We start from the raw sequence: 69,709 nt of genomic DNA, 5'->3' as shown, positions 1-69,709 counted from the left end.
GACAGAGAGATAATGGCAAGATCATTCCAGGTAATGACCAGTGTCGACAGATCAGTACAAACAGTGTGTGTGGATTCAGACCTTGTCAGTGTCCCCTTGGGAGTTTTGGCTCCCACTCATTCTGCTGCACCCTCAGCCTCAGACTGGGTACATATGACATTTAATTTTCTGTTACATCATCCAACTTCTGAAATTCCAGACACACTTCGGCCAAATGCTTTTGGATCGTTATTGTTGCACGTTAGTGTGAAACAAGTTACTACAGCGTTTTCTTTTTGTTGTTCTCTCGACCATTAAGATATTAAAGTTTTGGGTTTGACTCTCAAGAGAGTCTGTGTAAGACAGTGATGTCTCCACTGAGCAGTTGTTTGCTTTGTTTTTAATTGCGGAATTGGGTTTACCCACTATCAACTCAATCTCCCTCTTCCTCTGTGAATGACTGCGCCCCAGGAGGTGAAAACAACGTGGGGTGGATCTGTCCAGCCTCTCGGAGAGAGTGAGGGCTGGAGTTCAGAGAGAGAGAGAAGTGATCATTGAACTTAGGGGAGAAGTTTGAAGGTTGCGTGTTCTGAAAAGACTTTGAATGGAAAGTTTGAAAATCTTAACCACGTTTATATGAATAAAGTTATTTATGGTGCAAGCGTGTGGGTGTCCTGTATTCAGATCTTCATACACTGAGATGTGGAGCAGTTAAACCCAGTTCTCCCATTCACCGCCAATCCTGCCGAGAGTCTCCTATTCACTTCAGCTCTGATGAAATACTACAGGGGTTCACCCTGTTCCCCAATGATCAATCAAACCAAATACCCTAACACCATTCTTAGACCTAACTTACAAACCAACCTCCTGGTGCTATCCTTATACTCATATTTCCATTATCTTAGCAATTCGTATTAGACCCACTATCTACCCAACTCCATCTTTAAATGAAGCTTACATCCCCCAGGAGGGGAGTCCAGAACTAGAGGGCATAGGTTTCGGGTGAGGGGGACAAATTTAAAAGAGACTTAAGGGGTAACTTTTTCACACAGATGATTAGATTAGATTACTTACAGTGTGGAAACAGGCCCTTCGGCCCAACAAGTCCACACCGCCCCACCGAAGCATAACCCACCCATACCCCTACATCTACATTTACCCCTTACCTAACACTACAGGCAACTTAGCATGGCCAATTCACCTAACCCGCACATCTTTGGACTGTGGGAGGAAACCGGAGCACCCGGAGGAAACCCACGCAGACACGAGGAGAACGTGCAAACTCCACACAGTCAGTCGCCTGAGGCAGGAATTGAACCCGGGTCTCTGGTGCTGTGAGGCAGCAGTGCTAACCACTGTGCCACCGTGCTACCCAAACCACTGTGCTGCCCAGATGGTGGTACATGTATGGAATGAACTGCCAGAGGAAGTGGTGGAGGCTGGTAGAATTACAGCATTTAAAAGGCACCTGGATGGGTATATGAATAGGAAGGGTTTGGAGGGATATGGGCCAAATGCTGGCAGATGGGACTAGATTGGGTTGGAATATCCGTTGGCATGGATGATTTGGACCGAAGGGTCTGGTTCTGTGCTGTACAACTCTCTGACTCAAAAACAAAAATTAATGAAGAGCTGTGGTTGCTGAAAATCAGAAACAAACAGAAATTGCTGGAGAAACTCAGCAGGTCTGGCAGCTCCTGTGGCAGAGTTTGCATTTCAGGTCCAGTGACCCTTCTTCAGAAATGAAAGAACAAAGAAAGTTTACAGCCCTCCAAGCCTGAGCTGATCCGAATTCACTGTCTAACCATCTGGATCCCTCTGCTCCCCACCTTCTCATGCATCTGTCCAGAGACACCTTAAATGAATCTACCATGCCCACCTCTGCTGGCAACGCGTTCCAAACGCCCACCACCCTGTGTGTAAAGTCCTTGCCGCTTAAACCTTTCACCTGGAAAGCGTGACCTCTCGTTATTGAATCCTTCACCCTGGGAAAAAAGCTTATCTCTATCCACCTTGTCTATACCCTTCATGATTTTGTAGACCTCAATCAGGTTGCCCTCCTCAATCTCCTTTTTACTAATGAAAACGTACCTAACCTACTCAGCCTCTCTTCATAGCTCGCACCTTCCATACCAGGCAACATCCTCGTACACCTTCTCCACATCCTCTCCAAAGAGTCCACATCCTTTTGGTAATGTGGTGATCAGAACTGTACACAGTACTCTAAATGAGGCCGAACCAATGTCTTGTACATTGGAGCAAGCTGAATATTTTTCAGCAGTTTCTATTCTTAATGAGATCACTGTCCTGCTTCAAGAGCAATGTGGATTTAACACTTTCACAAAGATGTGAAAAATGGGGTGAAATAGTAGAGTTTTGAGTGATGGGGGATGTGTCTGTCAGAATAGAATGAAATATTCACTGAGGCCCATCTCAGTGTCAGGGGGAACCTCGCTGCTGCCCGTAGAGTTTTTATAACTGGAGGGATAGGTTTATAACTGGAGGGGTAGGTTTATAACTGGAGGGATAGGTTCATAACAGGAGAGGTAGGTTTATAACTGGAGGGGTAGGTTTATAACAGCAGGGGTAGGTTTATAACTGGAGGGGTAGGTTTTATAACTGGAGGGGTAGGTTTATAACTGGAGGGATAGGTTCATAACAGGAGAGGTAGGTTTATAACTGGAGGGGTAGGTTTATAACAGCAGGGGTAGGTTTATAACTGGAGGGGTAGGTTTATAACAGGAGTGCTAGGTTTATAACTGGAGGGATAGGTTTATAACTGGAGGGGTAGGTTTATAACTGGAGGGATAGGTTTATAACAGGATGGGTAGGTTTATAACTGGAGGGGTAGGTTTATAACAGGAGGCGTAGGTTTATAACAGGAGGGGTAGGTTTATAACTGGAGGGATAGGTTTATAACAGGATGGGTAGGTTTATAACTGGAGGGGTAGGTTTATAACAGGAGGCGTAGGTTTATAACTGGAGGGATAGGTTTATAACTGGAGGGGTAGGTTTATAACTGGAGGGATAGGTTTATAACTGGAGGGGTAGGTTTTATAACTGGAGGGGTAGGTTTATAACTGGAGGGATAGGTTCATAACAGGAGAGGTAGGTTTATAACTGGAGGGATAGGTTTATAACAGCAGGGGTAGGTTTATAACTGGAGGGGTAGGTTTATAACAGGAGGCGTAGGTTTATAACAGGAGGGGTAGGTTTATAACTGGAGGGATAGGTTTATAACAGGAGTGGTGGGTTTATAACTGGAGGGTTAGGTTTATAACTGGAGGGATAGGTTTTATAACTGGAGGGATAGGTTTTATAACTGGAGGGGTAGGTTTATAAATGGAGGGATAGGTTTATAACTGGAGGGATAGGTTTTATAACTGGAGGGGTAGGTTTATAACTGGAGGGGTAGGTTTTATAACTGGAGGGGTAGGTTTATAACTGGAGGGATTGGTTTATAACTGGAGGGGTCGGTTTTATAACTGGAGGGGGAGGTTTTATAACAGGAGATGTAGGTTTATAACTGGAGGGATAGGTTTATAACTGGAGGAGTAGGTTTATAGACAATAGGTGCAGGAGTAGGCCATTCTGTCCTTCGAGCCTGCACCACCATTCAATATGATCATGGCTGATCATCCTTAATCAGTATCCTGTTCCTGCCTTATCTCCATAATCCTTGATTCCACTATCTTTAAGAGCTCTATCCAATTCTTTCTTAAATGAATCCAGAGACTGGGCCTCCACTGCCCTCTGGGGCAGAGCATTCCACACAGCCACCACTCTCTGGGTGAAGAAGTTTCTCCTCATCTCTGTCCTAAATGGTCTACCCTGTATTTTTAAGCTGTGTCCTCTGGTTCAGCACTCCCCCATCAACGGAAACATGTTTCCTACCTCCAGAGTGTCCAATCCTTTAATAATCTTATACGTCTCAATCAGATCCCCTCTCAGTCTTCTAAACTCAAGGGTATACAAGCCCAGTCGCTCCAGTCTTTCAGTGTAAGGCAATCCCGCCATTCCAGGAATTGACCTCGTGACCCTACGCTGCACTCCCTCAATAGCCAGAATGTCTTTCCTCAAATTTGGAGACCAGAACTGTACACAGTACTCCAGGTGTGGTCTCACCAGGGCCCTGTACAGCTGCAGAAGAACCTCTTTGCTTCTATACTCAATTCCTCTTGTTATGAAGGCCAGCATGCTATTAGCCTTCTTCACGACCTGCTGTACCTGCATGCTTGCCTTCATTGACTGGTGGACAAGAACACCCAGATCTCTTTGTACAGCCCCTTTACTTAAATTGATTCCATTGAGGTAGTAATCTGCTTTCCTGTTCTTGCCACCAAAGTGGATATCCGTACATTTATCCACATTAAACTGCATCTGCCATGCATCTGTCCACTCACCTAACTTGTCCAGGTCACCCTGTAATCTCCTAACATCCTCCTCACATTTCACCCTGCCACCCAGCTTAGTATCATCAGCAAATTTGCTAATGTTATTGCTGATATCTTTTTCTATATCATTAACATATATTGTAGGACTAGAGTTATAACTGGAGAGATAGGTTTTATAACTGGAGGGATATGTTTATAACTGGAGGGGTAGGTTTATAAATGGAGGGATTGGTTTATAATTGGAGGGGTAGGTTTATAACTGGAGTGATAGGTTTATAACTGGAGTGATTGGTTTATAACTGGAGGGGTAGGTTTTATATCTGGAGGGGTAGGTTTAAAATTGGAGGGATAGGCTTATAACTGTAGGGATAGGTTTATAACTGGAGGGGTAGGTTTATAACATGAGGGATAGGTTTATAACTGGAGGGGAAGTTTAATAACTGGAGGGACAGGTTTTATAACTGGAGGGGTAGGTTTATAACTGGAGGGATATGTTTATAACTGGAGGGGTAGGTTTATAACTGGATGGGTAGGTTTATAACTGGAGGGGTGGGTTTATAACTGGAGGGATATGTTTATAACATGATGGATAGGTTTATAACTGGAGGGGTAGGTTTATAACTGGAGGGATATGTTTATAACTGGAGGGGTAGGTTTATAACTGGATGGGTAGGTTTATAACTGGAGGGGTGGGTTTATAACTGGAGGGATATGTTTATAACATGATGGATAGGTTTATAACTGGAGGGAAATATTTTATTAATGGAGGGATAGGTTTTATAACTGGAGGGGTAGGTTTTATAACTGGATGGGTAGGTTTATAACTGGAGGGGTGGGTTTATAACTGGATGGGTAGGTTTATAACTGGAGGGGTGGGTTTATAACTGGAGGGATATGTTTATAACATGATGGATAGGTTTATAACTGGAGGGAAATATTTTATTAATGGAGGGATAGGTTTTATAACTGGAGGGGTAGGTTTTATAACTGGATGGGTAAGTTTATATCTGGAGGGATAGTTTTATAACTGGAGGGGTAGGTTTATAACTGGAGGGACAGGTTTTATAACGGGAGGTGGAGGGTTTATAACTGGAGGTACAGGTTTTATAACTCGAGGCATAGGTTTAATAACTGGAGTGCTAGGTTTTAAAACTAAAGTGATAGGTTTTATAACTGGAGGGGTAGATTTATAACTGGAGTGATAGGTTTTATAACTGAAGGGGTAGGTTTATAACTGGAGGGATAGGTTTGTAACTGTAGGGGTGGAGTTATAACTGGTGGGGTAGGTTTTATAACTGGAGGTGTATGTTTCTAACTGGACGGGTAGGTTTATAACTGAAGTGGTAGGTTTATAACATGAGTGATAGGTTTTATAACTGGAGGGATAGGTTTTTTGACTGAAGGGGTAGGTTTATAACTGGAGGGATAGGTTTTATAACTGGAGGGGTAGATTTATAACTGGAGGGGTAGTTTTATAACTGGAGGGTTAGTTTAATAAATGGAGGGGTAGGTTTATAACTGGAGGGATCGGTTTGTAACTGTAGGGGTGGAGTTATAACTGGTGGGTTAGGTATTATCACTGGAATGGCAGGTTCATATCTGGAGGGATAGTTTTATAACTGGAGGTGTAGGTTTATAACTGGAGGTGTAGGTTTTATAACTGGAGGGACAGGTTTTATAACTGGAGGGGTAGGGTTTATAACTGGAGGGACAGGTTTTATAACGTGAGGTGTCAGGTTTATAACTGGAGGTACAGGTTTTATAATTCGTGGGATAGGTTTTATAACTGGAGGGATAGGTTTTATGACAGGTGGAATCGGTTTATAACTGGAGGGATAGGTTTATAACTGGAGGGGTACATTTTATTAATGGAGGGATAGGTTTTATAACTGGAGGGACAGGTTTTATAATCTGGAAGGATAGGTTTTATCACTGAAGGGATAGGTTTTATAACTGGAGGGGTAGGTTTATAACTGGAGGGACAGGTTTTATAACTGATGGGGTAGGTTTATTACTGGAGGGATGGGTTTAAAAACTGGAGGGGTAGGTTCATAACTGAAGGGATAGGTTTTATAACTGGAGCGATAGGTTTTATAACTGGAGGGGTAGATTTATAACTGGATGGATAGATTTTATAACTGGAGGGATAGGTTTTATGACTGGTGGGATAAGTTTATAACTGGAGGGGTAGGTTTATTACTGGAGGGATAGGTTTAAAAACTGGAGGGGTAGGTTTATAACTGGAAGGAAAGGTTTATAACTGGAGGAATAGGTTTGTAACTGGAGGGATAGGTTTATAACTGGAGGGATAGATTTTATAACTGGATGGGTAGGTTTATAACTGGAGGGACAGGTTTTATAACATGATGGATAGGTTTATAACTGGAGGGGTTGTTTTATCACAGGAGGGACAGGTTTTATAACTGGAGGGAAAGGTTTATAACATGATGAATAGGTTTATAACTGGAGGGGTACATTTTATTAATGGAGGGATAGGTTTTATAACTGGAGTGGTTGGTTTTTTAAGTGGAAGGATCGGTTTATAACTGGAAGGATAGGTTTTATAACTGAAGGGATAGGTTTTATAACTGAAGGGATAGGTTTTATAACTGGAGAGGTAGATTTATAACTGGAGGGATAGGTTTTATAACTGGAGGGACAGGTTTTATAACTGGAGAGGTTGGTTTATAACTGAAGGGACAGGTTTTATAACTGATGGGGTAGGTTTATTACTGGAGGGATAGGTTTAAAAACTGGAGGGGTAGGTCCATAACTGGAGGGACAGGTTTTATAATTGGAGGGGTAGGTTTTTTAAGTGGAAGGGTCGGTTTATAACTGGAGTGGTAGGTTTATAACTGGAGTGATAGGTTTTATAACTGGAGGGATAGGTTTTATAACTGGAGGGATAGGTTTTATAACTGATGGGGTAGGTTTATAACTGGAGGGATAGGTTTATAACTGGAGGGACAGGTTTTATAACTGATGGGGTAGGTTTATAACTGGAGGGATAGGTTTAAAAACTGGAGGGGTAGGTTCATAACTGAAGGGATTGGTTTTATAACTGGAGCGATAGGTTTTATAACTGGAGGGGTAGATTTTATAACTGGAGGAACAGGTTTTATAACGGGAGGTGTAGGGTTTATTACTGGAGGGACAGGTTTTATGACAGGTGGGATAGGTTTATAACTGGAGGGGTAGGTTTATAAGTGGATGGATAGATTTTATTAATGGAGGGATAGGTTTTATAACTGGAGAGGTAGATTTATAACTGGAGGGACAGGTTTTATAACTGGAGGGATAGGTTTATAACTGGAGGGGTAGATTTATAACTGGAGGGACAGGTTTTATAACTGGAGGGATAGGTTTCTAACTGGAGGGGTAGGTTTATAACTGGAGGGATAGGTTTATAACTGGAGGGATAGGTTTATAACTGGAGGGATAGGTTTTATAACTGGAGGGATAGGTTTATAACTGGAGGGATAGGTTTATAACTGGAGGGATAGGTTTTATAACTGGAGGGATAGGTTTATAACTGGAGTGATAGGTTTATAACTGGAGGGATAGGTTTATAACTGGAGGGATAGGTTTCTAACTGGAGGGGTAGGTTTATAACTGGAGGGATAGGTTTATAACTGGAGGGATAGGTTTATAACTGGAGGGATAGGTTTCTAACTGGAGGGGTAGGTTTATAACTGGAGGGGTACATTTTATTAATGGAGGGATAGGTTTTATATCTGGAGGGATAGGTTTATAACTGGAGGGATAGGTTTATAACTGGAGGGATAGGTTTCTAACTGGAGGGGTAGGTTTATAACTGGAGGGGTACATTTTATTAATGGAGGGATAGGTTTTATAACTGGAGTGATAGGTTTTATAACTGGAGGGATAGGTTTTATAACTGGAGGGGTAGGTTTATAACTGGAGGGGTAGGTTTTATTAATGGAGGGATAGGTTTTATAACTGGAGTGATAGGTTTTATAACTGGAGGGATAGGTTTTATAACTGGAGGGGTAGGTTTATAACTGGAGGGGTACATTTTATTAATGGAGGGATAGGTTTTATAACTGGAGTGATAGGTTTTATAACTGGAGGGATAGGTTTTATAACTGGAGGGGTAGGTTTATAACTGGAGGGGTAGGTTTATAACTGGAGGGATAGGTTTTATAACTGGAGGGGTAGGTTTATAACTGGAGGGGTACATTTTATTAATGGAGGGATAGGTTTTATAACTGGAGTGATAGGTTTTATAACTGGAGGGATAGGTTTTATAACTGGAGGGGTAGGTTTATAACTGGAGGGGTACATTTTATTAATGGAGGGATAGGTTTTATAACTGGAGTGATAGGTTTTATAACTGGAGGGGTAGGTTTATAACTGGAGGTACAGGTTTTATAACTCGAGGGATAGGTTTTATAACTGGTGGGATAGATTTTATAACTGGAGGGACAGGTTTTATGACAGATGGGATAGGTTTATAACTGGAGGGATAGGTTTATAACTGGAGGGATAGGTTTATAAATGGAAGGGTAGGTATTAATGAATGGTGGGATAGGTTTATAACTGGAGGGGAAGGTTTATAACTGGAGGGAAATATTTTATTAATGGTGGGATAGGTTTTATAACTGGAGGGGTAGGTTTATAACTGGCGCTACAGGTTTATAACTGGAGGGATAGGTTTTGTGACTGGTAGGATATGTTTATAACTGGAGGGGTAGGTTTATAACTGGAGGGGTAGGTTTTATCACTGGAGGGATAGGTTTATAACTGCAGGGACTGGTTTATAATTGGCGGGGTAGGTTTATAATTGGAGGGATAGGTTTTATAACTGGAGGGGTAGGTTTCTAACTGGAGGGACAGGTTTTATAACTGGAGGGGTAGGTTTATAACTGGAGGGATAGATTTTATAACTGGAGGGGTTGTTTTATCACAGGAGGGACAGGTTTTATATCTGGAGGGAGAGGTTTATAACATGATGGATAGGTTTATAACTGGAGGGGTACATTTTATTAATGGAGGGATAGGTTTTATAACTGGAGGTGTAGGTTTTTTAAGTGGAAGGGTAGGTTAATAACTGGAGGGCTGGGTTTTATAAATGGAGGGGTACATTTTATTAATGGAGGGATCGGTTTTATAACTGAAGGGTTAGGTTTTATAAGTGGAAGGGTAGGTTTATAACTGGAGGGGTAGGTTTCTAACTGGAGGGATAGGTTTTATAACTGGAGGGGTAGGTTTATAACTGGAGGGGTAGGTTTATAACTGGAGGGATAGGTTTTATGACTGGTGGGATAGGTTTTATAACGGGAGGTGTAGGATTTATAACTGGAGGTAAGAGGTTTTATAACTCGAGGGATAGGTTTTATAAGTGGAGGTATAGATTTTATAACTGGAGGGACTGGTTTTATAAGTGGAGGTATAGATTTTATAACTGGAGGGACAGGTTTTATAAGTGGAGGTATAGATTTTATAACTGGAGGGACAGGTTTTATAAGTGGAGGTATAGATTTTATAACTGGAGGGACAGGTTTTATAAGTGGAGGTATAGATTTTATAACTGGAGGGACAGGTTTTATAACGGGAGGTGTAAGATTTATAACTGGAGGTAGAGGTTTTCTAACTCGTGGGATCGGTTTTATAATTGGTGGGATAGGTTTTCTAACTGGAGGGACAGGTTTTTTGACAGGTGGGATAGGTTTATAACTGGAGGGACAGGTTTATAACTGGTTGGATAGGTTTATACCTGGAGGAATAGGTTTTATATCTGGAGGGGTAGGTTCATAACTGGAGGGATAGGTTTAAAACTGGTGGGATAGTTTTATACCTGGAGGGATAGGTTTATAACTGGAGGGATAGCTCTTATATCTGGAGGGGTAGGTTTATAACTGGAGGGATAGGTTCATAACTGGAGGGATAGGTTTATAACTGGAGGGGTAGGTTTATAACTGGAGGGATAGGTTTTATGACTGGAGGGATAGGTTTATAACTGGAGGGATAGGTTTATATCTGGAGGGATAGGTTTATAACTGGAGGGATAGATTTTATTAATGGAGGGATTGGTTTTATAACTGGAGGTGTAGTTTTTTAAGTGGAAGGGTTGGTTTATAACTGGAGGGATAGGTTCATAACTGGAGGGATAGGTTTATAACTGGAGGGGTAGGTTTATAACTGGAAGGATAGGTTTTATAACTGGAGGGGCAGGTTTTATAACTGGAGGGGTAGATTTTATAACTGGAGGGACAGGTTTTATAACTGGAGGGATAGGTTTTATAACTGGAGGGGTAGGTTTATAACTGGAGGGGTAGGTTTATAACTGGAGTGATAGGTTTATAACTGGAGGGATAGGTTTTTAACTGGAGGGATAGGTTTATAACTGGAGGGGTAGGTTTATAACTGGAGGGATAGGTTTATAACTGGAGGGATAGGTTTATCATGGGAGGGGTAATTTTTTTAACTGGAGGTGTACATTTTATTAATGGAGGGAAAGGTTTTATAACTAGAGGGGTAGGTTTTATAAGTGGAAGGGTAGATTTATAACTGGTGGGCTAGGTTTATAACGGGAGGGATAGGTTTATAACTGGAGGGGTAGATATATAACTGGAGGCGTAGTTTTATAACTGTGGGGTAGGTTTATAATTGCAGGGATAGGTTTTATAACTGGAGGGGTAGGTTTATATCTGGAGGGATAGTTTTATAACTGGAGGCGTAGGGTTTATAACTGGAGGGACAGGTTTATAACTGGAGGGATAGGTTTATAACTGGAGGGATAGGTTTATAACTGGTTGGATAGGTTTATAAGTGGAGGGATAGGTTTATAACTGTAGGGATAGGTTTATAACTGTTGGGATAGGTTTATAACTGGAGGGATAGGTTTATTACTGGTTGGATAGGTTTATAAGTGGAGGGATTGGTTTATAACTGTTGGGATAGGTTTATAACCGAGGGATAAGTTTATAACTGGAGGGATAGCTTTTATATCTGGAGGGGTAGGTTTATAACTGGAGGGATAGGTTTAAAACTGGTGGGATAGGTTTATAACTGGAGGGATTGGTTTATAACCGAGGGATAGGTTTATAACTGGAGGGATAGGTTTATAACCGAGGGATAGGTTTATAACTGGAGGGGTAGGTTTATAACCGAGGGATAGGTTTATAACTGGAGGGATAGCTTTTATATCTGGAAGGGTAGGTTTATAACTGGAGGGGTAGGTTTATAACTGGAGGGATAGCTTTTATATCTGGAAGGGTAGGTTTATAACTGGAGGGATAGGTTTTATGACTGGTGGGATAGGTTTATAACTGGAGGGGTAGGTTTATGACATGAGGGATAGGTTTATCATGGGAGGGGTAGGTTCTATAACTGGAGGGATAGGTTTATAACTATCATGATAGGTTAATAACTTGAGGGCTGGGTTTTATAAATGGAGGGGTACATTTTATTAATGGAGGGATCGGTTTTATAACTGAAGGGTTAGGTTTTATAAGTGGAAGGGTAGGTTAATAACTGGAGGGGTGGGTTTATAACTGGAGGGGTAGGTTTATAACATGAGGGATAGGTTTATAACTGGAGGGGTAGGTTTATAACTGGAGGGGTAGGTTTATAACTGGAGGGATAGGTTTTATGACTGGTGGGATAGGTTTATAACTGGAGGGGTAGGTTTATAACTGGAGGGGTAGGTTTATAACATGAGGGATAGGTTTATAACTGGAGGGATAGGTTTATAACTGGAGGGGTAGGTTTATAACTGGAGGGGTAGGTTTATAACTGGTGGGATAGGTTTATAACTGCACGGGTAGGTTTATAACATGAGGGATAGGTTTATAACTGGAGGGATAGGTTTATAACTGGAGGGATAGGTTTATAACTGGAGGGCTAGATTTCATAACGGGAGGGTTAGTTTAATAACTGGAGGGGTAGGTTTATAACTGGAGGGACAGTTTTTATAACTGGTCAGATAGGTTTATAACTAGAGGGGTAAGTTTTATAAATGGAGGGGTGGGTTTATAACTGGAGTGATAGGTTTTATAACTGGAGTGTTAGGTTTATACCTGGAGGGATAGGTTTTATATCTGGAGGGGTACATTTTATTAATGGAGGGAAAGGTTTTATAACTGGTGGGGTTGGTTTTATAAGTGGAAGGGTAGGTTTATAACTGGAGGGTGGGTTTTATAACTGGAGTGATAGATTTTATAACTGGAGGGGTAGGTTTATAACTGGAGGGGGAGGTTTATAACTGGAGGGGTAAGTTTTATAAATGGAGGGGTGGGTTTATAACTGGAGGGGCAGGTTTATAACTGGAGGGATAGGTTTATTACTGGAAGGAGAGGTTTCATAACTGGAGGAATAGGTTCATAACTGGAGGGGAAGGTTTATAACTGGAGGGCTAGATTACATAACTGGAGGGTTAGTTTAATAACTGGAGGGGTAGGTTTGTAACTGGAGGGACAGTTTTTATAACTGGTCAGATAGGTTTATAACTGGAGAGACAGGTTTTATAACGGAGGGGTAGTTTTATAACTGGAGGTGTAGGTTTATAACTGGAGGGGTAAGTTTTATAAATGGAGGGGTGGGTTTATAACTGGTGGGATAGATTTTATAACTGGAGGGACAGGTTTTATGACAGATGGGATAGGTTTATAACTGGAGGGATAGGTTTATAACTGGAGGGATAGGTTTATAAATGGAAGGGTAGGTATTAAAACAGGAGGGATAGGTTTATAACTGGAGGGGTAGGTTTATAACTGGAGTGGTAGGTTTATAAGTGGAGGGGTAGGTTTATAACTGGAGGAATAGGTTTTATATATGGAGGGATAGGTTTATAACTGGAGGGATAGGTTTAAAACTGGATGGATAGATTTTATAACTGGAGGGATAGGTTTTATAACTGGTTGGATAGGTTTATAACTGGAGGGATAGGTTTTATATCTGCAGTGGTAGTTTATATCTGAAGGGATAGGTTTATAACTGGTGGGATAGGTTTAAAACTGGAGGGATAGATTTTAAGACTGGAGGGATAGGTTTATAACTGGAGGGATAGGTTTATCACTGGAGCGATAGGTTTTTAACTGGGGGTACAGGTTGTATAACTGGAGGGATAGATTTTATAACTGGAGGGATAGGATTTATAACTGGTGGGATAGGTTTTAAGGCTGGAGGGATAGGTTTATAACTGGTTGGATAGGTTTATAACTGGAGGGATAGGTTTTATATCTGGAGGGGTAGATTTATAACTGGAGGGATAGTTTTATAACTGGTGGGATAGGTTTATAACTGGAGGGATAGGTTTTATATCTGGAGGGGTAGGTTTATAACTGGAGGGACAGGTTTATAACTGGAGGGGTAGGTTTATAACTGGAGGGATAGATTTATAACTGGAGGGATAGGTTTAATGAATGGTGGGATAGGTTTATAACTGGAGGGGAAGGTTTATAACTGGAGGGAAATATTTTATTAATGGTGGGATAGGTTTTATAACTGGAGGGGTAGGTTTATAACTGGCACTACAGGTTTATAACTGGAGGGATAGGTTTTGTGACTGGTAGGATATGTTTATAACTGGAGGGGTAGGTTTATAACTGGAGGGGTAGGTTTTATCACTGGAGGGATAGGTTTATAACTGCAGGGACTGGTTTATAATTGGCGGGGTAGGTTTATAATTGGAGGGATAGGTTTTATAACTGGAGGGGTAGGTTTCTAACTGGAGGGACAGGTTTTATAACTGGAGGGGTAGGTTTATAACTGGAGGGATAGATTTTATAACTGGAGGGGTTGTTTTATCACAGGAGGGACAGGTTTTATATCTGGAGGGAGAGGTTTATAACATGATGGATAGGTTTATAACTGGAGGGGTACATTTTATTAATGGAGGGATAGGTTTTATAACTGGAGGTGTAGGTTTTTTAAGTGGTAGGGTAGGTTTATAACCGGAGGTGTCGGTTTATAACTGGAGCGATAGGTTTTATAACTGACGGGATAGGTTTTATAACTGGAGAGGTAGATTTATAACTGGAGTGATAAATTTCATAACTGGAGGGGTAGGTTTCTAACTGGAGGGATAGGTTTTATAACTGGAGGGGTAGATTTTATAACTGGAGGGATAGGTTTTATAACGGGAGGTGTAGGATTTATAACTGGAGGTAAGAGGTTTTATAACTCGAGGGATAGGTTTTATAAGTGGAGGTATAGATTTTATAACTGGAGGGACAGGTTTTATAAGTGGAGGTATAGATTTTATAACTGGAGGGACAGGTTTTATAACGGGAGGTGTAAGATTTATAACTGGAGGTAGAGGTTTTCTAACTCGTGGGATCGGTTTTATAATTGTTGGGATAGGTTTTCTAACTGGAGGGACAGGTTTTTTGACAGGTGGGATAGGTTTATAACTGGAGGGACAGGTTTATAACTGGTTGGATAGGTTTATACCTGGAGAGGTGGGTTTATAACTGGAGGAGTAGATTTTATAACTGGAGGGGTAGGTTTATAACTGGAGGGATGGGTTTTAAAACTGGAGGGATAGGTTTTATAACTGGAGGGGTAGGCTTATAAATGGAGGGATAGATTTATAACTGAAGGATAGGTTTTATAACTGGAAGGATAGGTTTGTAACTGTAGGGATGGAGTTATAACTGGCGGGATAGGTGTAATAACTGGGGGTAGGTTTTATAATTGGAGGGGTAGGTTTATAACTGGAGGGATAGATTTTATAACTGGAGGGGTAGGTTTATAACTGGGGGGACGGGTTTTATAACTGGAGGGGTAGGTTTATAACTGGAGGGGTAGGTTTATAAATGCAGAGACAGGTTTTATAACGCGAGGGATAGGTTTTATAACAGGTGGGATAGGTTTTATAACTGGGGGGCGTGGGGTTTATAACTGGAGGGACAGGTTTGATAACTGGTGGGATAGGTTTATAACTGGATGGGTAGGTTTATAGCTGGAGGGACAGGTTTATAACTGGAGGGATAGGCTTATAACTGGAGAGATAGGTTTATAACTGGAGGGATAGGTTTATCATGGGAGGGGTAGGTTTTATAACTGGAGGAGTACATTTTATTAATGGAGGGATAGGTTTTATAACTGGAGGGGTAGGTTTTATAAGTGGAAGGGTAGATTTATAACTGGAGGGGTAGGTTTATAACTGGAGGGGTAGATTTATAACTGGAGGGATAGGTTTATAACTGGAGGGGCAGCTTTATAACTGGAGGGGTAGGTTTATAAACTGGTGGGGTAGTTTTATAACTGGAGGGGTAGTTTTATAACTGTGGGGTAGGTTTATAATTGAAGGGACAGGTTTTATAACTGGAGGGATAGGTTTATAACTTTAGTGATAGGTTAATAACTGGAGTTTTGGGTTTTATAACTGGAGGGGTACATTTTATTAATGGAGGGATCTGTTTTATAACTGGATGGGTAGGTTTTATAAGTGGAGGTGTGGGTTTATAACTGGTGGGGTAGGTTTATAACTGGAAGGGTAGGTTTATAACTGGAGGGGTAGGTTTTATAACTGGAGGGGTAGGTTTATAACTGGAGGGGTAGGTTTATAACTGGAGGGATAGAGTTATAACTGGAGGGGTAGGTTTATAACTGGAGGGGTAGGTTTTATAACTGGAAGGGTAGGTTTATAACTGGAGGGGTAGGTTTTATAACTGGAGGGGTAGGTTTATAACTGGAGGGGTAGGTTTTATAACTGGAAGGGTAGGTTTATAACAGGAGGGATAGGTTTTATAACTGAATGGAAAGGTTTTCTCACTGGAGGAATATGTTTATAACTGGAGGGTTAGTTTAATAAGTGGAGGGGTAGGTTTTTAACTGGCGGGATAGGTTTTATAACTGTGGGACAGTTTTATAACTGGAGGGGTCGGTTTTATACCTGGAGGAATAGATTTTATAACTGGAGGGATAGATTTTATAACTGGAGGGATAGGTTTATAACTGGAGGGATAGATTTTATAACTGGAGGGTCAGGTTTATAACTGGGGCGTAGGTTTATAAGTGGAGAGGGAGATTTATAACTGGAGGGATAGGTTTTTAACTGGAGGGGGAGGTTTATAACTGGAAGGATAGATTTATAACTGGAGGGTCAGGTTTATAACTGGGGCGTAGGTTTATAACTGGAGGGATAGGTTTAGAACTGGATGGATAGATTTTATAACTGGAGGGTCAGGTTTATAACTGGGGCGTAGGTTTATAACTGGAGGGACAGGTTTATAACTGGAGGGGCAGGTTTATAACTGTAGTGGTAGGTTTTATAACTGGAGGGGTAGTCTTATAACGGGAGGGGTAGGCTTATAGCTGGAGGGGTCGGTTTTATAACTGGAGTGATAGGTTTTATAATGGGATAGGTTTATAACTGAAGGGTAACGTTTTATAACTGGAGGAATAGGTTTATAACAGGAGGGATAAGTTTTATAACTGGAGGGGTAGGTTTATAACTGGATGGGTAGGTTTATAGCTGGAGGGACAGGTTTATAACTGGAGGGATAGGCTTATAACTGGAGAGATAGGTTTATCAGTGTAGGGGGAGATTTATAACTGGAGGGATAGGTTTTTAACTGGAGGGAGAGGTTTTTAACTGGAGGGAGAGGTTTATAACTGGAAGGATAGATTTATAACTGGAGGGTCAGGTTTATAACTGGGGCGTCGGTTTATAACTGGAGGGACAGGTTTATAACTGGAGGGATAGGTTTATAACTGGGGGGGTAGGTTTTATAACTGGAGGGATAGGTTTATAACTGTAGGGATAGGTTTTATTACTGGAGGGATAGGTTTATAACTGGAGGGACAGGTTTTATAACTGGAGGGAGTGGTTTATAACTGGAGGGATAGGTTTATAACTGGAGTGATGGGTTTTATAACTGGAGTGTTAGTTTAATAACTGGAGGGATAGATTTATAACTGGAGGGGTAGGTGTTATAACTGGGTGTAGTTTTATAACTGGAGGGATAGGTTTATAACTGGAGGGGTAGGTTTATAACTGGAGGGGTAGTCTTATAACTGGAGGGGTTGATTTCTAACTGGAGGGTTAAGTTTATCACAAGGGGTAGGTTTATAACTGGAGGGATAGGTAAGTTGAATTGCCAGCTCAGGAGGGATTGAGTTGACTGCTTAATTCACCTCATTAATATTTATTAACTCACCTCATTAATATTTATTAACTCACCTCATTAATATTTATTAATTCACCTCATTAATATTTATTAATTCACCTCATTAATTCCAGCTCGCTATCTGAGCAAACCCAGCTAACAAACTATACATTGAGAACTTTTGACACAGAAGCTCAATTTCGTAGCTGCCTCCGTCCCATCCATTGGTTCCATCTCTATCTCCCCCTGCCCCAGAAAGTCAGCCAGCATCATCACAGACCCCGCCCAACCCGGTTATAACCCTTAACAAACTCTCGGTCAGGTCGAAGATGCATAAACACGGGAGATCTGTTCGGTGTGGATGAGTCGGGCTGAAGGGTCTGGCTGTACATCTCAATGACACGGAGCCAGTGGTTCCAGAACAGCTCCTTCCCCACTGCTGGGACGCTGCTGAATGGGCCTCACCGATTTCAAATCAAAAGTCGATCTCTTGCTTTGTGTGCACCACCTCTACAGCCATCGCATTGTATCCCTCGCTCTGTCGACCTTTCGATGTGGCACGCAAAACAACACTTTTCCCTGTACCTGGGTACATGTGACAATAATAAATCTAATCAACTTCAGCTCAATCTACTTACTCTGAGTGCCTTCCATGTTGGACACCGGTCAACAGCACCCCCTTCCCATTTACTAACATCTCCGATTAATTCCAGGATGTTTCTGCACTTTACTACTGTCCCGGTAACTCCCAATGTAATGCTGCAGCAAGGACGCTGACTGGTCAGGGACACACCCCCAGCTCATGAGCTGCACCAGGTTGAATCCCTGAGCTCTCCTCACTCACAGCATACCTGTCTTGCCTGACTCCAGTCGGCCCCTCAGCCAGAGATACCCAAGCTCATACCACCCCTCCTCTGTATCGCTGTTGATGTTTAGCAAGGCCTCACAGGTCGGTGAGTTGGCCAAGAAGGCGTATATGGCACGCTGGCCTTAACTGGTCACGTGTCAGCCTATCGTGTTGCAGCTTTGTAAGACAAGTGAGTACTGTGTTCAATCCTCGTCACCACATGACAGGAAGGATGTGGAGGCTTTGGAGAGGGTGCAGACGAGGTTTACCAGGGTGCTGCCTGGATTCGAGGGTGTGAGGTATAAGGAGAGGCTAGAAAAACTCAAGTTGTTTTCTCTGGAGAGGCAGAAGCTGAGGGGAGACCTGCTGGGAGTCTCTGAGCTGTGTAGATAAGTTGACAGCTCGAATCTTGTTCCAGAGTTTGGGTGTGTAACACTGGGGTGGGGGGGGGGGGGGGGCATGTGTTTAAGGTGTAAGTGATGTGAAAGGGTGGCTCCTTCGGGAAGGTGAGGGCTTGATTGGTCAGTAGTTCGGGGACAACACTGGGGGAATGTAAGCTTCACTTCACAAGGCAACGTCTCAGAAGGAAAATAAGAAAAAGTTGGAGCTGAATTGAAGTCAGATTTTAGTACCAGAATACCTTGCAACCAGATGAGTTGTGGAAAATCAATTGTGTATATTAAATATTAATTCAGGTTCAGCAAACTCTGGCCTGAACTCAGCTACTGGTTGTATCTCACCAAAGGACAATTACAGGAGAAGAAGGATGTATGAAATAAAAAAGGAATTTGTTAATGGGAATAATTGCAGTGTACAATGAAGAATCTTTATTACTGGTCCCCGAGTGACGAAACAGAATGAAATTTCAATCAAATGAGATTGTCCTCAGAGATCTGGTTTATGAGTAAATGCAACAAGAACTATCTTTTTATCTGAAACAAATACCCAACAACTGCCGAAGTCTCTTTTATTCTATCGATTTCCTCCCCCATCTCCGGTCAGAATTGCACTGACTCAGGGCTGTCAGTTTTCCTCTGCTGCTTGTATTTTCTGCAGGTCCTGTGTGTGAGTGAACTGTGTAGTGTGAGCAGAGCTCAGCCAGGTACCCATCTCACATACACTCACACACACTCACAGACACACACACACACACACACTCACACACTCACACACACACAGACACACGCGTTCACGCTGGGTATAGCTATCTGGGAACCCAGGATTGTGTCTCTACATTCCTGAACTCTGGGATGCCAAGCCAAATCAAGTGTCACACCCCTCACTCCAGCTCACACCAGCAGCGATCTTACACACACACACACACACACATAGACACAAACACACACACACACAGATACAGACACACACACACATACATACATAGACACACATACAAACACACAGAGACACACATAGACACAGACACACACAGACACACATACTCACACACATAGACACACAGACACACACATAGACACACACACACACACAGACACACATAGACAGACAGATAGAGACGCACACATAGTCATACACACACGTGGACACACACAGACACACAAACGCATAGACACACACACACACACACACAGACAGACAAACACACAGACACACTCACACACATAGACGCACACACAGACACACACACACACACAGACACACACATAAACACATACACATAGACACGCACACATAGTCTCACACACACATGTGGACACACACAGACACACACGCGTATAGATACACACAGACACACACACATAGACACACACACACAGACACAGACACATACACAGACACACATAGACACACACAGACACATTCGCGCATAGACACACACTCACACACATACACAGACACAGACACACACACACAGTCACACATAGACACGTGGACACACACAGGCGCATAGACACACACAGACACACACACACACACTTAGACACATGCACACACACACATAGACACACAGAGACACAGACATACACACAACTGACACACACACAGACACAGACACACACACATACATAGACACGCACACACATAGACATACACACATAGATACACACACACAGACCGACACAGACACACACACACACAGACACACACACACACACACTCGCACACATAGACACAGACACACAAACAGACACACATAGACACACACATAAACACACACACACACACACACACACACATAGACACACACAGACACAGACACACACACAGGCACACACACACAGACATACACACACAGACGCACACACACACGTGGACACACACAGACACACACATGCGCACAGACACACACAGACACACACACAGACACACACACACACACATAGACACACACACAGACACATACACAGACACACATAGAGACGCACACATAGTCACACACACACGTGGACACACGCGCATAGACACACACACAGACACAGACACACACACAGACACACACATAGACACGAACACATAGTCACATACACACGTGGGCACACAGACACACACGTGCATAGACACACACTCACACACACACACAGAGACACACACACACATAGACACACACAAAGACACACACACATATAGACACACAAAGACACAGACATACACACACAGACACAGACACACACACACAAACATAGACGCACACACACATAGACATACACACACATGGACTCACACTCACACACTCAAACACTCACACACTCACACACACACACACACACTCACTCACACTCACACACTCACATTCACACTCACTCACACACACACACACACTCACACTCACACTCACACTCTCACACACACTCACACACACTCACACACACTCACACTCACACACACTCACACACTCACACTCACACACTCACACTCACTCTCACACTCACATGTTTGAACATTGCTGCTCTCATCTGTCTTCATTAAACAAACGTTTGAGGAGCTCATTTATTGATAAGGTGTTGAGTTGTAGCTGGTTTGTTCAGGTCAAGGGCCCCAGCACCTCTCTCAGGCACACATGCAGACTTACCCTGGGGCTTGCTTGTGAAGCAGGCTGGCGTACTTTACATCATAGAATCCCTACCGTGTAGAAGCTGGCCAGTTCACAGTGACTCTCCGAAGAGCATCCCACCCAGACCCAGCCGATCCTGGAACCCTGCATTCCCCATGACTAACCCAGCTAACCTGCACACCCCTGGACACAATGAACAATATAGCATGGCCAATCTCCAATACAAAGCCCTCAAACTGCAGGAGGGGTCTTGGATTGACCTTTGTTTGAGGGAATGCGTCACTGACTTGACAATTGTGCAACCACTTCAGAAAAACATGGGATATCAAAGCAGCTCAGTGTCCTGTTACAACAGGCAATACAGGCGATTCCTAAAGCCAACATTGTAACCAGGAGTCAGGTTAACCATTCACTGCGTATGCTGAGAAAGGAGGTGGCAGTTTATTTCTCAGCCTCTCACTGATTGATTGTCCATCCTTAATTGAAGTTTGACCTGACAGGGGAATGGACACAGGTTATGGGACATGAAGCTGCCATGATCTAAGAACACTGATTAGAGCAGATTGCAGGAGATGAACAGGCCCACCGTCTTTGGTTGCTCAATACTCAGGAACCCCCAGCAATTCTAACATCGGGATAGGTTTTGTACAAGCTGCAGCTGTTACATCCAACCGCAGTAAGACAACGTCGTCAACACCAACATCACACAGAAGTGGGTATTGTGTGTGTGGGTGACAGTGTAACCGTGATTGTGGGTGACAGTGTAACATTGATTGTGGGTGACGGTGTAACTATGATTGTGGGTGACGGTGTAACTGGGAGTGTGGGTGACGGTGTAACTGTGATCGTGGGTGACAGTGTAACTGTGATTGTGGGTGACAGTGTAACTGTGTGTGTGGGTGACGGTGTAACTGGGAGTGTGGGTGACAGTGTAACTGGGAGTGTGGGTGACGGTGTAACTGTGTGTGTGGGTGACAGTGTAACTGTGAGCGTGGGTGACAGTGTACCGTGAGTGTGGGTGACGGTGTAACTATGAGTGTGGGTGACGGTGTAACTGGGAGTGTGGGTGACGGTGTAACTGTGAGTGTGGGTGACGGTGTAATGGCGAGTGTGGGTGACAGTGTAATAGTGAGTGTGGGTGACAGTGTAACTGTGAGTGTGGGTGACAGTGTAACTGTGAGTGTGGGTGACAGTGTAACTGGGAGTGTGGGTGACGGTGTAATAGTGAGTGTGGGTGACGGTGTAACTGTGAGTGTGGGTGACAGTGTAATGGCGAGTGTGGGTGACAGTGTAATAGTGAGTGTGGGTGACAGTGTAACTGTGAGTGTGGGTGACAGTGTAACTGGGAGTGTGGGTGACAGTGTAACTGTGAGTGTGGGTGACGGTGTAACTGTGAGTGTGGGTGACAGTGTAATGGCGAGTGTGGGTGACAGTGTAATAGTGAGTGTGGGTGACAGTGTAACTGTGAGTGTGGGTGACAGTGTAACTGTGAGTGTGGGTGACAGTGTAATGGCGAGTGTGGGTGACAGTGTAACTGGGAGTGTGGGTGACAGTGTTACTGTGATTGTGGGTGACAGTGTAACTGGGAGTGTGGGTGACAGTGTTACTGTGATTGTGGGTGACAGTGTAACTGGGAGTGTGGGTGACAGTGTAACTGTGAGCGTGGGAGACAGTGTACCATGAGTGTGGGTGACAGTGTAACTGGGAGTGTGGGTGACGGTGTAATAGTGAGTGTGGGTGACAGTGTAACTGGGAGTGTGGGTGACGGTGTAACTGTGAGTGTGGGTGACAGTGTAATGGCGAGTGTGGGTGACAGTGTAATAGTGAGTGTGGGTGACAGTGTAACTGTGAGTGTGGGTGACGGTGTAATAGTGAGTGTGGGTGACGGTGTAACTGGGAGTGTGGGTGACGGTGTAACTGGGAGTGTGGGTGACGGTGTAACTGTGAGTGTGGGTGACAGTGTAACTGTGAGTGTGGGTGACAGTGTAATGGCGAGAGTGGGTGACAGTGTAACTGGGAGTGTGGGTGACAGTGTTACTGTGATTGTGGGTGACAGTGTAACTGGGAGTGTGGGTGACAGTGTAACTGGGAGTGTGGGTGACAGTGTAACTGTGAGCGTGGGAGACAGTGTACCGTGAGTGTGGGTGACAGTGTAACTGGGAGTGTGGGTGACGGTGTAATAGTGAGTGTGGGTGACGGTGTAACTGGGAGTGTGGGTGACGGTGTAACTGTGAGTGTGGGTGACGGTGTAACTGTGAGTGTGGGTGACAGTGTAATGGCGAGTGTGGGTGACAGTGTAATAGTGAGTGTGGGTGACAGTGTAACTGTGAGTGTGGGTGACAGTGTAATGGCAAGTGTGGGTGACAGTGTAACGGCGAGTGTGGGTGACAGTGTTACTGTGATTGTGGGTGACAGTGTAACTGGGAGTGTGGGTGACAGTGTTACTGTGATTGTGGGTGACAGTGTAACTGGGAGTGTGGGTGACAGTGTAACTGAGAGCGTGGGAGACAGTGTACCGTGAGTGTGGGTGACAGTGTAACTGGGAGTGTGGGTGACGGTGTAATAGTGAGTGTGGGTGACGGTGTAATAGTGAGTGTGGGTGACGGTGTAATAGTGTGTGTGGGTGACGGTGTAATAGTGAGTGTGGGTGACGGTGTAATAGTGAGTGTGGGTGACAGTGTAATAGTGAGTGTGGGTGACGGTGTAATAGTGAGTGTGGGTGACGGTGTAACTGGGAGTGTGGGTGACGGTGTAATAGTGAGTGTGGGTGACAGTGTAATAGTGAGTGTGGGTGACGGTGTAATAGTGAGTGTGGGTGACGGTGTAACTGGGAGTGTGGGTGACGGTGTAATAGTGTGTGTGGGTGACGGTGTAATAGTGAGTGTGGGTGACAGTGTAATAGTGAGTGTGGGTAACGGTGTAATAGTGAGTGTGGGTGACGGTGTAATAGTGAGTGTGGGTGACGGTGTAATAGTGAGTGTGGGTGACGGTGTAATAGTGAGTGTGGGTGACGGTGTAATAGTGAGTGTGGGTGACGGTGTAATAGTGTGTGTGGGTGACGGTGTAATCGTGAGTGTGGGTGACGGTGTAATCGTGAGTGTGGGTGACAGTGTAACTGGGAGTGTGGGTGACGGTGTAATAGTGAGTGTGGGTGACAGTGTAATAGTGAGTGTGGGTGACGGTGTAATAGTGAGTGTGGGTGACGGTGTAATAGTGAGTGTGGGTGACGGTGTAACTGGGAGTGTGGGTGACGGTGTAATAGTGTGTGTGGGTGACGGTGTAATAGTGAGTGTGGGTGACAGTGTAATAGTGAGTGTGGGTGACAGTGTAATAGTGAGTGTGGGTGACGGTGTAATAGTGAGTGTGGGTGACGGTGTAATAGTGAGTGTGGGTGACGGTGTAATAGTGAGTGTGGGTGACGGTGTAATAGTGTGTGTGGGTGACGGTGTAATAGTGAGTGTGGGTGACGGTGTAATAGTGAGTGTGGGTGACGGTGTAATCGTGAGTGTGGGTGACAGTGTAACTGGGAGTGTGGGTGACGGTGTAATAGTGAGTGTTGGTGACGGTGTAATAGTGAGTGTGGGTGACGGTGTAATAGTGAGTGTGGGTGACGGTGTAATAGTGTGTGTGGGTGACGGTGTAATAGTGAGTGTGGGTGACGGTGTAATAGTGAGTGTGGGTGACAGTGTAATGGCGAGTGTGGGTGACAGTGTAATAGTGAGTGTGGGTGACAGTGTAACTGTGAGTGTGGGTGACAGTGTAACTGGGAGTGTGGGTGACAGTGTAACTGTGAGTGTGGGTGACGGTGTAACTGTGAGTGTGGGTGACAGTGTAATGGCGAGTGTGGGTGACAGTGTAATAGTGAGTGTGGGTGACAGTGTAACTGTGAGTGTGGGTGACAGTGTAATGGCGAGTGTGGGTGACAGTGTAACTGGGAGTGTGGGTGACAGTGTTACTGTGATTGTGGGTGACAGTGTAACTGGGAGTGTGGGTGACAGTGTTACTGTGATTGTGGGTGACAGTGTAACTGGGAGTGTGGGTGACAGTGTAACTGTGAGCGTGGGAGACAGTGTACCATGAGTGTGGGTGACAGTGTAACTGGGAGTGTGGGTGACGGTGTAATAGTGAGTGTGGGTGACAGTGTAACTGGGAGTGTGGGTGACGGTGTAACTGTGAGTGTGGGTGACAGTGTAATGGCGAGTGTGGGTGACAGTGTAATAGTGAGTGTGGGTGACAGTGTAACTGTGAGTGTGGGTGACGGTGTAACTGGGAGTGTGGGTGACGGTGTAACTGTGAGTGTGGGTGACGGTGTAACTGGGAGTGTGGGTGACGGTGTAACTGGGAGTGTGGGTGACAGTGTAACTGTGAGTGTGGGTGACAGTGTAATGGCGAGAGTGGGTGACAGTGTAACTGGGAGTGTGGGTGACAGTGTTACTGTGATTGTGGGTGACAGTGTAACTGGGAGTGTGGGTGACAGTGTTACTGTGATTGTGGGTGACAGTGTAACTGGGAGTGTGGGTGACAGTGTAACTGTGAGCGTGGGAGACAGTGTACCGTGAGTGTGGGTGACAGTGTAACTGGGAGTGTGGGTGACGGTGTAATAGTGAGTGTGGGTGACGGTGTAACTGGGAGTGTGGGTGACGGTGTAACTGTGAGTGTGGGTGACGGTGTAACTGTGAGTGTGGGTGACAGTGTAATGGCGAGTGTGGGTGACAGTGTAATAGTGAGTGTGGGTGACAGTGTAACTGTGAGTGTGGGTGACAGTGTAATGGCGAGTGTGGGTGACAGTGTAACGGCGAGTGTGGGTGACAGTGTTACTGTGATTGTGGGTGACAGTGTAACTGGGAGTGTGGGTGACAGTGTTACTGTGATTGTGGGTGACAGTGTAACTGGGAGTGTGGGTGACAGTGTAACTGAGAGCGTGGGAGACAGTGTACCGTGAGTGTGGGTGACAGTGTAACTGGGAGTGTGGGTGACGGTGTAATAGTGAGTGTGGGTGACGGTGTAATAGTGAGTGTGGGTGACGGTGTAATAGTGAGTGTGGGTGACGGTGTAATAGTGTGTGTGGGTGACGGTGTAATAGTGAGTGTGGGTGACGGTGTAATAGTGAGTGTGGGTGACAGTGTAATAGTGAGTGTGGGTGACGGTGTAATAGTGAGTGTGGGTGACAGTGTAACTGGGAGTGTGGGTGACGGTGTAATAGTGTGTGTGGGTGATGGTGTAATAGTGAGTGTGGGTGACAGTGTAATAGTGAGTGTGGGTAACGGTGTAATAGTGAGTGTGGGTGACGGTGTAATAGTGAGTGTGGGTGACGGTGTAATAGTGTGTGTGGGTGACGGTGTAATAGTGTGTGTGGGTGACGGTGTAATCGTGAGTGTGTGTGACAGTGTAACTGGGAGTGTGGGTGACGGTGTAATAGTGAGTGTGGGTGACAGTGTAATAGTGAGTGTGGGTGACGGTGTAATAGTGAGTGTGGGTGACGGTGTAATAGTGAGTGTGGGTGACAGTGTAACTGGGAGTGTGGGTGACGGTGTAATAGTGTGTGTGGGTGACGGTGTAATAGTGAGTGTGGGTGACAGTGTAATAGTGAGTGTGGGTAACGGTGTAATAGTGAGTGTGGGTGACGGTGTAATAGTGAGTGTGGGTGACGGTGTAATAGTGAGTGTGGGTGACGGTGTAATAGTGTGTGTGGGTGACGGTGTAATAGTGTGTGTGGGTGACGGTGTAATCGTGAGTGTGGGTGACAGTGTAACTGGGAGTGTGGGTGACGGTGTAATAGTGAGTGTGGGTGACAGTGTAATAGTGAGTGTGGGTGACGGTGTAATAGTGAGTGTGGGTGACGGTGTAATAGTGAGTGTGGGTGACAGTGTAACTGGGAGTGTGGGTGACGGTGTAATAGTGTGTGTGGGTGACGGTGTAATAGTGAGTGTGGGTGACAGTGTAATAGTGAGTGTGGGTGACAGTGTAATAGTGAGTGTGGGTGACAGTGTAATAGTGAGTGTGGGTGACGGTGTAATAGTGAGTGTGGGTGACGGTGTAATAGTGAGTGTGGGTGACGGTGTAATAGTGAGTGTGGGTGACGGTGTAATAGTGAGTGTGGGTGACGGTGTAATCGTGAGTGTGGGTGACAGTGTAACTGGGAGTGTGGGTGACGGTGTAATAGTGAGTGTGGGTGACGGTGTAATAGTGTGTGTGGGTGACGGTGTAATAGTGAGTGTGGGTGACGGTGTAATAGTGAGTGTGGGTGACGGTGTAATAGTGAGTGTGGGTGACGGTGTAATAGTGAGTGTGGGTGACAGTGTAATAGTGAGTGTGGGTGACAGTGTAATAGTGAGTGTGGGTGACGGTGTAATAGTGAGTGTGGGTGACGGTGTAATAGTGAGTGTGGGTGACGGTGTAATAGTGAGTGTGGGTGACGGTGTAATAGTGAGTGTGGGTGACGGTGTAATAGTGTGTGTGGGTGACGGTGTAATAGTGAGTGTGGGTGACGGTGTAATAGTGAGTGTGGGTGACGGTGTAATAGTGAGTGTGGGTGACGGTGTAATAGTGAGTGTGGGTGACGGTGTAATAGTGCATGTGGGTGACGGTGTAATAGTGAGTGTGGGTGACAGTACAACTGTGATCGTGGGTGACGGCGTAACTGTGATTGTGGGTGACAGTGTAACTGTGATTGTGGGTGACGGTGTAACTGTGATTGTGGGTGACAGTGTAACTGTGATTGTGGGTGACGGTGTAACTGTGATTGTGGGTGACAGTGTAACTGGGAGTGTGGGTGACGGTGTAACTGGGAGTATGGGTGACGGTGTAACTGTGTGTGTGAGTGACGGTGTAACTGTGTGTGTGAGTGATGGTGTAACTGTGTGTGTGAGTGATGGTGTAACTGGGAGTGTTGGTGACGGTGTAACTGTGTGTGTGGGTGACGGTGTAACTGTGTGTGTGTGACGGTGTAACTGGGATTGTGGGTGACGGTGTAACTGTGTGTGTGAGTAATGGTGAAACTGTGTGTGTGGGTGACGGTGTAACTGGGAGTGTGGGTGACAGTGTAACTGTGCGTGACAGTGTAACTGTGTGTGTGTGTGACGGTGTAACTGGGATTGTGGGTGACAGTGTAACTGTGTGTGTGAGTGACGGTGTAACTGTGAGTGTGGGTGACGGTGTAACTGTGAGTGTGGGTGACGGTGTCATTGTAAGTGTGGGTGACAGTGTCATTGTAAGTGTGGGTGACGGTGTAACTGGGAGTGTGGGTGACGGTGTAACTGGGAGTGTGGGTGACGGTGTAACTGTGATGTGGGTGACGGTGTAACTGTGAGTTTGGGTGACGGTGTAACTGTGAGTGTGGGTGACGGTGTAACTGGGAGTATGGGTGACGGTGTAACTGTGTGTGTGAGTGACGGTGTAACTGTGTGTGTGAGTGATGGTGTAACTGTGTGTGTGAGTGATGGTGTAACTGGGAGTGTTGGTGACGGTGTAACTGTGTGTGTGGGTGACGGTGTAACTGTGTGTGTGTGACGGTGTAACTGGGATTGTGGGTGACGGTGTAACTGTGTGTGTGAGTAATGGTGTAACTGTGTGTGTGGGTGACGGTGTAACTGGGAGTGTGGGTGACAGTGTAACTGTGCGTGACAGTGTAACTGTGTGTGTGTGTGACGGTGTAACTGGGATTGTGGGTGACAGTGTAACTGTGTGTGTGAGTGACGGTGTAACTGTGAGTGTGGGTGACGGTGTAACTGTGAGTGTGGGTGACGGTGTCATTGTAAGTGTGGGTGACAGTGTCATTGTAAGTGTGGGTGACGGTGTAACTGGGAGTGTGGGTGACGGTGTAACTGTGAGTGTGGGTGACGGTGTAACTGGGAGTGTGGGTGACGAAGTAACTGGGATTGTGGGTGACGGTGTAACTGGGAGTGTGGGTGACAGTGTAACTGGGAGTGTGGGTGACGGTGTAACTGTGAGTGTGGGTGACGGTGTAACTGTGTGTGGGGGTGACAGTGTAATAGTGAGTGTGGTTGACGGCGCAACTGTGTGTGGGGGTGACAGTGTAATAGTGAGTGTGGGTGACGGCGCAACTGTGACTGTGGGTGACAATGTTACTGTGAGTGTGGGTGACAATGTTACTGTGAGTGTGGGTGACAGTGTAACTGTGAGTGTGAGTGATGGTGTAACTGTCTGTGTGGGTGATGGTGTAACTGTGTGTGTGAGTGATGGTGTAACTGTCTGTGTGGGTGACGGTGTAACTGGGAGTGTGGGTGACGGTGTAACTGTGTGTGTGTGACGGTGTAACTGGGATTGTGGGTGGCGGTGTAACTCTGTGTGTGGGTGACGGTGTAACTGTGTGTGTGGGTGACGGTGTAACTGGGAGTGTGGGTGACAGTGTAACTGTGGGTGACGGTGTAACTGTGTGTGGGTGACGGTGTAACTGTGAGTGTGGGTGACAGTGTAACTGGGAGTGTGGGTGACAGTGTAACTGTGAGTGTGGGTGACGGTGTAACTGTGATCGTGGGTGACGGTGTAACTGTGATCGTGGGTGACGGTGTAACTGTGATCGTGGGTGACGGTGTAACTGTGAGTGTGGATGACAGTGTAACTGTGAGTGTGGATGACAGTGTAACTGTGAGTGTGGATGACGGTGTAACTGGGAGTGTGGGTGACGGTGTAACTGTGTGTGTGTGACAGTGTAACTGGGATTGTGGGTGACAGTGTAACTGTGAGTGTGGGTGACAGTGTAACTGGGATTGTGGGTGACAGTGTAACTGGGATTGTGGGTGACAGTGTAACTGTGAGTGTGGGTGACGGTGTAACTGGGAGTGTGGGTGACAGTGTAACTGTGATCGTGGGTGACGGTGTAACTGTGAGTGTGGGTGACAGTGTAACTGGGAGTGTGGGTGATGATGTAACTGTGATTGTGGGTGACGGTGTAACTGGGAGTGTGGGTGACGGTGTAACTGTGTGTGTGTGACAGTGTAACTGGGAGTGTGGGTGACAGTGTAACTGAGAGCGTGGGAGACAGTGTACCGTGAGTGTGGGTGACAGTGTAACTGGGAGTGTGGGTGACGGTGTAATAGTGAGTGTGGGTGACGGTGTAATAGTGAGTGTGGGTGACGGTGTAATAGTGAGTGTGGGTGACGGTGTAATAGTGTGTGTGGGTGACGGTGTAATAGTGAGTGTGGGTGACAGTGTAACTGGGAGTGTGGGTGACGGTGTAATAGTGAGTGTGGGTGACAGTGTAATAGTGAGTGTGGGTGACGGTGTAATAGTGAGTGTGGGTGACAGTGTAACTGGGAGTGTGGGTGACGGTGTAATAGTGTGTGTGGGTGACGGTGTAATAGTGAGTGTGGGTGACAGTGTAATAGTGAGTGTGGGTAACGGTGTAATAGTGAGTGTGGGTGACGGTGTAATAGTGAGTGTGGGTGACGGTGTAATAGTGAGTGTGGGTGACGGTGTAATAGTGAGTGTGGGTGACGGTGTAATAGTGTGTGTGGGTGACGGTGTAATAGTGAGTGTGGGTGACGGTGTAATAGTGAGTGTGGGTGACGGTGTAATAGTGAGTGTGGGTGACAGTGTAACTGGGAGTGTGGGTGACGGTGTAATAGTGAGTGTGGGTGACAGTGTAATAGTGAGTGTGGGTGACGGTGTAATAGTGAGTGTGGGTGACGGTGTAATAGTGAGTGTGGGTGACGGTGTAATAGTGAGTGTGGGTGACGGTGTAATAGTGAGTGTGGGTGACAGTGTAACTGGGAGTGTGGGTGACGGTGTAATAGTGTGTGTGGGTGACGGTGTAATAGTGAGTGTGGGTGACAGTGTAATAGTGAGTGTGGGTGACGGTGTAATAGTGAGTGTGGGTGACGGTGTAATAGTGAGTGTGGGTGACGGTGTAATAGTGTGTGTGGGTGACGGTGTAATAGTGAGTGTGGGTGACGGTGTAATAGTGTGTGTGGGTGACAGTGTAATAGTGAGTGTGGGTGACGGTGTAATAGTGAGTGTGGGTGACGGTGTAATAGTGAGTGTGGGTGACGGTGTAATAGTGTGTGTGGGTGACGGTGTAATAGTGAGTGTGGGTGACGGTGTAATAGTGAGTGTGGGTGACAGTGTAATAGTGAGTGTGGGTGACGGTGTAATAGTGAGTGTGGGTGACGGTGTAATAGTGAGTGTGGGTGACAGTGTAATAGTGAGTGTGGGTGACAGTGTAATAGTGAGTGTGGGTGACGGTGTAATAGTGAGTGTGGGTGACGGTGTAATAGTGAGTGTGGGTGACAGTGTAATAGTGAGTGTGGGTGACGGTGTAATAGTGAGTGTGGGTGACGGTGTAATAGTGAGTGTGGGTGACGGTGTAATAGTGAGTGTGGGTGACGGTGTAATAGTGTGTGTGGGTGACGGTGTAATAGTGAGTGTGGGTGACAGTGTAATAGTGAGTGTGGGTGACGGTGTAATAGTGAGTGTGGGTGACAGTGTAATAGTGAGTGTGGGTGACGGTGTAATAGTGAGTGTGGGTGACGGTGTAATAGTGAGTGTGGGTGACAGTGTAATAGTGCGTGTGGGTGACGGTGTAATAGTGAGTGTGGGTGACAGTACAACTGTGATCGTGGGTGACGGCGTAACTGTGATTGTGGGTGACAGTGTAACTGTGATTGTGGGTGACGGTGTAACTGTGATTGTGGGTGACAGTGTAACTGGGAGTGTGGGTGACGGTGTAACTGGGAGTATGGGTGACGGTGTAACTGTGTGTGTGAGTGACGGTGTAACTGTGTGTGTGAGTGATGGTGTAACTGTGTGTGTGAGTGATGGTGTAACTGGGAGTGTTGGTGACGGTGTAACTGTGTGTGTGGGTGACGGTGTAACTGTGTGTGTGTGACGGTGTAACTGGGATTGTGGGTGACGGTGTAACTGTGTGTGTGAGTAATGGTGAAACTGTGTGTGTGGGTGACGGTGTAACTGGGAGTGTGGGTGACAGTGTAACTGTGCGTGACAGTGTAACTGTGTGTGTGTGTGACGGTGTAACTGGGATTGTGGGTGACAGTGTAACTGTGTGTGTGAGTGACGGTGTAACTGTGAGTGTGGGTGACGGTGTAACTGTGAGTGTGGGTGACGGTGTCATTGTAAGTGTGGGTGACGGTGTAACTGGGAGTGTGGGTGACGGTGTAACTGGGAGTGTGGGTGACGGTGTAACTGTGATGTGGGTGACGGTGTAACTGTGAGTTTGGGTGACGGTGTAACTGTGAGTGTGGGTGACGGTGTAACTGGGAGTATGGGTGACGGTGTAACTGTGTGTGTGAGTGACGGTGTAACTGTGTGTGTGAGTGATGGTGTAACTGTGTGTGTGAGTGATGGTGTAACTGGGAGTGTTGGTGACGGTGTAACTGTGTGTGTGGGTGACGGTGTAACTGTGTGTGTGTGACGGTGTAACTGGGATTGTGGGTGACGGTGTAACTGTGTGTGTGAGTAATGGTGTAACTGTGTGTGTGGGTGACGGTGTAACTGGGAGTGTGGGTGACAGTGTAACTGTGCGTGACAGTGTAACTGTGTGTGTGTGTGACGGTGTAACTGGGATTGTGGGTGACAGTGTAACTGTGTGTGTGAGTGACGGTGTAACTGTGAGTGTGGGTGACGGTGTAACTGTGAGTGTGGGTGACGGTGTCATTGTAAGTGTGGGTGACAGTGTCATTGTAAGTGTGGGTGACAGTGTAACTGGGAGTGTGGGTGACGGTGTAACTGTGAGTGTGGGTGACGGTGTAACTGGGATTGTGGGTGACGGTGTAACTGGGAGTGTGGGTGACAGTGTAACTGGGAGTGTGGGTGACAGTGTAACTGGGAGTGTGGGTGACGGTGTAACTGTGAGTGTGGGTGACGGTGTAACTGTGTGTGGGGGTGACAGTGTAATAGTGAGTGTGGGTGACGGCGCAACTGTGACTGTGGGTGACAATGTTACTGTGAGTGTGGGTGACAATGTTACTGTGAGTGTGGGTGACAGTGTAACTGTGAGTGTGAGTGATGGTGTAACTGTCTGTGTGGGTGATGGTGTAACTGTGTGTGTGAGTGATGGTGTAACTGTCTGTGTGGGTGACGGTGTAACTGGGAGTGTGGGTGACGGTGTAACTGTGTGTGTGTGACGGTGTAACTGGGATTGTGGGTGGCGGTGTAACTCTGTGTGTGGGTGACGGTGTAACTGTGTGTGTGGGTGACGGTGTAACTGGGAGTGTGGGTGACAGTGTAACTGTGGGTGACGGTGTAACTGTGTGTGGGTGACGGTGTAACTGTGAGTGTGGGTGACAGTGTAACTGGGAGTGTGGGTGACAGTGTAACTGTGTGTGTGGGTGACAGTGTAACTGTGAGTGTGGGTGACGGTGTAACTGGGAGTGTGGGTGACGGTGTAACTGTGATCGTGGGTGACGGTGTAACTGTGATCGTGGGTGACGGTGTAACTGTGATCGTGGGTGACGGTGTAACTGTGAGTGTGGATGACAGTGTAACTGTGAGTGTGGATGACAGTGTAACTGTGAGTGTGGATGACAGTGTAACTGTGAGTGTGGATGACGGTGTAACTGGGAGTGTGGGTGACGGTGTAACTGTGTGTGTGTGACGGTGTAACTGGGATTGTGGGTGACAGTGTAACTGTGAGTGTGGGTGACAGTGTAACTGGGATTGTGGGTGACAGTGTAACTGGGATTGTGGGTGACAGTGTAACTGTGAGTGTGGGTGACGGTGTAACTGGGAGTGTGGGTGACAGTGTAACTGTGATCGTGGGTGACGGTGTAACTGTGAGTGTGGGTGACAGTGTAACTGGGAGCGTGGGTGATGATGTAACTGTGATTGTGGGTGACGGTGTAACTGGGAGTGTGGGTGATGGTGTAACTGGGAGTGTGGGTGACGGTGTAACTGGGAGTGTGGGTGACGGTGTAACTGTGTGTGTGTGACAGTGTAACTGGGAGTGTGGGTGACGGTGTAACTGGGAGTGTGGGTGACAGTGTAACTGTGATCGTGGGTGATGGTGTAACTGTGAGTGTGGGTGACGGTGTAACTGTGAGTTTGGGTGACGGTGTAACTGTGAGTGTGGGTGACGAAGTAACTGGGATTGTGGGTGACGGTGTAACTGGGAGTGTGGGTGACGGTGTAACTGTGTGTGTGAGTGATGGTGTAACTGTGTGTGTGAGTGATGGTGTAACTGGGAATGTTGGTGACAGTGTAACTGTGTGTGTGTGTGACGGTGTAACTGGGATTGTGGGTGGCGGTGTAACTCTGTGTGTGGGTGACGGTGTAACTGTGTGTGTGAGTGATGGTGTAACTGTGTGTGTGAGTGATGGTGTAACTGGGAGTGTTGGTGACGGTGTAACTGTGTGTGTGGGTGACGGTGTAACTGTGTGTGTATGATGGTGTAACTAGGATTGTGGGTGGCGGTGTAACTGTGTGTGTGGGTGACGGTGTAACTGTGTGTGTGGGTGACGGTGTAACTGGGAGTGTGGGTGACAGTGTAACTGTGGGTGACGGTGTAACTGTGTGTGGGTGACGGTGTAACTGTGAGTGTGGGTGACGGTGTAACTGGGAGTGTGGGTGACGGTGTAACTGTGATCGTGGGTGACAGTGTAACTGTGAGTGTGGGTGACAGTGTAACTGTGAGTGTGGGTGACAGTGTAACTGTGATCGTGGGTGACGGTGTAACTGTGATCGTGGGTGACAGTGTAACTGTGTGTGTGGGTGACGGTGTAATAGTGAGTGTGGGTGACGGTGTAATAGTGTGTGTGGGTGACAGTGTAATAGTGAGTGTGGGTGACGGTGTAATAGTGAGTGTGGGTGACGGTGTAATAGTGAGTGTGGGTGACGGTGTAATAGTGTGTGTGGGTGACGGTGTAATAGTGAGTGTGGGTGACGGTGTAATAGTGAGTGTGGGTGACAGTGTAATAGTGAGTGTGGGTGACGGTGTAATAGTGAGTGTGGGTGACGGTGTAATAGTGAGTGTGGGTGACAGTGTAATAGTGAGTGTGGGTGACAGTGTAATAGTGAGTGTGGGTGACGGTGTAATAGTGAGTGTGGGTGACGGTGTAATAGTGAGTGTGGGTGACAGTGTAATAGTGAGTGTGGGTGACGGTGTAATAGTGAGTGTGGGTGACGGTGTAATAGTGAGTGTGGGTGACGGTGTAATAGTGAGTGTGGGTGACGGTGTAATAGTGTGTGTGGGTGACGGTGTAATAGTGAGTGTGGGTGACAGTGTAATAGTGAGTGTGGGTGACGGTGTAATAGTGAGTGTGGGTGACAGTGTAATAGTGAGTGTGGGTGACGGTGTAATAGTGAGTGTGGGTGACGGTGTAATAGTGAGTGTGGGTGACAGTGTAATAGTGCGTGTGGGTGACGGTGTAATAGTGAGTGTGGGTGACAGTACAACTGTGATCGTGGGTGACGGCGTAACTGTGATTGTGGGTGACAGTGTAACTGTGATTGTGGGTGACGGTGTAACTGTGATTGTGGGTGACAGTGTAACTGGGAGTGTGGGTGACGGTGTAACTGGGAGTATGGGTGACGGTGTAACTGTGTGTGTGAGTGACGGTGTAACTGTGTGTGTGAGTGATGGTGTAACTGTGTGTGTGAGTGATGGTGTAACTGGGAGTGTTGGTGACGGTGTAACTGTGTGTGTGGGTGACGGTGTAACTGTGTGTGTGTGACGGTGTAACTGGGATTGTGGGTGACGGTGTAACTGTGTGTGTGAGTAATGGTGAAACTGTGTGTGTGGGTGACGGTGTAACTGGGAGTGTGGGTGACAGTGTAACTGTGCGTGACAGTGTAACTGTGTGTGTGTGTGACGGTGTAACTGGGATTGTGGGTGACAGTGTAACTGTGTGTGTGAGTGACGGTGTAACTGTGAGTGTGGGTGACGGTGTAACTGTGAGTGTGGGTGACGGTGTCATTGTAAGTGTGGGTGACGGTGTAACTGGGAGTGTGGGTGACAGTGTAACTGGGAGTGTGGGTGACGGTGTAACTGTGATGTGGGTGACGGTGTAACTGTGAGTTTGGGTGACGGTGTAACTGTGAGTGTGGGTGACGGTGTAACTGGGAGTATGGGTGACGGTGTAACTGTGTGTGTGAGTGACGGTGTAACTGTGTGTGTGAGTGATGGTGTAACTGTGTGTGTGAGTGATGGTGTAACTGGGAGTGTTGGTGACGGTGTAACTGTGTGTGTGGGTGACGGTGTAACTGTGTGTGTGTGACGGTGTAACTGGGATTGTGGGTGACGGTGTAACTGTGTGTGTGAGTAATGGTGTAACTGTGTGTGTGGGTGACGGTGTAACTGGGAGTGTGGGTGACAGTGTAACTGTGCGTGACAGTGTAACTGTGTGTGTGTGTGACGGTGTAACTGGGATTGTGGGTGACAGTGTAACTGTGTGTGTGAGTGACGGTGTAACTGTGAGTGTGGGTGACGGTGTAACTGTGAGTGTGGGTGACGGTGTCATTGTAAGTGTGGGTGACAGTGTCATTGTAAGTGTGGGTGACAGTGTAACTGGGAGTGTGGGTGACGGTGTAACTGTGAGTGTGGGTGACGGTGTAACTGGGATTGTGGGTGACGGTGTAACTGGGAGTGTGGGTGACAGTGTAACTGGGAGTGTGGGTGACAGTGTAACTGGGAGTGTGGGTGACGGTGTAACTGTGAGTGTGGGTGACGGTGTAACTGTGTGTGGGGGTGACAGTGTAATAGTGAGTGTGGGTGACGGCGCAACTGTGACTGTGGGTGACAATGTTACTGTGAGTGTGGGTGACAATGTTACTGTGAGTGTGGGTGACAGTGTAACTGTGAGTGTGAGTGATGGTGTAACTGTCTGTGTGGGTGATGGTGTAACTGTGTGTGTGAGTGATGGTGTAACTGTCTGTGTGGGTGACGGTGTAACTGGGAGTGTGGGTGACGGTGTAACTGTGTGTGTGTGACGGTGTAACTGGGATTGTGGGTGGCGGTGTAACTCTGTGTGTGGGTGACGGTGTAACTGTGTGTGTGGGTGACGGTGTAACTGGGAGTGTGGGTGACGGTGTAACTGTGGGTGACGGTGTAACTGTGTGTGGGTGACGGTGTAACTGTGAGTGTGGGTGACAGTGTAACTGGGAGTGTGGGTGACAGTGTAACTGTGTGTGTGGGTGACAGTGTAACTGTGAGTGTGGGTGACGGTGTAACTGGGAGTGTGGGTGACGGTGTAACTGTGATCGTGGGTGACGGTGTAACTGTGATCGTGGGTGACGGTGTAACTGTGATCGTGGGTGACGGTGTAACTGTGAGTGTGGATGACAGTGTAACTGTGAGTGTGGATGACAGTGTAACTGTGAGTGTGGATGACAGTGTAACTGTGAGTGTGGATGACGGTGTAACTGGGAGTGTGGGTGACGGTGTAACTGTGTGTGTGTGACGGTGTAACTGGGATTGTGGGTGACAGTGTAACTGTGAGTGTGGGTGACAGTGTAACTGGGATTGTGGGTGACAGTGTAACTGGGATTGTGGGTGACAGTGTAACTGTGAGTGTGGGTGACGGTGTAACTGGGAGTGTGGGTGACAGTGTAACTGTGATCGTGGGTGACGGTGTAACTGTGAGTGTGGGTGACAGTGTAACTGGGAGCGTGGGTGATGATGTAACTGTGATTGTGGGTGACGGTGTAACTGGGAGTGTGGGTGATGGTGTAACTGGGAGTGTGGGTGACGGTGTAACTGGGAGTGTGGGTGACGGTGTAACTGTGTGTGTGTGACAGTGTAACTGGGAGTGTGGGTGACGGTGTAACTGGGAGTGTGGGTGACAGTGTAACTGTGATCGTGGGTGATGGTGTAACTGTGAGTGTGGGTGACGGTGTAACTGTGAGTTTGGGTGACGGTGTAACTGTGAGTGTGGGTGACGAAGTAACTGGGATTGTGGGTGACGGTGTAACTGGGAGTGTGGGTGACGGTGTAACTGTGTGTGTGAGTGATGGTGTAACTGTGTGTGTGAGTGATGGTGTAACTGGGAATGTTGGTGACAGTGTAACTGTGTGTGTGTGTGACGGTGTAACTGGGATTGTGGGTGGCGGTGTAACTCTGTGTGTGGGTGACGGTGTAACTGTGTGTGTGAGTGATGGTGTAACTGTGTGTGTGAGTGATGGTGTAACTGGGAGTGTTGGTGACGGTGTAACTGTGTGTGTGGGTGACGGTGTAACTGTGTGTGTATGATGGTGTAACTAGGATTGTGGGTGGCGGTGTAACTGTGTGTGTGGGTGACGGTGTAACTGTGTGTGTGGGTGACGGTGTAACTGGGAGTGTGGGTGACAGTGTAACTGTGGGTGACGGTGTAACTGTGTGTGGGTGACGGTGTAACTGTGAGTGTGGGTGACGGTGTAACTGGGAGTGTGGGTGACGGTGTAACTGTGATCGTGGGTGACAGTGTAACTGTGAGTGTGGGTGACAGTGTAACTGTGAGTGTGGGTGACAGTGTAACTGTGATCGTGGGTGACGGTGTAACTGTGATCGTGGGTGACAGTGTAACTGTGTGTGTGGGTGACGGTGTAATAGTGAGTGTGGGTGACGGTGTAATAGTGTGTGTGGGTGACAGTGTAATAGTGAGTGTGGGTGACGGTGTAATAGTGAGTGTGGGTGACGGTGTAATAGTGAGTGTGGGTGACGGTGTAATAGTGTGTGTGGGTGACGGTGTAATAGTGAGTGTGGGTGACGGTGTAATAGTGAGTGTGGGTGACAGTGTAATAGTGAGTGTGGGTGACGGTGTAATAGTGAGTGTGGGTGACGGTGTAATAGTGAGTGTGGGTGACAGTGTAATAGTGAGTGTGGGTGACAGTGTAATAGTGAGTGTGGGTGACGGTGTAATAGTGAGTGTGGGTGACGGTGTAATAGTGAGTGTGGGTGACAGTGTAATAGTGAGTGTGGGTGACGGTGTAATAGTGAGTGTGGGTGACGGTGTAATAGTGAGTGTGGGTGACGGTGTAATAGTGAGTGTGGGTGACGGTGTAATAGTGTGTGTGGGTGACGGTGTAATAGTGAGTGTGGGTGACAGTGTAATAGTGAGTGTGGGTGACGGTGTAATAGTGAGTGTGGGTGACAGTGTAATAGTGAGTGTGGGTGACGGTGTAATAGTGAGTGTGGGTGACGGTGTAATAGTGAGTGTGGGTGACAGTGTAATAGTGCGTGTGGGTGACGGTGTAATAGTGAGTGTGGGTGACAGTACAACTGTGATCGTGGGTGACGGCGTAACTGTGATTGTGGGTGACAGTGTAACTGTGATTGTGGGTGACGGTGTAACTGTGATTGTGGGTGACAGTGTAACTGGGAGTGTGGGTGACGGTGTAACTGGGAGTATGGGTGACGGTGTAACTGTGTGTGTGAGTGACGGTGTAACTGTGTGTGTGAGTGATGGTGTAACTGTGTGTGTGAGTGATGGTGTAACTGGGAGTGTTGGTGACGGTGTAACTGTGTGTGTGGGTGACGGTGTAACTGTGTGTGTGTGACGGTGTAACTGGGATTGTGGGTGACGGTGTAACTGTGTGTGTGAGTAATGGTGAAACTGTGTGTGTGGGTGACGGTGTAACTGGGAGTGTGGGTGACAGTGTAACTGTGCGTGACAGTGTAACTGTGTGTGTGTGTGACGGTGTAACTGGGATTGTGGGTGACAGTGTAACTGTGTGTGTGAGTGACGGTGTAACTGTGAGTGTGGGTGACGGTGTAACTGTGAGTGTGGGTGACGGTGTCATTGTAAGTGTGGGTGACGGTGTAACTGGGAGTGTGGGTGACAGTGTAACTGGGAGTGTGGGTGACGGTGTAACTGTGATGTGGGTGACGGTGTAACTGTGAGTTTGGGTGACGGTGTAACTGTGAGTGTGGGTGACGGTGTAACTGGGAGTATGGGTGACGGTGTAACTGTGTGTGTGAGTGACGGTGTAACTGTGTGTGTGAGTGATGGTGTAACTGTGTGTGTGAGTGATGGTGTAACTGGGAGTGTTGGTGACGGTGTAACTGTGTGTGTGGGTGACGGTGTAACTGTGTGTGTGTGACGGTGTAACTGGGATTGTGGGTGACGGTGTAACTGTGTGTGTGAGTAATGGTGTAACTGTGTGTGTGGGTGACGGTGTAACTGGGAGTGTGGGTGACAGTGTAACTGTGCGTGACAGTGTAACTGTGTGTGTGTGTGACGGTGTAACTGGGATTGTGGGTGACAGTGTAACTGTGTGTGTGAGTGACGGTGTAACTGTGAGTGTGGGTGACGGTGTAACTGTGAGTGTGGGTGACGGTGTCATTGTAAGTGTGGGTGACAGTGTCATTGTAAGTGTGGGTGACAGTGTAACTGGGAGTGTGGGTGACGGTGTAACTGTGAGTGTGGGTGACGGTGTAACTGGGATTGTGGGTGACGGTGTAACTGGGAGTGTGGGTGACAGTGTAACTGGGAGTGTGGGTGACAGTGTAACTGGGAGTGTGGGTGACGGTGTAACTGTGAGTGTGGGTGACGGTGTAACTGTGTGTGGGGGTGACAGTGTAATAGTGAGTGTGGGTGACGGCGCAACTGTGACTGTGGGTGACAATGTTACTGTGAGTGTGGGTGACAATGTTACTGTGAGTGTGGGTGACAGTGTAACTGTGAGTGTGAGTGATGGTGTAACTGTCTGTGTGGGTGATGGTGTAACTGTGTGTGTGAGTGATGGTGTAACTGTCTGTGTGGGTGACGGTGTAACTGGGAGTGTGGGTGACGGTGTAACTGTGTGTGTGTGACGGTGTAACTGGGATTGTGGGTGGCGGTGTAACTCTGTGTGTGGGTGACGGTGTAACTGTGTGTGTGGGTGACGGTGTAACTGGGAGTGTGGGTGACGGTGTAACTGTGGGTGACGGTGTAACTGTGTGTGGGTGACGGTGTAACTGTGAGTGTGGGTGACAGTGTAACTGGGAGTGTGGGTGACAGTGTAACTGTGTGTGTGGGTGACAGTGTAACTGTGAGTGTGGGTGACGGTGTAACTGGGAGTGTGGGTGACGGTGTAACTGTGATCGTGGGTGACGGTGTAACTGTGATCGTGGGTGACGGTGTAACTGTGATCGTGGGTGACGGTGTAACTGTGAGTGTGGATGACAGTGTAACTGTGAGTGTGGATGACAGTGTAACTGTGAGTGTGGATGACAGTGTAACTGTGAGTGTGGATGACGGTGTAACTGGGAGTGTGGGTGACGGTGTAACTGTGTGTGTGTGACGGTGTAACTGGGATTGTGGGTGACAGTGTAACTGTGAGTGTGGGTGACAGTGTAACTGGGATTGTGGGTGACAGTGTAACTGGGATTGTGGGTGACAGTGTAACTGTGAGTGTGGGTGACGGTGTAACTGGGAGTGTGGGTGACAGTGTAACTGTGATCGTGGGTGACGGTGTAACTGTGAGTGTGGGTGACAGTGTAACTGGGAGCGTGGGTGATGATGTAACTGTGATTGTGGGTGACGGTGTAACTGGGAGTGTGGGTGATGGTGTAACTGGGAGTGTGGGTGACGGTGTAACTGGGAGTGTGGGTGACGGTGTAACTGTGTGTGTGTGACAGTGTAACTGGGAGTGTGGGTGACGGTGTAACTGGGAGTGTGGGTGACAGTGTAACTGTGATCGTGGGTGATGGTGTAACTGTGAGTGTGGGTGACGGTGTAACTGTGAGTTTGGGTGACGGTGTAACTGTGAGTGTGGGTGACGAAGTAACTGGGATTGTGGGTGACGGTGTAACTGGGAGTGTGGGTGACGGTGTAACTGTGTGTGTGAGTGATGGTGTAACTGTGTGTGTGAGTGATGGTGTAACTGGGAATGTTGGTGACAGTGTAACTGTGTGTGTGTGTGACGGTGTAACTGGGATTGTGGGTGGCGGTGTAACTCTGTGTGTGGGTGACGGTGTAACTGTGTGTGTGAGTGATGGTGTAACTGTGTGTGTGAGTGATGGTGTAACTGGGAGTGTTGGTGACGGTGTAACTGTGTGTGTGGGTGACGGTGTAACTGTGTGTGTATGATGGTGTAACTAGGATTGTGGGTGGCGGTGTAACTGTGTGTGTGGGTGACGGTGTAACTGTGTGTGTGGGTGACGGTGTAACTGGGAGTGTGGGTGACAGTGTAACTGTGGGTGACGGTGTAACTGTGTGTGGGTGACGGTGTAACTGTGAGTGTGGGTGACGGTGTAACTGGGAGTGTGGGTGACGGTGTAACTGTGATCGTGGGTGACAGTGTAACTGTGAGTGTGGGTGACAGTGTAACTGTGAGTGTGGGTGACAGTGTAACTGTGATCGTGGGTGACGGTGTAACTGTGATCGTGGGTGACAGTGTAACTGTGTGTGTGGGTGACAGTATAACTGTGAGTGTGGGTGACGGTGTAACTGTGATCGTGGGTGACTGTGTAACTGTGATCGTGGGTGACGGTGTAACTGTGATTGTGGGTGACGGTGTAACTGTGATCGTGGGTGACGGTGTAACTGTGAGTGTGGGTGACAGTGTAACTGTGAGTGTGGATGACAGTGTAACTGTGAGTGTGGATGACGGTGTAACTGGGAGTGTGGGTGAAGGTGTAACTGGGAGTGTGGGTGACGGTGTAACTGTGATCGTGGGTGACGGTGTAACTGTGCTTGTGGGTGACGGTGTAACTGTGTGTGTGTGACGGTGTAACTGGGATTGTGGGTGACAGTGTAACTGGGAGTGTGGGTGACAGTGTAACTGTGAACGTGGGTGACGGTGTAACTGTGAGTGTGGGTGACGGTGTAACTGTGATTGTGGGTGACGGTGTAACTGTGTGTGTATGACGGTGTAACTGGGAGTGTGGGTGAAGGTGTAACTTTATGTGTGGGTGACGGTGTAACTGTGTGTGTGTGACGGTGTAACTGGGATTGTGGGTGACGGTGTAACTGTGTGTGTGAGTGACGGTGTAACTGTGTGTGTGGGTGACGGTGTAACTGGGAGTGTGGGTGACAGTGTAACTGTGGGTGACGGTGTAACTGTGTGTGGGTGATGGTGTAACTGTGAGTGTGGGTGACAGTGTAACTGTGATCGTGGGTGACGGTGTAACTGTGATCGTGGGTGACAGTATAACTGTGATCGTGGGTGACGGTGTAACTGTGATCATGGGTGACGGTGTAACTGTGAGTGTGGGTGACGGTGTAACTGGGAGTGTGGGTGACGATGTAACTGTGTGTGTGGGTGACAGTGCAACTGTGAACATGGGTGACGGTGTAACTGGGAGTGTGGGTGACGGTGTAACTGTGATCGTGGGTGACGGTGTAACTGTGTGTGTATGACGGTGTAACTGGGAGCGTGGGTGAAGGTGTAACTGTATGTGTGGGTGACGGTGTAACTGGGAGTGTGGGTGACAGTGTAACTGTGGGTGACGGTGTAACTGTGTGTGGGTGATGGTGTAACTGTGAGTGTGGGTGACAGTGTAACTGTGATCGTGGGTGACGGTGTAACTGTGATCGTGGGTGACAGTATAACTGTGATCGTGGGTGACGGTGTAACTGTGATCATGGGTGACGGTGTTACTGGGAGTGTGGGTGACGGTGTAACTGGGAGTGTGGGTGACGATGTAACTGTGTGTGTGGGTGACAGTGCAACTGTGAACGTGGGTGACGGTGTAACTGTGATCGTGGGTGACGGTGTAACTGTGATCGTGGGTGACGGTGTAACTGTGAGTGTGGGTGACGGTGTAACTGTGAGTGTGGGTGACGGTGTAACTGTGAGTGTGGGTGACAGTGTAACTGTGTGTGTGGGTGACGGTGTAACTGGGAGTGTGGGTGACGGTGTAACTGGGAGTGTGGGTGACAGTGTAACTGTGGGTGACGGTGTAACTGTGTGTGGGTGACGGTGTAACTGTGAGTGTGGGTGACGGTGTAACTGGGAGTGTGGGTGACGGTGTAACTGTGATCGTGGGTGACGGTGTAACTGTGAGTGTGGGTGACAGTGTAACTGTGAGTGTGGGTGACAGTGTAACTGTGATCGTGGGTGACAGTGTAACTGTGATCGTGGGTGACAGTGTAACTGTGTGTGTGGGTGACAGTATAACTGGGAGTGTGGGTGACGGTGTAACTGGGAGTGTGGGTGACGGTGTAACTGTGATCGTGGGTGACGGTGTAACTGTGATCGTGGGTGACGGTGTAACTGTGATCGTGGGTGACGGTGTAACTGTGAGTGTGGATGACAGTGTAACTGGGAGTGTGGATGACAGTGTAACTGGGAGTGTGGGTGACAGTGTAACTGGGAGTGTGGGTGACGGTGTAACTGTGATCGTGGGTGACGGTGTAACTGTGATTGTGGGTGACGGTGTAACTGTGTGTGTGTGACGGTGTAACTGGGATTGTGGGTGACAGTGTAACTGGGAGTGTGGGTGACAGTGTAACTGTGAACGTGGGTGACGGTGTAACTGTGATTGTGGGTGACGGTGTAACTGTGATTGTGGGTGACGGTGTAACTGGGAGTGTGGGTGACGGTGTAACTGTATGTGTGGGTGACGGTGTAACTGTGTGTGTGTGACGGTGTAACTGGGATTGTGGGTGACGGTGTAACTGTGTGTGTGAGTGACGGTGTAACTGTGTGTGTGGGTGACGGTGTAACTGGGAGTGTGGGTGACGGTGTAACTGTGGGTGACGGTGTAACTGTGTGTGGGTGATGGTGTAACTGTGAGTGTGGGTGACAGTGTAACTGTGATCTTGGGTGACGGTGTAACTGTGATCGTGGGTGACGGTGTAACTGTGATCGTGGGTGACAGTATAACTGTGATCATGGGTGACGGTGTAACTGGGAGTGTGGGTGACGGTGTAACTGGGAGTGTGGGTGACGATGTAACTGGGAGTGTGGGTGACGATGTAACTGTGTGTGTGGGTGACAGTGCAACTGTGAACGTGGGTGACGGTGTAACTGGGAGTGTGGGTGACGGTGTAACTGTGATCGTGGGTGACGGTGTAACTGTGATTGTGGGTGACGGTGTAACTGTGATCGTGGGTGACGGTGTAACTGTGTGTGTGAGTGACAGTGCAACTGTGAACGTGGGTGACGGTGTAACTGTGAGTGTGGGTGACAGTGTAACTGGGACTGTGGGTGACAGTGTAACTGGGAGTGTGGGTGACGGTGTAACTGGGAGTGTGGGTGACGGTGTAACTGGGAGTGTGGATGACGGTGTAACTGAGAGTGTGGGTGACAGTGTAACTGGGAGTGTGGGTGACGGTGTAACTGTGATCGTGGGTGACGGTGTAACTGTGATTGTGGGTGACGGTGTATCTGTGTGTGTGTGACGGTGTAACTGGGAGTGTGGGTGACAGTGTAACTGGGAGTGTGGGTGACAGTGTAACTGTGAACGTGGGTGACGGTGTAACTGTGATTGTGGGTGACGGTGTAACTGTGATCGTGGGTGACGGTGTAACTGTGTGTGTATGACGGTGTAACTGGGAGTGTGGGTGAAGGTGTAACTGTATGTGTGGGTGACGGTGTAACTGTGTGTGTGTGTGACGGTGTAACTGGGATTGTGGGTGACGGTGTAACTGTGTGTGTGAGTGACGGTGTAACTGTGTGTGTGGGTGACAGTGTAACTGTGATCGTGGGTGACGGTGTAACTGTGATCGTGGGTGACGGTGTAACTGTGATCGTGGGTGACGGTGTAACTGTTATCATGGGTGACGGTGTAACTGGGAGTGTGGGTGACGGTGTAACTGGGAGTGTGGGTGACGATGTAACTGTGTGTGTGGGTGACAGTGCAACTGTGAACGTGGGTGACGGTGTAACTGGGAGTGTGGGTGACGGTGTAACTGTGATCGTGGGTGACGGTGTAACTGTGATTGTGGGTGACGGTGTAACTGTGATCGTGGGTGACGGTGTAACTGTGAGTGTGAGTGACAGTGCAACTGTGAACGTGGGTGACGGTGTAACTGTGAGTGTGGGTGACAGTGTAACTGGGAGTGTGGGTGACGGTGTAACTGGGAGTGTGGGTGACGATGTAACTGTGTGTGTGGGTGACAGTGTAACTGTGATCGTGGGTGACGGTGTAACTGTGAGTGTGAGTGACAGTGCAACTGTGAACGTGGGTGACGGTGTAACTGGGAGTGTGAGTGACAGTGTAACTGGGAGTGTGGGTGACGGTGTAACTGGGAGTGTGGGTGACAGTGTAACTGGGAGTGTGGGTGACGGTGTGAGTGAAGATTATTGGATCCCTAGTTCCCTGACTAAACAGAGTTACACCCTGACTACACAGGAAGCCATCCTCCTGCCCTTCGCCTCTTGGATTGGTCATGTTTTTATATCCCCTTGTGGATCCCAGGCCTCAATGGCTGTTCTACTCCTGTTTCAGGTATTCAACGTGATCTGCTGCTGTCACGTGTCAGCCCTTCATCTACTCTTCGATGTCTGGAAACCAGCGGAAATTGTCTCTAAACACAAACAGTAAATCAGAGCTAACATTTTAAAATCCTGAGTTCACCATGGTTTTCAGAGTGACCTCGTTTCTCAGTTGCCCCCACACCATTGGTGGGGACCAGAAATCTCACTCAGAAAGCTCATTGAAGTCTCTTCACCGGCCACCCCAGCCCTCATCTGTCAACGATGGCCAACTTATCAATAACTCTCTGCCTTCCCAAAGGTCCCACACACCATCAAACCCATTGCCACAGCTCGGGTAAAACCCTTCATCGAGATCCGTTAGTCAGGCCTTGGGAGTTGGAACAGGTTTGATTCCAAGTCGGATGGTTATAGCATTTAATTTGATTTGATTGATTATTGTCACACAGTGAAGAAGTTTTATTTTGCGCGCATTTGGGCAGATCAAACTCTATCAGGGTAATAGAACAGAGCGAGGAATACCATGTTACAGCTGGAGAGAAGGTGCACAGAGAGTGACAACAACATTAGATTTGAAATTTGTGAGTAACATTCAGAAACCTAATAACAGCGAGGAAATCCTCCCAGGCTGATACAAACTCCTTTAGAAAATCTTTGTTTCCCTGGGTCGTTTTCTTTCTCAGTTTCTGCCCCCCCCCCCACTCTCTGCCACCACCCCCCCCCCCCCATGCCCCCCTCAGTCTCTGCCCCCCCCATCCCCATCTCTCTCTCTCTGGCCCCCTCAGTCTCTGCCCCCTCTCTATCTCTCCCCCCCCTCTCTCTGCCCTTCTCTCTCTGCCCCCTCTCTCTGCCCCCTCTCTCTGCCCCCTCTCTCTGCCCCCTCTCTCTATCTCTCCTCCTTCTCTCTCTCTGCCCCCTCTCTCTGCCCCCTCTCTCTGCCCCCTCTCTCTATCTCTCCTCCTTCTCTCTCTCTGCCCACTCTCTCTGCCCCCTCTCTCTGCCCCCTCTCTCTGCCCCCTCTCTCTGCCCCCTCTCTATCTCTCCCCCCTCTCTCTCTGCCCCCCCCCCCCGCCCCCTCCCTCTCTCTGCCCCTCTGTTTCTCAGCTGATAAAAATTCAACCGTGCTGGTCTTGAACCAGTTTGGGATTGTATTTCATACCTATTCAGTTCCCTCTGCTTCATCATTCAGAAACAATTACTGAGTTAAAAAAAGATTTTATCTCCTCCCCGTGTTTGTTTGCTTATCCCTTGACTCGGTCTCCTCCAGGTATTAACCTTCCTGGCAGTGAAAATGACTTCTTTTCACCAAATTGAGGCATTGAAGAGTGTGGTGCTGGAAAAGCACAGCATCTGAGGAACAGGCTAGTCCATGTTTCGGGCATCAGCCCTTTGTCAGGAGTGAGGGGGTGGCCCAAGGGGGCTGAGAGATAAATGGGAGGGAGTGGGGCTGGAGGGTTGGTAGCTGGGAATGTGATAGGTTGACGGAGGTAGGGGAGAAGGTGATAGGTCGGAGGGCAGGGTGGAATGGATAGGCGGGAAGGACAGTTCATGAGGGCAGTGCCGGGTTGGAAGGTTGGATCTGGGAGAAGGTTGGGTGGGGGGGGGAGGGAGGGAGGAGGGGAAACCTGGTGAAATCCACATTGACCCCGTGTGATTGGAGGGTCCCAAGGTGGACGATGAGGCGTTCTTCCTCCAGGCGTTGGGTAGTTAGGGTTTGGTGGTGGAGGAGGCCAAGGACTTGCACGTCCTTGGCAGAGAGGGATGGGCGAGTTAAAGTGGCCAGTCACAGGGCGGTGGGTAGGTTTGGTGTGTGTGTCCCAGAGATGTTCTCTGCAACATTCTGCGAGTTGCCATCCTGTCTCCCGTATGTAAAGGACACCACATCGGGAACAACAGGCACAGTAGATGGCGTGTGTGGGAGTGCAGGTAAATCTCTGTCGGATGTGGAAGGATCCTTTGGGGCCTTGGATGGAGGTGAGGGGGGGGGAGGTGTGGGTGCAGGTTATACACCTCTTGTGGTGGGAGGGGAAGGTGCCGGGAGGGGAGGGTGGGTTGGTGGGGGGTGGGGACATAACAAGGGAGTCGCAGAGGGAATGGTCTGTGCGGAACGCTGAGAGGAGTGGGGAGGGAAATATCTCTCTGGTGGTGGGGTCTGAGTGTAGGTGGTGGAAATGGCAGAGGAAGATGTGTTGTATACATAGGTTGTTGGGGTGGAAGGTGAGGACCAGGGGGCTTCTGTCCTTATTGCAATTGGAGGGGGGGGGGGGGTGGGTTCAAGGGCAGAGGTGCAGGAAGTGGAGGAGATCCACTGCAGGGCATCATCAACCACGTGGGAGGGGAAAGTGCAGTCTTTGAAGAAGGAGGCCATCTGGGATGTTGTATGGTAGAACTGGTCCTCCTGGGAGCAGATGGGAATAAGGGATAGTGTTTTTACAGGAGGTAGGCTGGGAGGACGGGTAGTCCAATTAGCTGTGAGAGTCAGTGGCTTTCTCGTAGATGTCTGTGTTGAGTTGGTCACCAGAAATGGCGGTTGAGAGGTCCAGGAAGGGGAAGGAGGTGTCTGAGATGGTCCAGGTTAACTTGAGTTCAGGATGGAAGGTGTTCATGAAGTTGAAGAATTACAGAGCAGTCAGTCTTATGTCTGTGGGAGGCAAAATATTGGAGAGGATTCTGAGAGACAGGATTTATGATTATTTGGAAGACTATAGTTTGATTCGAGATAGTCAGCATGGCTTTGTGAGGGGCAGGTCATGCCTCACAAGCCTTATTGAATTCTTTGAGGGTGTGACAAAACACATTGATAAAGGTAGAGCAATGGGTGTGGTGTACATGGATTTGAGCAAGGTGTTTGATAAGGTTCCCCATGGTGGGCTCATTCAGAAGGTAAGGAGGCATGGGATACAGAGAAATCCGGCTGTTTGGATACAGAACTGGCTGGCCCACAGAAGACTGAGGTGGTAGTAGATGGAAAGTATTCAGCCTGGAGCTTACTGACCAGAGAGGCTCCACAGATATATATGGTGAGACCTCTGCTCTTTGTGATTTTTATAAATGACTTGGATGAGGAAGTGGAAGGGTGTGTTTGTAAGGTTTGCTGATGACACAAACGATTGGTGGAGTTGTGGATAGTGTCGAGGGCTGTTGTAGGTTGCAACGGGACATTGACAGGATACAGAGCTGGGCTGAGAAGTGACAGATGGAGTTCAAGTTGGAAAAGCGTGAAGTGATTCACTTTGGAAGGTCAAATATGAATGCAGAACACAGGGTTAAAGGCAGGATTCTTGGCAGTGTGGAGGAACAGAGGGATCTTGGGGTCCACGTCCATACATCCCTCAAAGTTGCCACCCAATTCGATAGGATTATGAAGAGGGTGCATGGTGTATTGGCTTTCATTAGCAGGGGAATTGAGTTTACTAGCCTCGAGGTTATGCTGCAGGTCTATACAGCCCTGGTTAGACCACACCTGGAATATTGAGTCCAGTTCTCATCACCTCATTATAGGAAAGATGTGGAAGCTTTAGAGAGGGTGCAGAGGAGACTTAGCAGGAGGCTGCCTGAATGGAGGGCATGTCTTATGAAGAAAGGTTGAGAGAGCTGGGGCTTTCCTCGATGGAGTGAACGAAGATGAGAGGTGACTTGTTAGAGGTGTACAACATGATGAGAGGCACAGACAGAGTGGATAGTCACAGAGCTTTTCCCAGGGTGGAAAAGGCTATCATGAGGGGAAACATTTTAAGGTGAATGGAGGAAGGTATAGGGCACCCATACCGTTCCACAGCACAGTCTCCATCAATGTACCCACACCGTACTACAGCACAGTCTCCATCAATACACCCACACCGTACTACAGCACAGTCTCCATCAATACACCCACACCGTACCACAGCACAGTCTCCATCAATACACCCACACCGTACCACAGCACAGTCTCCATCAATACACCCACACCGTACCACAGCACAGTCTCCATCAATACACTCACACCGTACCACAGCACAGTCTCCATCAATGTACCCACACCGTACCACAGCACAGTCCCCATCAATGTACCCACACCGTACCACAGCACAGTCTCCATCAATGTACCCACACCGTACCACAGCACAGTCTCCATCAATGTACCCACACCGTACCACAGCACAGTCTCCATCAATGTACCCACACCGTACCACAGCACAGTCTCCATCAATGCCCCCACACCGTACCACAGCACAGTCTCCACCAATGCACCAACACTGTGCCACAGCACAGTCTCCATCGATGTACCCACACCGTACCACAGCACAGTCTCCATCAATACACCCACACCGTACCACAGCACAATCTCCATCAATGTACCCACACCGTACCACAGCACAGTCTCCATCAATGTACCCACACCGTACCACAGCACAGTCTCCATCAATGTACCCACACCGTACCACAGCACAGTCTCCATCAATGTACCCACACCGTACCACAGCACAGTCTCCATCAATGTACCCACACCGTACCACAGCACAGTCTCCATCAATGCCCCCACACCGTACCACAGCACAGTCTCCACCAATGCACCAACACTGTGCCACAGCACAGTCTCCATCGATGTACCCACACCGTACCACAGCACAGTCTCCATCAATACACCCACACCGTACCACAGCACAATCTCCATCAATGTACCCACACCGTACCACAGCACAGTCTCCATCAATGTACCCACACCGTACCACAGCACAGTCTCCATCAATACACCCACACCGTACCACAGCACAGTCTCCATCAATACACCCACACGGTACCACAGCACAGTCTCCATCAATGTACCCACACCGTACCACAGCACAGTCTCCATCAATGCCCCCACACCGTACCACAGCACAGTCTCCATCAATGTACCCACACCGTACCACAGCACAGTCTCCATCAATACACCCACACCGTACCACAGCACAGTCCCCATCAATGTACCCACACCGTACCACAGCACAGTCTCCATCAATACACCCACACCATACCACAGCACAGTCTCCATCAATACACCCACACCGTACCACAGCACAGTCTCCATCAATACACCCACACCGTACCACAGCACAGTCCCCATCAATGTACCCACACCGTACCACAGCACAGTCTCCATCAATACACCCACACCATACCACAGCACAGTCTCTATCAATACACCCACACCGTACCACAGCACAGTCTCTATCAATGCACCCACACCGTACCACAGCACAGTCTCTATCAATGCACCCACACCGATCCACGTAGTCCGCTTGTGGACCATAGATTTCAAATGTCCAACAATCAGGGAAGCTGCATTTACATCTGGTTGAGCTCTCCATCTGGTTCGCTGACCAGCCCTAGCTGTTGCTTGTGGCTTTTGATGTGGCTTTTCCTGTAGAAATGAGTCAATTATTAATGCCCCCCATGTCCAGAGGAAATTTTGCTGTCCTCTTCATTCTGAGTGATAAAGCACACTCGGGACAGGACATAGATATTGTATCGCTTTTCTCTGCCCTTGCTCGAAAACGTTAAGATATTGTGATAGAGTCGTTCAGACATACAGCATGGAAACAGACCCTTCGGTCCAACCCATCCATGCCGACCAGACATCCCAACCCAATCTAGTCCCATCTGCCAGCACCCAGCCCATATCCCTCCAAACCCTTCCTATTCATACAAATGCCTCTTAAATGTTGCAATTGTACCAGCCTCCATCACTTCCTCTGGCAGCACATTCCATTCACACACCACCCTCTGTGTGATAAAGTTGCCCTGTAAGTCTCTTTTCTATCTTTTCCCCTCTCACCCTAAACTTTTACCCTCTAGTTCTGGACTCCACAACCCCAGGGAAAAGACTCTGCCTATTTACCCTGTCCATGGCCCTCATGATTTTATAAACCTCTATAAGGTCACCCCCTCAGTCTCCGACGCTCCAGGGAAAACAGCCCCAGCCTGTTCAGCTTCTCCCTGTAGCTCAGATCCTCCAACCCTCCAACATCCTTGTAAATCTTTTCTGAACCCTTTCAAGTTTCACAACATCTTTCCGATCGGAAGGAGACTAGAATTGCACGCTATATTCCAACAGTGGCCTAAACAATGTCCTGTACATGACCTCCCAACTCCTGTACTCAATACTCTGACCAATAAAGGAAAGCATACCAAACGCCGCCTTCACTATCCTATCTACCTGCGACTCCACTTTCAAGGAGCTATGAACCTGCACTCCAAGGTCTCTTTGTTCAGCAACACTCTCTAGGACCTTACCATTAACTGTATAAGTCCTGCTAAGATTTTCTTTCCCAAAACTCAGCACCTCCCATTTATCTGAATTAAACTCCATCTGCCACTCTCAGCCCATTGGCCCATCTGATCAGGTTTCTGTTGTAATCTGAAGTAACCTTCTTCGCTGTCCACTACACCTCATAGGAAGCTGTCGCTCGGTCATGCGAGTCTGGCCAACTAAAAAAGCATTAACGAAAGTTTTATTTTGTCTTGAACTCATCAGGACAATTCACAAGAATACCCCTTGCAGATCAATAGGATATTTATACACTCTGTGGGAGGAGATGGCTGATTGGCAGGTGATCTCTAATTAGTTGAGGTGTTGCTATGGAGAATGTGCCAGTTAAAGATGATTGACAGGTAACTGCAAAGCTTGGTTTAAATTTTAAAACGCAAGCAGCAAGTTCATCAGAAGACCTTTCGATGATGAATTTTGCGCTGCCTCTGCCTCACAGTTTTTTGCTTATCCTTCCAAGTCATTAAAACCCAGTCTCACATCTGTGCTCACATGAACTTTCACTGAGACATTGCCTTCACGGTATCCCAAAGTCCTTTACTTGCAGGAAAGTATTTTGGATGCAGAGGCACCAACATAAAATACCGAAATGCAGAAGCCAACTCACACAAAGCAACTAATCCAAACAGAAATGAGACAATGTGTTCTTCAGGGATGTTTGGTAATGAATGAGTGTCGGTGAAAACACTCGGAAGAACTCCGAAATAAAGCAAAATGCTGGAAATCTGAAGTAAAGACAGAAAGAACTGGGGAAACGCACAACCTGTGAAGAGAGAGACCTGACTGGTGTTTTGAGACAAATCTAATTTAGCAGATAATTCGTGAAGAGTCGGTCTGGTTCAAAACGTCCATTAGTTCGCTTTCTCCAGAGCTTCCTGACCTCTGTGCATTTCCAGCGTTGCCCAGTTTAATACCATGAGGAATCCCACCCCCACCCTCCCCCACCCCGGCTTTAAATATTGCGATGGAATCTTTCGGCTCTATTGACCCACCTCACCCTAGTTCCAAACTTCCAGCTCAGTTACTGTCCCCTTGACTTGTCCGACCTGCCTATCTCCTTTTCCACCTATCCACTCCACCCTCTCCTCCCTGACCTATCCCATTCATCCCCTCCCCCACTCACCCATTGTACTCTATGCTACTCTCTCCCCACCCCCACCCTCCTCTAGCTTATCTCTCCACGCTTCAGACTCACTGCCTTTATTCCTGATGAAGGGCTTTTGCCCGAAACGTCGATTTCGCTGCTCGTTGGATGCTGCCTGAACTGCTGTGCTCTTCCAGCACCACTAATCCAGGATCTGGTTTCCAGCATCTGCAGTCATTGTTTTTACTCTGTAACTACACTCTTGAGCTTGAGGTGGCTCAGTGGCGCCTTCATGTGGGAGTGACTGGAATCACAGCATGACCATGTTACACTCACAAGTATCATTAGGACAGGGATGGACATGGATGAGATAGTACACTCAGATATATATTCAACACGATGAGATTTGGGGTGGGCTGGCTAGGTGGATACAAAACTGGCTTTGTCGCAGAAGACAGAGGTTGGAGGCGGAAGGGTGTCTTTCAGAATGGAGACTGGTAACTATGATGTTCCACAGGAATCAGTCTTCGGATCTCTGTTGTTTGTAATATATACACACGTGATCGGGCGGAAACTATGGGTGGTCCGGTTAGTAAATTTGCAGATGACATGAAGATTTGTGGAGTTAGTGCTGGTGATTGTGAAAGGATACAACAGACTGGTGATAGATTGGCGACATGGATGCAGAAACAGCAGATGGAGTTCAATCCAGACCAATGCGAGGCGATGCAGTTTGGAGGATCAAAGTTAGATGTGAATGGCGGAACTCTTAGGAATATAACATGCAGATGGTTCTGGGCGTGCAGGTCCACAGTTCCCACACAGTTGGCCCAGGTGATTAAGAAGGCATACGGCATGCTTACCTTCATTGGCGGGTGCGTGGAGTACAAGAGTTGGCAAATCCTACTGAAGCTAAATAAAACCTTTGTGAGGCTGCATTTGGAGTATTGTGTGCAGCTTTGGTCACCACACGACCAGAAAGACGTGGAAGCTTTGGAGAGGGTTCAGAGAGGGTTCACCAGGGTGTTACCTGGTCTCGAGAGCATTGACTATGAGGAAAGGTTAAAGAGACAAGGATTATTTTCACTGGAAAGACGGTGGCTGAGAGGAGGCCTGATAGAGGTCAACAACATTACGGGAGGCAGAGATAGGGTGGACAGTCAGAGACTTTCTCCCAGGATTGAAACCGCAGGCCCCCCCCCCCTCCCCAAAGGGGGCACAGATTCAAGGTGTGAGGGGGGTTGTTTAAGGGAGATGTATGAGGGAAGTGTTTCACACAGAGAGTGGTGGGAACCTGGAACACACTGCCAAAAGGGATGGTGGAAACAGGCATGTTGGCAACATTTAATAGGTATCTTGATGGTTACATGAATAGGGAGGGAATAGAGGGATACAGACCGAATGGGAGCAGAAGGTTTGATTTTGAGTTTAGTTAGGGTATGATGATCAGCACAGGCTTGGAGGGCCGAAGGGCCTGTTCCTGTGCTGTACTTCTCCTTCGTTCTTTTAGGTTTTTTGTGATACGTATTGATTGCCTATCTGTGGAGACCAAGTAGAGTTAAAGGGACTAGAAGGAAGATACAGCTCAGTAAGATGCTAAAAGAGAGTTTGAGTCCTACTCTGAAGGGTCCAGCATTGAAATGTGAATTAGGAAGCGTGCATAACCAAACAGGAGAGCTCCATTAGGAAGTTCCCAGTGAGGACACTTAGAAACAAACCAAAGTTCATTTTCTTCCCATTTAAACAAAGCTTATGGCAAATAAAGATGGACATATACAATTACATAGGAACAGCAGGAGGCCATTCAGCCCCTCGAGCCTGTTCCACCATTCAACAAGATCATGGACCATCTGTGGCCTAACTCCACATGCCTGCCTTTGGGTCACTTCTCCTAATATCTTTGCTCAAAAAAAACTATCTCAGATTTAACATTAACAACTGATCCAGCGTCCACGCCCAATTGTGGAAGAGAGTTCCAAACCTCTACCAGACCTTGTGTGTGCAGAAATGCTTCTAAATTCCAGAGGACACAGGCCTCATTTATCTAATGTCTTCTCATAACTTAACCCCTAAAGTCCAGCTATCATTCTTGTAAACCTGCATTGAACTCCCTCCGACGTCAATCTAACCTTACAGTGCCTCGATTTGCTCACAGTATTCCAAGTGAGGTCTAAGAGAAGAGTGTGGTGCTGGAAAAGCACAGCGGGTCAGGCAGCATCCGAGGAGCAGGAGAGCCAGCATTTCAGGTATAAGTCCTTCATCAGGAACGCCGATTCTCCTGCTCCTCAGATGCTGCCTGACCTGCTGTGCTTTTCCAGCACCACTCTCTCGACTCTGATCTCCAGCATCTGCAGTCTTCACTTTCTCCAAGTGAGGTCTAACCCAGGTTTTTTTGTAACTGAGGCATTAATGCTGCATCCTTGTGCTCCAGTAATCTCGATATAAAGAATTCCATTAGCCACCTTCATTATTTTCCGTACCTGCTCGTGACACATCAAACATCTATGCACCTGAACCCCTACATCTTAGAGTAATACAGTGATACAGCATGGAAACAGTTCACATCAACCATGTTCCCAAACTAATCTAGTCCCACTTGCCTGTGTTTCACCCCACATCTCTCTAAACCTTTCCTATTCATGTACCCATCTTTTAAATGTTGCATCTTGCATCCTGCATCTTCCTCTGGCAGTTTGTTCCACACACGCACCACCTTCTGTGTGAAAAAGTCACCCCTCAGGTCCCTTTTAAATCTTTCTCCCCTCACCTTAAAAATTACGCCACCTAGTCTTGAACTCCCCTAGCCTAGGGAAAATACCTTTCCTATTCACCTTATCTATTCCCTCATGACTTTATAAGCCTCTATAAGGTCACCCCTCAACCTCCCGTGCCCCGTGAAAAACATCCCAGTCTCTCCTTATAACTCAAGCCCTCCAGTCCCAGTAACATCCTCGTAAACCTTTTCTGAACTCCCTCCGATTTAATAATATCCTTCCTATAGCAGGGCAACCAGAACTGTACACTGTACTGTAGAAATAGTCTCACTGACGTCCTGCACATCTGCAGTATGATGTCCCAACTCTCATACTCCATGGTCTGAGCAATGTGCTAAACGCCTTCTTAACCATCGTGTGTTCCTGTGACGCAACTTTCAAAGAACTATGTATCTGAAGCCCTGTGTCTCCCTCTGTTCTACAACACCACCCACACCTCTACCATTAATTGTATAAATCCTGCCTTTGTTTGCTTTACCAAACTGCAATACCTCACATTAATCCAAATTGAACTCCATTTGCCACTCCTCAGCCCATTGACCTAATTGGTCAAGATCCCTTTGTAATCTTAGAAACCTTCTTCTCTGTCAACTGTAACCCAAATTGCCCCAATTCTGTGGGTTTCTACCTTAGTGAACAGCATCTTATGTGGGATTTTAGCAAAATACCTTCTGGAAGTCCATATAAACAACACTCATAGACATTCCCCTTAGTCACCCCTTCAAAAAAATTCAATGAGGTTTGTCAGGCATGACCAATCCATGAAGTCTCGACCTGATTAACTGAAAATTCTCAAGCGGTACAGTCCCCTCATCCTTGAGTCTCCACCACAGATTTTAGGCTAACTGGTCTGTAACTCTCTGGCTTTCCTCCTTCACCCTACCTAAAAGTTGGACTGGCGAGTCACTCAGTCGGTACTTACTGGCGATTTTGTCAAAGGTCCTTGACGTGGTCTGTCAGCTGCTTCAACCAAGAGGTAACTGAGTCCCACAGCCACAGTTGAGGCTCTACATTGAAATGATGTGCATGTACCTTTAAGAAGACACAGCTTAGACTACTGAGGCATTATGGGATGATTCATGGCTGTGCCTATGCTGTTTATATAGGCAGCAGTCCAGGCCAGACACTCCCAGTTAACAACCTTCGTATACAGACTTACCTCCAGATAACAAACTCATTTATTGTTTCACCAATTGCCCGCTCTACAATCAACGTGTTTGCTTCAAACAGAAGGATGTAATCCCCAATCCCACAGCCCTAAAGTCTATTTGAAAACAGGCTGCAGAGCTCATCCCCATTACTTCGAATCATAGAACCCCTACAGTGTGCAAGCAGGCCCATTCAGCCCATTGGGTCCACACCGACCCCATGAAGAGCAGCCCACCCCTTTACCCTACCCCTCTAACCTAATCTTGGGTGGCGTCATGATGGTGATGGAGAATGGCGACTTTGTACACTTTTCACTGTACACATGTGTATTATATGTGGCGTGGTGGCTCAGTGGTTAGCACTGCTGCTTCATGGCGCCAGGGCCCACGGTCTATCCCAGCCTTGGGCGACTGTCTGTGTAGAGTTTACACATTCTCCCAGTGTCTGGGTGGGTTTCATCCAGGTGCTCCGGCTTCCTCCCACAGTCCAAAGAGGGATCGGCCATGCTAAATTGCCCAGTGTCCATGGATGTGCAGGCCAGGAGGATTAGTCATGGGAAATGCAGGCTTATAGGAGAGAGGGAGTGGATCTCGGTGGGATACTCTTCAGAGGGTTGGTGTGGACTTGATGGACTGAATGGCCTGCTCTATGATTCAACATGATAGTAAAATCTAATTCTAATGATTAGCAAAATTATATTACTGCTGAGTTTGTTTAATGTCTGAGTCGATAAAGTGAGGAACTGGAAAAAGCACAGCAGGTCAGGCAGCATCTGAGGAACAAGAGAGTCGATGTTTCAGGCGTGAATATTCATCAGGACTGGGGAGAGAAAAGGGGACTGAGAAATAAATAGGGGAAGGGTGGTGGGGCTGGGGGATGGCATTCGGTGGGTAAAGGTAGGAGGTGATTGTGATAGGGAAGGAAGCTGGAGGTAGGTCGGGTCAAGAGGGCAGAGCCGAGTTCAAAGATTGGTTCAAAGGTGGGCTGGGGAGATTTGGAATCTGATGAATTCAATGTTGAGGTTGTGTGGTTGCACGCTCCTGAGGTGGAAGATGAGGTCTCCTTCCTCCAGTTTGCGGGTGACCTTGTTTAGGTGATAGAGGAGGCCCAGAATGGGCATGTCATGGGGGGAATAGGAGGGGGAGTTGAAGTCTGGGACAAGCAACAACGCAAGGTGGCTGAGCAGAGGCTGATAGCCAAGTTTGGTACCCATGAGGATGGCTTCAACTGGAACCCTGGGTACATGTCACACTACAGGTGACCCCACTGCACTCCACACACACAGCCACACGTGCACACACACCCCTACATACTCACACACTCACGCAGACCCTCCCTCATACACAAGCTCTCTCTCTCGTACACACACACGCACCTCCCGCCCACTCACACCTATGCACGCACCCTCACACAGGCTTATATCCCAACACACTTACATACATACACATTCTTTTATATGCACTCCCAGCCACACGCACACACTCACATGGTCTCTCCTGCACGTGCACACATATAAGTTTATGGGGTGAATTTGTATTTGCAGAATTACAGTTTATTTTGCTCAAAAACTGCATAAATCCTCGCAAGATTCTGTAAATCCCACTTTAGAAATAGAACCAGTCTGACTCCACATTGGGATACAGACAGACTTTAACCTCACACCTTTAATGCATCATCTGTGCTGAGATGGCACCTATTGTTAGAAAAGCTGAAACTATCTTGAGAATGTAACTTAAAAGGAGTTCTGGGGTTTACATGTTAAAGAACCGAAACTAGAATATCACATTAGTGGGTGGCACAGTGGTTAGCACTGCTGCCTCACAGCGCCAGAGACCTGGGTTCAATTCCCGCCTCAGGCGACTGACTGTGTGGAGTTTGCACGTTCTCCCCGTGTCTGCGTGGGTTTCCTCCGGGTGCTCCGGTTTCCTCCCACAGTCCAAAGATGTGCAGGTCAGGTGAATTGGCCATGCTAAATTGCCTGTAATGTTAGGTTAGGGGTATGGGTGGGTTGCGCTTCGGTAGGTCGGTGTGAACTTGTTGGGCCGAAGGGCCTGTTTCCACACTGTAATTAATCTGATCATTCTAAAAGATGAAAAACCTAATCTAAAATTTGTTTAATACATCATTACTGCTCCATGACACTGTAACCCTTTTGCCATAAATTCTGTGTCTTGTGGTCCTGTTCCACAACCACCTGATGAAGGAGCGTCGCTCCGAAAGCTAGTGCTTCCAATTAAACCTGTTGGACTATAACCTGGTGTCGTGTGATTTTTAACTTTGTACACCCCAGTCCAACACCAGCACCTACAAATCATTAATAATGGAACAAACAATGAGGAGAAATCAAAGTGCAAATTTTTAAATCTAATTAAGTTAAAAGCAAACAAACTAAATTGATTGTTTTTGAATATCATAATTTATGATTTTTTGCATGTGCTTCATGATTATGGGATTAACATAATTTTGAAAGAAATTAACTTGTTAGGTAAAATCTGGATAGAAGGAATACTTCAAATAGATCTCTTCGTGGAAACATTTTGATGCGTTAATTACTTCAGAACAACGCTTTCTGCTTATCTTCCAAATCTATTTTAAAACTTCTATCCCTTTATTTTCAGGATGCAAGCTGGGTAGATCTACTTGTGGTTACATTTTTGTGGTACAAATTCTGTGTCTTACGATCCTGCTCCACCGCTACCTGATATCAGAAGGAGCAGTACTCTTGAAATATAAGTCCCTCAGAATTTTACTTCAAGGTGTTTTTGAGATTGCTGTTTTGCTGAATGTATATAATTTGAATTCATGTGGATTCTGCTGTAACCCTTTGGACTGTTTGCAGCTTGTATTATTAAAAAGTTAGAATTCTTCTATCAAAAACTTCGGCATCATGTGATTTTTAACTTTGTCCATCCCAGTCCAACACCAGCACCTCCACATCACTTATAATCAGGGCAGAGGTCAATACGTGTACAGATGTGGAAGGAAACCATTGTTAAAAAACACACACAACACCAGGTTATAGTCCATCAGGTTTATTTGGAAGCACTAGCTTTTGGGGAGTAGGCAGAAGTGAGGACAGCAGATGCTGGAAATCAGAGTCTAGATTAGAGTGCTGCTCCTTATTCAGAAGGAAACCATGGATATCTAGAAAATGCCAATAGGTGGAAATGAGGTAGAAGATTAGGTATGATCTTGTTAACTAGTAGAGCAGGTACCAAGGGCAGCACTGCCTTCTGCAGCACCAATGGTCTCACCAATATCCACCCCAATGCAGCATTGCCCAAGTCAGGTCCAATGCAGCAATGCTCTCACCAATACCCACCCCAATGCAACAATGCTCTCACCAATATCCACCCCAATGCAGCATTGCCCAAGTCAGGTCCAATGCAGCAATGCTCTCACCAATACCCACCCCAATGCAGCAATGCTCTCAGCAATATCCACCCCAATGCAGCATTGCCCAAGCCAGGTCCAATGCAGCAATGCTCTCACCAATACCCACCCCAATGCAGCAATGCTCTCAGCAATATCCACCCCAATGCAGCATTGCCCAAGTCAGGTCCAATGCAGCAATGCTCTCACCAATACCCACCCCAATGCAGCAATGCTCTCACCAATATCCATCCCAACGCAGCATTGCCCAAGTCAGGTCCAATGCAGCAATGCTCTCACCAATACCCACCCCAATGCAGCAATGCTCTCACCAATACCCACCCCAATGCAGCAATGCTCTCACCAATATCCACCCCAATGCAGCATTGCCCAAGTCAGGTCCAATGCAGCAATGCTCTCACCAATACCCACCCCAATGCAGCAATGCTCTCACCAATACCCACCCCAATGTAGCAATGCTCTCACCAATACCCACCCCAATGCAGCATTGCCCAAGTCAGGTCCAATGCAGCAATGCTCTCACCAATACCCACCCCAATGTAGCAATGCTCTCACCAATACCCACCCCAATGCAGCATTGCCCAAGTCAGGTCCAATGCAGCAATGCTCTCACCAATACCCACCCCAATGTAGCAATGCTCTCACCAATACCCACCCCAATGCAGCATTGCCCAAGTCAGGTCCAATGCAGCAATGCTCTCACCAATACCCACCCCAATGCAGCAATGCTCTCACCAATATCCACCCCAATGCAGCATTGCCCAAGTCAGGTCCAATGCAGCAATGCTCTCACCAATACCCACCCCAATGTAGCAATGCTCTCACCAATACCCACCCCAATGCAGCATTGCCCAAGTCAGGTCCAATGCAGCAATGCTCTCACCAATACCCACCCCAATGTAGCAATGCTCTCACCAATACCCACCCCAATGCAGCATTGCCCAAGTCAGGTCCAATGCAGCAATGCTCTCACCAATACCCACCCCAATGCAGCAATGCTCTCACCAATACCCACCCCAATGCAGCATTGCCCAAGTCAGGTCCAATGCAGCAATGCTCTCACCAATACCCACCCCAATGCAGCAATGCTCTCACCAATACCCACCCCAATGCAGCAATGCCCACTGTGGGGTAGGTTCAACCCCTTTAGAGAGGGAGGTTCACACAACACTGGCTACTGAGCAGAGTAGCCTCGCGCTCGCGCCCTCGGCACCACCTCCCCTCGCTCCCGCTGGGCGTGGGACGGCTGCCATGGCAACCGCACTGGTCGGTTGGAGGTGGGGGGGGGGGGGGGGGGAAGGAAGGAACTCCGCCCCCTCAGTGAGGCCGCACCTGCGCTGACGGCCCCGCCCCGCCGGGGAACCAGTGCGCCTGCGCGCTCCGGCGGCGGCCCCGCCCTCCCGGAAGGGGGTGGAAAAAATCCGCAGGTTTCTAAAATTAGAAGCTGACGTCACCGTTAAATAGCCGGGGTCCGGGCGTGGCCGCAGTGCGCATGCTCGACTGCGGCAACGCGGGGCATTGTGGGTAAGGAAGGGGGGGGTGGGAGGGGCTGCGGCGCCACACACGGACACACAGAGACAGAGACAGTTGGCGGCGGCGGGAACACACCGTCTCCACACGGCAGCAGCGGCAAGAGGCATCCTTCACCCCCTATTCTCCCCCTTCCCCTCCCCCCCCCCCTCACCCCACCCCAGGATCGGCTTGAGCGTGTGTACGCGCGGAGATGGTGGACCGAGAGCAGCTGGTGCAGCGGGCCAGGCTGGCCGAGCAAGCCGAGCGCTACGATGACATGGCGGCGGCCATGAAGGCGGTGAGTGTGCACACACACCCCCCCACACCACCCCCCACACCCCCCACACCCCCCACACCTCCCACACCTCCCCCCACACCTCCCCCCACACCCCCCCCCACACCCCCCCCCACACCCCCCCCACACCCCCCCCCACACCCCCCCCCCACACCCCCCCACACCACCCCCCACACCACCCCCCACACCACCCCCCACACCACCCCCCCACACCCCCCCCACACCCCCCCCACACCCCCCCACACCACCCCCCCACACCACCCCCCACACCACCCCCCCACACCACCCCCCACACCCCACCCCCCCACACCACCCCCCACACCACCCCCCACACCACCCCCCACACCACCCCCCACACCACCCCCCACACCACCCCCCACACCACCCCCCACACCACCCCCCCACCACCCCCCCCACACCACCCCCCACACCACCCCCCACACCCCCCCCCACACCACCCCCCACACCCCCCCCCACACCCCCCCCCACCCCCCCCCCCCCCACACCCCCCCCACACCCCCCCCACACCACCACCACCCCCCACACCACCCCCACACCACCACCCCCCACACCACCACCACCCCCCACACCACCCCCACACCACCACCCCCCACCCCCCCACACCACCCCCCCACCACCCCCCCCCACACCACCCCCCACACCACCCCCCACACCACCCCCCCACACCACCCCCCCACACCACCCCCCACACCACCCCCCACACCACCCCCCACACCCACCCCCCACACCACCCCCCACACCACCCCCCACACCACCCCCCACACCACCCCCCACACCACCCCCCACACCACCCCCCACACCACCCCCCACACCACCCCCCACACCACCCCCCCCACACCACCCCCCACACCCACCCCCCACACCACCCCCCACACCCCCCCCCACACCCCCCCCCACACCCCCCCCCACACCCCCCCCCACACCCCCCCCCACACCCCCCCCCCACACCCCCCCCCACACCCCCCCCACACCCCCCCCACACCACCCCCCACACCACCCCCCACACCACCCCCCACACCACCCCCCCCACCCCCCCCCACCCCCCCCCACACCCCCCCCACACCACCACCACCCCCCACACCACCCCCCTCCACACCACCACCACCCCCCACCACCACCACCACCCCCCACACCACCCCCCCCCACACCCCCCCCCACACCACCACCACCCCCCACACCACCACCACCCCCCCCACCACCCCCCCCACCTACCCCCCCCCACCACCCCCCCCACCACCCCCCCCACCACACCACCACACCACACACCACACCACCACACCACCACACCACACCACCACACCACACCACCACACCACACCACCACCCCCCCCCCACACCACACCACCCCCCCCCCCCCCACACCCCCCCCCCCACACCCCCCCCCCACACCCCCCCCCCACACCCCCCCCCCACACCCCCCCCCACACCCCCCCCCACACCCCCCCCCACACCCCCCCCCCCCACCCCCCCCCACACCCCCCCCACACCCCCCCCCACACCCCCCCCCACACCCCCCCCCACACCCCCCCCCCACACCACCCCCCCCCCCACCCCCCCCCCCCACACCCCCCCCCACACCCCCCCCCACACCCCCCCCCACACCCCCCCCCCACACCACCACCCCCCACACCTCCACCCCCCCCCACCCCCCCCCCCCCACCCCCCCCCCCACACCCCCCCCCACACCCCCCCCCCACACCCCCCCCCACACCCCCCCCCACACCCCCCCCCACACCCCCCCCCACACCCCCCCCCACACCCCCCCCCACACCCCCCCCCACACCCCCCCCCACACCCCCCCCCACACCCCCCCCCACACCCCCCCCCACACCACCACCAACCCCAAACCCCCTCCCACACCACCCCCCACACCCCCCCCAACCCACCACCACCCCCCACACCCCCCCCAACGCCACCACCACCCCCCACACCGCCACCACCCCCCCACACCCCCCCCCACACCACCACCCCCCCCCCACACCCCCCCCACACCACCACCACCCCCCACACCCCCCCCCACACCACCACCACCCCCCACACCCCCCCACACCACCACCACCCCCCACACCTCCCCCCCACCACCCCCCACACCCCCCACACCTCCCCCCCCACACCACCACACCTCCCCCCCCCCCACACCACCACACCTCCCCCCCCCCACCACCCCCCACACCTCTCCCCCCACACCACCACACCTCCCCCCCCCCCCACACCACCACACCTCCCCCCCCCACACCACCCTCCCACATCCCCCCCCCACACCACCCCCCCAACCCCCCCTCACCACCAACCACCCCCACACCCCCCACACCTCCCCCCCCACCACCACCACCCCCCCAACCCCCCCTCACCGCCACCCCCACCCCCCCCACACCACCAACCACCCCCACACCACCACCACCCCCCACACCCCCCCACACCACCACCACCACCACCACCCCCCACACCTCCCCACCCCAACACCCCCCCCACACCTCCCCCCCCCACACCCCCCACACCTCCCCCCCCACACCACCCCTTTACCTCCCACCCTTCTCTCCCCCCCTTTACCTCCCACCCTTCTCTCCCCCCCTTTACCTCCCACCCTTCTCTCCCCCCCTTTACCTCCCACCCTTCTCTCCCCCCCCTTTACCTCCCACCCTTCTCTCCCCCCCCTTTACCTCCCACCCTTCTCTCCCCCCCTTTACCTCCCACCCTTCTCTCCCCCCCTCCCCTTTACCTCCCACCCTTCTCTCCCCCCCCCCCCCCCCCCTTTACCTCCCTCCCCTTTACCTCCCTCCTATCCTTCTCTCCTCTCCCCTCCCCCCAAATACCAGCTCCTGCGCTCAGCTGGGGGAGCTGACAGCTGGTTCAGGGGTGTACGCATTCTGTCTGTGTGCCTGCCTCACATTGTCTCCAGCAGCTTCTCCTTGCAGCCCACCTTTCATTCTCTCCCCTTCCCTTCCGCATGTATATTCTTAACCATTCTCCATGTGGGGTTGCACGTGCGGGTGCCACAGACCCGACTTCCTGTCACGCTAACCCAGGGGTGGTGGTGGTGGTGGTGGGTGGATGGGGAGCAACTTAATTGGGTGTGGTCTGCATTAGTGCCGCTTTACATTGCGGGGCTCCCCTCCCCCCGAGGAGGTGTATATTTCCTCAAACTGAACCAAAAATCATTATCTGGTGCGTGGACACCCCTGCCATGGATTTAGCTAAATAATTTTATTCAAGTCGGTTTATTTTGTTGGGTGGCAAAAGATGGAGAAAGCATTGTATTTGCTGATTATGTGATGGTGAGATGTGTAAGGTGATGGAGGTCAGTTTTTCAGAAAGGTGGCACTCTGAAAGAGCCAGTGCGTGATGGTCGAGGATAAACTGGTGCATGCAGTAGAGGTAACTCAGGCAGTGTTAAGGTCTGGGTATTGTTGGCTCCTGATTTCTGATAACCATTTCCCAGTTGTCTTTTTTTTTTAGTGCAGTTTATTAGATTTGATGCAAAACAGTTGAAATGCCTTGAAATGCTGGCTTTTATCTTTGAGTGGACTGGTTTGTTCGCTTCATTGCACCATTCCTTAGTGAGGAAGAAATTAAATATAACTGAGGGAAGTGAGTTGATGGGTGTGCATGAATGGTACAATAATCAGCTCTAGCCTGGGAAGTGTTGAGGGATTACTTATGGATTTTGTTTTGCGGTGGACACTTTGTGGCTTGATGGAAGGCTTTTCCAGCTGTGGACTGTCGGAATTCCGGCAATGGATGGGGCTAGGAATCCTTTGGGTGAAGGTGAACGTGGAGGCTGTGACTGCTTTGAAACTCTGGGGACAATGAAAGAATCTTGGGAGTACAGTTAGTGGAACCCAGTGTGTATAAGGACACTTGCGCCATGTATCTATTTTCATCTTGCCTTCTCAGTGTCTGAATATGTTAAGTTTGCGTGAGCTTTAAAGGGAGAATTGTCAGTGGGGCCCCTGCTGTGGGTGAAAGGCTCCGTCATTCTGGGTGGTTTTTCACTGTAGGAATGTGGACGAGCTGGCAGATCAGGATAGATGGTATTATGGGATGCAGGAGAGCAACAGCTGTCAGCGCAAGGTTCCACTGGGACTGCATGTTCGCAGGAAATCATGCAGCAGATGTAGCTAGGTCATGTTTATTTGAACATTGCATCAGAGTAGCTGCAATGAAGCATTTCATGCCTTCGAGGAATTGGAGTGGGCCTGAGAAAATGATCAAAATGGTTTCTCCTCCAGGTCTGCTCAGGAGAGATGTTTTTCCAAAAAAAAAATGCCATTTCCAGTAAGCTGCATCTGGCTTTTATCAGTTTGGATTCTTTTGTAATAAGAATTGCTTAAAATGGGTCACGGGTGTTGCTGGCTGGTCCCCAGTATATCTTGCCCAGAGGGCAGTTAGAAGTCAGCAGTGTTACTGCAGGTCTGGAGTGACATGCAGCCAGATAGGCAGGGAGGGCAGGCTTCTTTCCCTAAAAGGCTTTCGTGAACCAGATGGGGTTTTATGACCACCGATGATTGCCTTTTGTCTAGTTTTTTTTATTCAAGTTTTCTTACTGAATTTTAATTAACTTTAAATGAATTTTAATTATCTGCCATGGTCGGATCTGGGGGCAGGTCTGTGGCAGGTTAGCTGGGTGCTTTGGTTGCTATTCTGGTGACATAGCTACTTTGCTACCACAATTTTCCCTTCAAGCGTTGAATTGACAATCGGGATGACCTTACCCACTTGCTCCATAAGGACATGCATCTCTGGCTTGGGCAGGTTGGGAATGAGCCATGTTGGTTGTTTGCCTCACCTATTGTGGTGCTGCACTGACCTATGTAGGTCCTCACTACCCTAATTACTATGTGTCTGTTCTAAATAGTGGGTTTATTGTTTGTACCATTTGAGGCTGGCTGCATGTGGTCTGACAGTGTCTTCATTACAAATATGATTGCATCTGGGCAGTAAACAGTATCTTGGGCTGATGAACAGTTGTGGTCGTGGCTTTGGTTTCAGTAAGTGGGGTGTGAATGATGCAGCCAGCTAATTGTTGGGATAGTTCACTTGGCAATCCCACCCCGCCCCAAAGAAGTGAAGGAATGGCTTTGCAAGGACAATTTTGGCATTTGTTTAAGATAAAAAGCAATGGAGGCAGATTTGGTATTCCCTTTCAAAAGGGATGTAATAAATATTTGAAAAGATAAGCATGTGACTCGAGCTATTGCAGAGGTGTGCAAAGACTGAAAGGTTGCAGTTTGATGCTAATTGCTGTGACCCCAGGCAAGGTTCTTGCTTTAAATCCACAGTCAGTGCTGTGGGCCATCTGTGTTTTTCTGTAGAGGGGACAGGGGGAATAATCAGGTCAGTTACAGTGGGCCAGCTTTCCACCCTGTGGCTGAGGGAGCAGTATTGACAGCATTACAGCTGAAACACCTGCTCACCAGCCACGATGAGCTCAAGAGACAGAGCCTGGAAATAGTGATGTCCCTCGTGTATTTTTCTGTTGCATTGGTGGGGCTGTCGGCTCAGCACTACTTTGCCCGGCAGCTCGTGGGAAGAGCAGGCCAACTGCTGTTTGTCTATCTTCCAGCCATCTGGGTGTTGAATTTCCTTGGCAGTTTGCGCAGTAGTCATATATGTCTCATTAGCTAACATCTCCAGTGCTGATGAACATTAAAAGGACATGGCTCAAGGTACAGTGTGTCGCAGTTACTAATAATAAATCCCCCTTTTCTCCCTCCCCACCCCTTTTGAGGGCTGCAAGGATGTTCCAGCTATTTGTACTGATGTTAGACTTTGCCTTAGACCCATTTAGGTATTTGATCACCACTAGTTCAGCCCATCACCTTTGCTTTTGTATGATGTGGGTGTAGGGGTAGGCTATTTGACCCTTGAGTCTGTTCTGCCATTCAGTGAGGTCATGGCTCATCTGATAGTCTTCAATTCCACTGTCTTGTCCTTTCACCATAACCCTTGATTCCCTAATGGATTAATACTCCCCCCCTGTCGCAGCCTGGAATATATTTGATGACCCAATCTCAACAGCGCTCTAAGTATTGCGCCAAATTCACTATGCCCTGAGAATGTTGCCTCTGGCTGCTGAGATGATTTGACAACTGTCCTGATTCCTTCGCAATCTCTCCCCACCACCACCACCACCACCCAAACAATCGCTTTCTGATATTTGTGCTTCCCTTTCTACACTCAGCAGAGCCCCCTCCCCATCCTTTCCACCATACCCCAGCTACCATTCTATCCCCAATTCTCAGGTGTGCTAGCTGTTGCCTCCCATAACAATGTTTGATGCCATTGAGTTAGTAATGTCTACACTCTGCTTGATATGCTTGTTTCTCTCCTGGGATCCTACACTACTTGTGTAGATGGACTGGATTGGTTTCCCTCACACCTTGGTTGCATCCCAGACTGTCATAGGGAGAGTTACTCCATTGTCTGAGACATTGGTGCAGCTGGTACGAGGAAGTCTTCTGTGTGTGTGTGTTACACACCTTGTGTGAAAGCTTTTAATGAATTCCTTTGAAAGTTCAACTAGATTGTTTCCTTGGAACTGATGCTGAACTTTCAACTTGCTCCTACTTAATTTCAAACTCTGTTTGTTTGCATTGTTTTGCACTGATGTTTAGGGATAGCCTGAGTAT

General features: G+C 48.8%; 1 protein-coding gene and 1 long non-coding RNA gene across 2 annotated transcripts in view; both read left to right on the top strand.

Moving 5' to 3' along the window:
• The first annotated feature begins 21,641 nt into the window (after positions 1–21,641).
• On the top strand, positions 21,642–60,670 carry LOC140487684 (uncharacterized). Its single transcript, XR_011962867.1, has 3 exons — positions 21,642–22,024; positions 46,577–46,668; positions 60,478–60,670. It is a non-coding gene; the product is annotated as an uncharacterized lncRNA (long non-coding RNA).
• A 2,131-nt stretch (positions 60,671–62,801) lies between these two features.
• LOC140487812 (14-3-3 protein gamma-1-like) overlaps positions 62,802–69,709 on the top strand; it is a 9,884-nt gene continuing 2,976 nt past the window's right edge. Inside the window, exon 1 of the mRNA XM_072587094.1 lies at positions 62,802–63,062. Coding sequence (XP_072443195.1) covers positions 62,976–63,062 — 87 coding nt within the window. The 5' untranslated portion in view covers positions 62,802–62,975. The remainder of the gene's footprint in view (positions 63,063–69,709) is intronic.

This window comes from Chiloscyllium punctatum, chromosome 17 (genome assembly GCF_047496795.1).
Source record: "Chiloscyllium punctatum isolate Juve2018m chromosome 17, sChiPun1.3, whole genome shotgun sequence".
NCBI lineage: Eukaryota > Metazoa > Chordata > Chondrichthyes > Orectolobiformes > Hemiscylliidae > Chiloscyllium > Chiloscyllium punctatum.
This window is presented reverse-complemented; position numbering and strand designations above follow the sequence as displayed.